This window comes from Mchenga conophoros, linkage group LG13, assembly GCF_057382185.1.
Source record: "Mchenga conophoros isolate Kocher_MC1m ecotype Shallow Benthic linkage group LG13, M_conophoros_male_GT1.1, whole genome shotgun sequence".
NCBI lineage: Eukaryota > Metazoa > Chordata > Actinopteri > Cichliformes > Cichlidae > Mchenga > Mchenga conophoros.
This window is the reverse complement of record NC_140538.1, coordinates 33,207,666-33,279,754: the sequence shown is the minus strand read 5'-3', so window position 1 is coordinate 33,279,754 and position 72,089 is coordinate 33,207,666. Positions and strand designations below refer to the sequence as shown.

The 72,089-nt window shown below is 41.2% G+C and overlaps 1 protein-coding gene and 1 long non-coding RNA gene across 3 annotated transcripts; one reads left to right on the top strand and one right to left on the bottom strand.

Moving 5' to 3' along the window:
• Positions 1-28,052: 28,052 nt before the first annotated feature.
• lbx1a (ladybird homeobox 1a) lies at positions 28,053-55,582 on the bottom strand. 2 transcript variants are annotated; one of them, XM_085295860.1, is made up of 3 exons: positions 55,526-55,582; positions 29,458-29,778; positions 28,053-29,029 (listed from the first exon to the last, which is right to left on the bottom strand). In XM_085295860.1, exons 2-3 carry the CDS (start codon positions 29,759-29,761, stop codon positions 28,509-28,511), a joined length of 825 nt encoding a protein of 274 aa, XP_085151986.1. In that variant the 5' UTR covers positions 29,762-29,778; positions 55,526-55,582; the 3' UTR covers positions 28,053-28,508. The 2 variants fall into 2 exon arrangements, with proteins under 2 accessions (XP_085151986.1, XP_085151987.1); XM_085295861.1 differs by lacking the exon at positions 55,526-55,582 and having other exon boundaries at positions 29,458-29,877.
• A 5,810-nt stretch (positions 55,583-61,392) lies between these two features.
• LOC146561769 (uncharacterized) lies at positions 61,393-64,390 on the top strand. The gene is made up of 3 exons (XR_014894757.1): positions 61,393-62,065; positions 63,237-63,331; positions 63,466-64,390. It is a non-coding gene; the product is annotated as an uncharacterized LOC146561769 (long non-coding RNA).
• The last annotated feature ends 7,699 nt before the right edge of the window (positions 64,391-72,089 follow it).

Below are 72,089 nucleotides of genomic sequence, written 5' to 3'. Positions count from 1 at the left end.
GGAGGTCCAAATTTAGCCATTTCTTCGTGTAACTCGGCGTGAAGTCCTCAATTCTGACACCATGTCATGTTCGGAGGCAATAAGACGCAGGGTTCTCAAGCACGAACCACTTTTTATTCAATTGTAGCAGCAGTGTACGTGGCTACATCAATTTCTGGAAAACACATATACACACCGGTCTCCTAGCGACCTCTAGTGGCTGCCCTCATGGTAGCCTTACTAGGACAACATAAACAGATTTCACAACATTCTCATTTCCTGTTTTTCCTGTGGCAGCTTGTTTCATGTGTCATTAGCCAGGTTATGTTCAGCTGTGTGTCTCTCATTCATCCAAGTCTTCAGTTTCGACTTGTTCACCATCATGTCATTGATGTTGTCTACGTCGTCTGTGTGTCCAGTCCAGCCATTTCAGTTCAGTCAGTCCTCCGTTTCATGTTCTGTTCATCCAGCCTTCACCCACCTGTGAGTCCAGCGTTTGGGTCCTCCTTTCCTCGCATCCACACACGACATCCCCTGACAGGTACAGTCCCTGCTTTTAGGATGTAACTCTCTCCAAACATCAGTTATCCCCAATTCCTCCATCAATAAATTCTTTTTTTTTGTAAGAGCATTTAGGCTGATAGATTCTCCAGACACATCTAGTTTAGGGTTCAATCTAATATTGAAGTCACCTCCACAAATTACGATACCTTGTGAATTCACCATAAGTCAAGTATTTGTTTATATACTGCCCAGTTGCTTCCTGGAGGAATATACACGTTTATATAAGTCATTTCCAGACCTTCAATTTTGCCCATAATTTTTTATAAACCTTCCCTCCTCATCTGGTAGTTCTCATATGTGTTCTTAATTAATTGTATTTGAAATAAGTATAGCAACTCCTCTCCTATTTCCTGCCTTGTATGAAGATGAAAATATGTCTTATCTTTTCAATTTAGAACTCCATTTACATTAAAAGATATTACTTCAGTTGGTTCTCCATGCTTTCATACATTGCAATTTCCCTCTTTCTCCCTCACTTCATACTGACCCGGTCCGAGGGAAAGCCTCCAACCCAAAACGAGTTGCAGTTCCCTCTGCTGTGACAACAGTCATGATGGTCCTCTTCCCCTCTTGTCCCTTTACTTCGATCGAGTTGCTCAACAAATTTATGTTAAGTCTGGCTCTTTATCTTGTCTTAAACTACTGTCACCACTACTTAAATTCATTTGTTGTTGATAGGATTAAGTTTAACTGGTATTATCCGGTGATGAACGTCTGAGCACTTGCAAGTTCTCTTTAAAGCTGCTTGACTTCGATGCCTCCGACGTCCGCCTTGTTTGCACAGGCTGCCATGCTCCTCGCTGAATCCTCTCTCAGAGTGATGCTGGTGGCTGGTTTAAATAAACAGCGCTCTGCCTGAAGGCAGCAGTTTGAACAGTTTATGTCTGGGATGTGAGGGGTCTGCAGAGATGTTTTCTGTCTGATTCCTAACCCTGGACCTGTAGAGGTCCAGGGAAGGTCAGGACTGATGATCTGCTCTGCAGACATGATTGTCCGTTGCACTCTGGCTCTGCCCTGCTTTGTGGCTTCTTCAAAAGTCCACTGTCATCTCCACAGTCTTGAACAGGTTCAGGTGGTTCTGACTGCACCAGTGGAACAGCTTGTCCACCTGTTATTTGTATGCAGACCAGTGATGGTGGTGTCATCTGCAAACTTTATTATTTTCAGAGAAGGTTCTTCTGAGGTGTGGTAATTTGTGTGAACGGAGAAGAGCAGAGGGGAGAGAACACACCCCTGGGGGATGCCGGTGCGTGCTGATGGTCTATGTGTGGGATGTGATCCTCACCTCCTGCTGCCTGTCCGTCAGGGAGCTGGTGATCCCCTGACAGGTGGAGGCGGGCACAATAAGCTGGCCGAGCTTCCAGTGTAGGATGTCTAGGTGTTGAAGGCTGTAATCATGCAAAAGTGACTGGCGGAGTGATGTTTGACTATCCTCTCCTTTACTTTCTAATCTCTCTCTCCTCATTCCAATCATTCAAGTCATGTACAGTTATTAAGACAGAAATAACTTCTCTCATGACTGGCAGATAGTTTACTGTGGTTTTCTTTTCAAAACTGCTGCCTTCTAAGGCAAAATATTACTAAAATATCTCAAGAAAATGCTACCTGAAAAATAAATAAATGAATAAATAAATAAATAAATATATATATATATATATACAGCCATATATATATATATATATATATATATGGCTGTATATGTGTGGCATGTCTTTATCCCGTCTTCCTTCTCTCTCCCCAACCAGTCGCAGCAGATGGCCCCGCCCCTCCCTGAGCCTGGTTCTGTCTGAGGTTTCTTCCTGTTAAAAGGGAGTTTTTCTTTCCCACTGTCGCCACGCACTTTGGCGACAGTGGGAAAGACAGTCATGTAAAAAGCCCGTGCTGATTTGAGACACATTAATCAAATGTCAGAAAGTTGTCTCAATAAACAGACACTATTAAAGCTTTCTGCTTTGCTGGGAGTTGTTCAGGGATACTTGGTGATGATAATCTGTGTCAGATGTGATGATGCTGGTTGGGAGAGGGATCTCCAAAGCTTACATCAAAAGTAAACAAGTCTTTCCCTGCACAGCAAAATCTCCAGTGTTAATTTAACACTGGAGATTTTGCTGTTTGGCATTTTCCTTCTTTGGTAATGGCAGTCAACTAAGAATATTAATCTTTCATTAGCTAATAAACAGTAATAGAGATGGTCCATTTAATGAGCTGTGAAGCTCGTCCTGTTCATCTTTTCATTCCCTTGACTAACATGGGTGTTATGGTTTATTTACTATGAATATTATGATCCAGTGTGTTGTCTTTGTGGCAAATAAAACTCAGACCACAGATGTATGCAGATGATGAAAATGTCTGTAACCAGAGGTAGATGAAAGCATACATTCCTATGCAAAAAGAACAATTACACAATTATTTAGGATTACTAATTACTATAATGACACCCCTACTTTGGGGTTAGTGTTAGGCAAGTACAATTCTTGGCTGGGTTTAGTAGCAGCTCCACAAAATTAGTGTATTGTCCTCTGCAGTAATGAATACACAACTGTGTGCATTGAATGGGTTGTAATCTTAACAACCTTTAATTGAGTAAACTTTTGTTCAGCATGCAAAAGAAACATGGCTACATCAATTCTGCACCAAATACAAGTGGCTTCACGCAGATTGGGGCCCCAGTTGCTGTGACAAGCTGGATGATTGATCACCAAGTGCAGTGATTCTCTAACCTGATCAGAGAAATTACTGTGGCGACTGCCGGGCCATCTGAGCCACCACAAAATTAAATCCACCCAGCTCATCATCTTAGTGACACTCTTGCAAAGACACACACACAACTCTTTCCACTCATGTCAACACATACTGGGAACTCATCTACACTCAGTCACTCTCTTCTTCCATCTCTGTGACACACACACACACACACACACACACACACACACACACACACACACACACACACACACACACACACACTCTCTCTCTCTCTCTCCTCCTGTCTTTTCCACACATGCACAGAAAGAGAAACTCTCTACCAGGGCCTCAGGGGGCTCCAAGCACCAGATGATAGGAACAATGGGGGGACATGGAGACATATTAATGTACTAAACACTTAATGAACCTCCATCTAAAGCAGAGAGCAGAGGCACAGGATGGTAAGGAGAGGGAATGAAGACGAGGGGAGGAGGGAATAGTGTTTATTAGTTTACAGCAGATTAATGGGGATAATCATTTAAGTGATGGAGATGGATTACCCTCTCAAAGCTGGCCTTAGCTAAACACACTTACCCACATACAGCCACAAAAACACTCCTTCGCACAGCTGATAAACCAGGTGTGTGGATGGTATAGATTCAGTGGTACATGCTATTTAGAAAAGATAATCTTCTTTTATTTTGGTCACATATAGACCAGTCGTATCATCCACACCTTACGTGATGCAGTTTGTGTTGACTGAATTGAATTGCATCACACTGGTAGACCATGAGAAGACATGTCGTTGCAGAGTGGTATTAACTTTCAATGTTAGATTTAACAGGAAAATTAACATAACAAAAATGCACAAGTAGGAGTAGAAACTGTGGGATGATTGATGAGCAGAGCCGTCATTTACAAACAAAGACACAGCAAGCTCATTTCAATAATGGCAAACATTTTACCAGGAGCTGTGCAAATTAATAGGTTAAAAAAGTTTTATGAAAACAGTGAGGAAATTTAGATGCATGAGATGCAGCCTAAAGAAAATATGTTTTTGAAATGTGAAATTCTATAAGGAACAACTGGGAACTGTGCAGGGTCTTGTAGGTTGAACCTGAATTAGTACAAACTATTCCACTGTATGAACCTGAAATCTGTGTGCTACAAGTGACCTGTTTGACTTTTAGAACTCAAAATACAATTAACTGTAAATGTAAATAAATAAAAATAAAAAATGTAAATAAAATTTAGACAAAAATGAATGCAGTCATATTAAAAGCTGCAATCTTCATTGATTTCCAATAGCAAGTAACAATGCAATTTCATTGTTCTCTGACAATGACAATAAATAAATAAATACTAAATACTAAACAAACAAACAAAAAAAAAAATGACTTGAAAGTTCCTCCGTGTCTCTGCACTGCTGAGAAAAATAATGTTTCTTTAATAAAAAGTTTCACTGTTGGCTGATCTGAGGGGATCCAGTCAAACTTTATTGCAGTGATTTAGGACAATTTAGGAGCATATTTTCTGAGAAAAATATTTGATGTAATGTGTTTATATTGATTGAAATTTCCTTAAGCTTTATCGTTATTAAGCCAAAGTGAGCTAGGCTTAGCTAATTGTACTTTCATCTACACATGAACCAAATTTACAGACTAGGTTTGGATACCTGCTGTCACTTCCGACACAAATGAAGACATAAAACTAAACAGCAGTGACGTTTGTAGGGTTACTGAAGTTGGGCTAGCTGGTATATAATGTTGTGCTACGTGACCGCTAGCGACACAGCTATGTTAGCATAACATAAACAGTGAAGCTGAAGGATGAAGGCTAACACTTGTCCACTCGATAAAAGTTAACGTGAAGGTTCCTGATGGTTAGAGACAAATGCAGTCGTATGGCAGGATGCTGTACACGGACCAAACTTCAGTCAGGAGAACAACTGAGATAATCCATCCACAATACGAGGTTAGTCATTAATGTACTGCTGCATGGGCTGTAGTTGCATGGGAAGGTTTTAAAAACTGAGCTTCAAAATGAACAGTGATAATAAAAACCGAGAGAGGACAACAGTGATCACTGACTGTTTTTAGGGGCTTGTTCAGATTAAATAGAACAAGATACAAAACATTAAAACATGTTAAAAACAAAACACCTTAATAAACAGAGAGTAGTTTGGACCCGGAAGCAGGATTCATCAGGTCATCACCTGATGGATATCTCACCTGCTGTGAATGTTTTAATGCAGTACAGATGTTATTATTATCACTTGTCACATCTTGTTTACAGATAGATCTTTATTGTCACTGTTACAAGAACAATGAAACTGTTTGGCATCTCTCCATAGGCAGCATGTAGATTTATGACTGACAGGGACTAGAAAGAGAGAGCAGATTTCTCCTGTATTGGCTTCCCTTCATTGGCTCCCTGTTAAACCCACAATTCAACATCCTGCTCCTGAATCTGAATGCTCCCTTATATATCATACCATAGGCCCAGGTTCTTGGGGCTTTCCACGATGCATGTGCTTCTTCTTCACTTACTTTTGTTACTATGTAGTTCCCTCTAAACACACTTTGCATTTAACCATATATTATTACTATTAATCTCTAATAGTCTTTCACAGTGTGCCCTTTGCACAGCCTTCATTCCCTCACATTCAACCATTCATGGAAGATGAGCATCCCTTCCTGACCCTGGTTCTGCCAGAAGTTTCGTGCAATTGAAAACAAGCTTTTCCTTCCTGCTGTTGCCAAATGTTTGCTTATTGTTGGATTTTTTCTTTTATTATTTTGGTGCCTAACCAAGCCCAACCCTGCTTAGCTTCCGAGATCAGACGAGATCGGGCGTGCTATAGATTTTTAACCCCCTTCTGTTTTTTCTTTAATGACACTACCGTTCGCTTGCTTTCATGTTTTGGTGTCTGGGCTGCACGGTGGTCAGCACTGTTGCTGCACAGCAAGAAGGTCCTGAGTTCAGTTCCACCATCAGGCCGGGGTCTTTCTGTGTAGAGTTTGCACGCCTCTCACCCTATGACAGCTGGGATAGGCTCCAGTGCCCCCCGTGACCCTGAGAAGCGGATGGATGGATTTTGGTGTCTTTACCTTACAACATAAAGCACTTTTAAGGAATTTTTGCTGTGATTTGGTGCTATAAAAATAAAGTTTCCCTAACTGAATTTACAAACTTTGTTACTACCTGTCACCTGGATTTTTTGTTTCTTCTAATTCTTTTTCAATTCAACTTCAATTCAATGTTTTCATATGGCACCAAATCACAACAACAGTCGCCTCAATGCGCTTTATATTGTAAGGAGACGACCCTAGAATAATTTCCCTTACTTGCTTTACAGATGGCTGTACATACTCACTGTTGTACATCTCTGCTGCCTACATCTACACATGTTGACATTGATTTTTGAATAAAAATATCTAATTTTGATCCATAAAAGACCTGTTGCCACCTATTTTAAGATCATTCTCCCTGTTCTCCTCTATCTTCCTTAATGATATGGACTCTTAAGGACTTACAGCCACTTCTTCTTTTGTCTGCTAGGAGAAGTGTTGTCATCAGTTGTTGTTTTAGGGTAGACTGTACACTTTACCAAAATATGCCAAGTTATTGGCTAATAGGTTTTAGGGTTCCATGATTTCAGCTTGTGAGATTAAGTTTAGTTCAACTAAATTTAATCTCACAATCCCAAATCTTGTGTGGAGCACGATTAACACGGAGTGATTTTTCCCCTCAGAATTCTTAGATGAACTGGGTAGACGCTGCCATCAACAGCTAGCAGAAACTACCCATTACTCCAACTTTAAGTGGTGTTTATATGGAACACTTGTGTGTGGATCCTTGCCGTAAACTAAACTCAGCATCAGTCTGATTTACTCTGCTCTAATCCAAACGATTCAGGAAGGCTATTTACTCACATTGTGTACCCCTGTAACCCTGGAAATATAGGAGACAGGGGAGATGGGGGTGGTGTGTATGTGTGGTGGAGAAAGTGGGGGATGCTGAAAACAGAAGAACAGATTTCTTTCTTCTGTGTGTGTGTGTACGCATGTGCGTGTGCATGTGTACATATGCAGTGGTACCTGTGCTCTGTCTCAATCTGTCAGCTGCTCTGACACTGAGATCTATCTTGCAACAGTGGGCAGGAGACAGGAAAACCAAAATAGAGGAGGGTAATTAAACCACTTGGTGGATGGCGTATGTGTGTTTATGTGTGTGTGTGTGTAGTGACTATTTTTTATGTATTTTTCTCTGTACTTCTGTTTCAACATTGTGTGTTTATATGTCTGAGTGTCAGACCGAATGTCTGTTTATGTGTGTGTGTGTGTGTGTGTGTGTGTGTGTGTGTGTGTGTGTGTGTGTGTGTGTGTGTGTGTGTGTGTGTGAGAGAGAGAGAGAGGGAGAGGGGACACTTTTATTGCCAGTGAATGGAAGCAATATTTTGTCTACCAGAGAATAGACATGGTTGACAAAATGTTGCCCTAATTTTCTTCAGGGAGCAGCGAGTCTTTCCATCAACTCCACATCAGTGCTAAACTCAATCACCTCGCAGGGTGAGTGACAGACTCTTACCATGGTTCATATTTGCATTAGCCTAATGTTTATTTAAAGCTCCAAAACAAAAGTAATTTTATATTATTGACCTGGCTATCAGGTTAGTTTGAGGAGTGGAGCAGTTTGCTATAAGCCATATCGAGAGGCTAAATGTTGGAATTTCTTTAGGTTTCATTGATACTTAAGCCATTCAATGCTCAACATGGAGGATCATTTGAGTCCTGATAAAACAGAGAAGACTGGCGGACTCCAGCTTTACCTCTAATTGCTGGTGAACTGCAGGGAACTGCAAAAGTTCTTGAGGTTAAGAGAAAGCCTGCTTATATTTAAAATATTGTGTGTTTGGTTCTGAGTGTAGCGTTTTGAGTGTGGAATTTCATAACAGCATAACAGCAAGTGCTATGACATCTCTTCGCATGTCTTGCATACTTGCTGATATGAGCTGGAGTTGACTCACTAAACTGTAAACAGTCAAGGGTGTTCCTGTTCAACTAGGGTATTTTACTCACAGGGCCTCCACCAGTCTCATTAGTCAATACCTTTGTGTACCCAATTTCTGATTTTGTCTGTTGCCTTAGATCAAGACACCTTTTTAAAATGTCCTCAGCAGAGTGCTTTTTCCACCCACTGCATTCATCCTTTCTAAACTAGACTCCACAACGGCTCTGAGGCCAGACTAAACGTTCGGATTTTGGAGTAGACGATTAACTGTAGCACCTCCAGTTTGTATGCAGAAAATGTTTCTTTGCACTGCATCTCTGTCATTAATGTGGTCCACACGAGACAGTGTGTGACCTATATTTGCATGCTTTTCTGACTGTAATTAGATAACTGTGCATGACTTGTTATCTTGTAATTAAATCACCTACAGCTGAACATCATATTTAAGTTTGCGAAGTTGTTCTAAATTGCACAGATCTGGGCATATTTGGCATATATATTGTAATTGCCTGTACCTGTGTCTTGAAAACAAAGCAGCTTTTATAAATCTCCCATAAAACTAAACTACACCTATCAGCATTATTTGGGGATTAAGTTCCCATCCTCTTTTGCCCTCTTAAGTAAATCTGGTAAATCTGACCCTTAGTGAGTGACAAATTAATGTTTTTAAGGGCAAACTGTATGTCTGGGTGCCTGAGTTTATCAGCATTGGGTGTGACCTGCTCCAAAAATAATGCATTACTGTAATCACATAATGCAACAAGTTACTATGCTTAATTCAGGAATGGTATTACAGTTACAAAAGTTCCTTGGTTATTTGGACACCAGGTGAATAAAAAGAAAAACAAACAAAACAAAACACAAACAAGCATAAATGTGTTTAATGATTCCTGCACACTTACACTACAGTCGGTTGATTTTGGTTCATGTGCAGAAGGAGGACAGTGGTGGAGCAGTCTACAATTTTTGGACAGTGGACATTACTTTTATTTTTACTGCACAAAATGACAAGAGTACAACAGTAAAGTGTACATTTTGTCTAGGACAGAAACCATTGAATTGTATCTTCACATACACCATGCTATTATACAAGGCTGTATAATAGATGAGAAAATAAAAATAAATGTTAGAGGGCTGAATGCCATAAACATAATAAACAGGTTGCACAAATTTTTGAGTTGAGCCTTTCTCCACATTATCACACCTTGACTAAGCAACTCATTGTAGTTGTTGGGCCAACTTACTGTTTCTCTTTGGGGTCTAGTTGGTACGACTATTATACTATTCAAAATGTATATGAAGTCACTTAATTTTGTTGGAGTTGTTGATCCTTCCCTGAGAGCAAGTTGGCCTAACATATATTAGCATGTAGCTGTCAAAAAAGATAAGATAAAACTTTATTAATCCCTCGGGTGGGTTCCTCTGGGAAATTCGGTTTCCAAAAGCACAGCACCGACAGAAGTTACAGTTTCTTTTATTATTATATTATAATATCTCACACACACACACACACACACACACACACACACACACACACACACACACACACACACACACACAAATAAAATATACGAAGGGGATAAATAGAATAAATAGGAATAAAAATAAAAATACAAGTGAATTGCACATTTCAAGTATTGAGGTCTATTGCACCATTGACTATTAACAAAAGTATGTTAAAAAATGTAATATGCAAGAATTTAAAAAAACTGACACTATACTATTTATAATGTTTTTATACTAGACAGTGTAAAGTTTGAACTCAGTGAATGAATCTAAACATCTTTAGCTTAAATGCAAATTTATCTCTGGTACACTTAGTGTAACCTAAATCTGACCATGACCACCACGGCCACACTGCACCAGTCCAACACAGAGCTTCACTGAATTCATGATATCAGTGCAAGCTAACCTGTTGATCAACTACCAAATATTTTAATGCACCACAAGTTCCTATATCTTAGTTTGTTTTGCAGGATGTTTTGATGCATGCTCAATCATCCAGGTAAGTAAATCTCCAAAAGTTGATTGTGTTCATCTGGACGTTTTCAGTGGGAGAAACGCTTCGTCGCTCATCCAAGTGACTTCTTCAGTCTCAGCTGACTGCAGGTTTCCCCAAATGTTATAAACAGTACATTTGCATAATGAATGAAACCAGCCCAGTGAAGAAACAATGGGCTGGAAGGTCAGTTCCTTAACCTTAATTATGCAAATTCTCAACAACCACTGACCAAAACCCACTGATCAACGGCCATGAGTACCATTCACAGAGATTTGGGGAATGGCTGCAATCACAGCATTGTAAGATAGCTTGTCTGCATGATCAACTCTGTCACCTATAATGTCTCCAAGTTTCTGGCTTTGATCTTCAACCTGCTGGTGGGCAGCTCTGAACACCACATCCAGAACACCCTGGATTTTGTTGAGAAGGTAAGAGATGTCATTATGGAGGCAGATGAAACCATGGTTTCGTACGACGTTACATCTCTCTTCACTTGCATCCCAGTCACGGAAGCGTTGGAGGTAGTCCGTAAGAGATTACAGGATGACACCAACTTCAGCGACAGGACCGCTCTCAGCATCGACCAAGTGTGTTTGAACTGTGTCTTCATTCCACCTACTTCACATACAAGGGTCAGTTCAACAGGCAGAAACATGGGTGTGCCATGGGCTCCCCAGTTTCACCCATCGTGGCCAATTTGTACATGGAAGAAGTGGAAAAGAGGGCTTTGCTATCCTACCCTGGAACACCACCAAGCCATTGGTTCAGGTATGTGGATGACACCTGGGTGAAAATCAAATCTCAGGACGTTCCACATTTCACGGGTCACATTAACTCGGTGGACCGACACATCAAATTCACCAGGGAGGATATGAAAAGTGGCAGGTTAGCCTTCTTAGACTGTGAGATTTCCATCAGTAATGGGGGACATCTAAAAGCTGACGTGTACCGTAAACCTGCACATATGGATCAGTATCTAAGGTTTGACTCTCATCATCCACTGGAGCACAAACTGGGCGTCATCAGGACGCTACAACACAGAGCGAACACCATCCCCACTGACACAGCAGCCAGGGAGGCAGAAGAACATCAAGAAGGCCCTGAAAATGTGGTTATCCCAGCTGGACATTTGTCAAAGCTGGGAAGGCGCCAAACAAAAGCTCCAGCCGATCCAGGAGAGGACAACCGCTGCCTAAGCAAAAACCTGTAGTGATCCCATATGTGTCAGGAGTATCAGAATAGTTGAGACGCATTTTTTCTAAACACAAAGTCTCTGTGGCTTTCAAACCCCAAAACACGCTGCGCCAAAAATGGGTCCACCCCAAGGATCGGGTCCCTCGACACAAACAGAGTAACATAGTGTACGCTGTTAAGTGCCAGGAGGATTGGCAGGATTTATACATCAGGTAAACCAAACAACCTCTGGCTAAGAGGACGGCACAACACAGAAGAGCCACCTCGTCAGGCCAGGACTCTGCAGCCTATTCACACCTACAGGCCAGTGGACACTCTTTCAATGATGAGGATGTAACATCCTGGGCAGGGAGGAACTGTCACGGCTGGGAAGGCGAGCCGTGTGGTGTGGAGGAAGGAGGACCCAAGATGCAAGCAGTGGATGAAAATGCTAGTGAAGTTTATTTACAAGGTGTAGTGGCAAACAAGCAGTGGGGGATGACAAATAACTGAAAACACCTCAACTGGGAGAACTAAAATAACAGACCTGGGAGCATACGACAAGAGGCTGAGAGGCTGAGAGGCTGAGAGGCTGAGAGGCTGAGAGGCTGAGAGGCTGAGAGGCTGAGAGGCTGAGAGGCTGAGAGGCTGAGAGGCTGAGAGGCTGAGAGGCTGAGAGGCTGACGACGAGCAGGACACCAAGTAACACAGAGGAACACAGATGAACCGGCAACAGGCAGGAGAACACACAGGGCTTAAATACACACACCAGTAATCAGGGGATGAGAGACAGGAGGGCAACACAGCTGGGAGGAATCAGAGCTGACGGGACAGGGGAAACGTAATCTGAACACACTCACATCAGACAGAGACCTTCACAATAAAACAGGAAACTCAGACACGGGGAACCAAACAAGACACAGAACTAAACAGACAGCTTCACAAACAGATGGGGTGACACCATAGACAGACAGAGACACAGACGCAGAGGCAGACCGAATATAACACATAGAACTCAAACAATAATAATCATCATCATAAACTAGAAAATGATAATAAACTAAAAGCGCTGGGTCACCGACCCAGGACCATGACAGGAACGCTGGTTTGAGGGCGGAGTCAAGGAGGCCATTTACGTGAAAAGGGAAAGAACATCTCTGAATCGAAGAGGGACCTAAGGGTACATCTGTCACCATCTTACAATGCTGTGATTGCAGCCATTCCCCAACTCTCTGTGAATGGGACTCATGGCCATTGATCAGTGGGCTTTGATCAGTGGGTTTTGGTCAGTGGTTGTTGATCAATGGTCATGACAATTTGCATAATTAAGATTAAGGAACTGACCTCCCAGCCCATTGTTCCTTCAGTGGGCTGGTTTCAGTCATTATGCAAATGTGCTGTTTATAAGGTTGGAAACCTGCAGTCAGCTGAGACTGAAGAAGTCACCTGGATGAGTGACGAAACGTTTCTCCCACAAAACGCTACGTCCAGATGAACAGAATCAACTTTTGGAGGTGTCTTGCAGGATGTTTCACAATATGAAAATACATAATTTATCAAAACACATCATCTGTGAAGGTCCTCAGTCATCCAGATGATGGTAATCTAAGGAGCTTGGACAGAAAAGTGACTGTACTTTTTAAAGTTTCTTGAATATGTCTTGTCTGAGAAGCTTTTTCAGTTCTAAGAGCAATTGGTGGACAGTCCCAGTTTTTTAAGCCCTTGGGAGTGTCCCTAAAAGGGATGTTGACCCACTATTGATCATCTGCCTAATCACACGAGCTAAGGTGTGAAAACTGGTGTGGGTCACTCTGTGGAACATAATTAACCAGAAAAAGAGGACTCTCCATTTGCACGATACACCACTGCAGCAGAGTACCTTACCTACTGCTCTAATGCATGCTCTAATCGCTGTGATAAAATATTATGATCAACAGTGAGAACACTCAATACTGCAAGAACTACAACAAACTAAGTCAAACAGCAAACATTAAACACAAATTGAAAGTCCAGAACTCCAATCCACTGTCTGTGAAAGGCAACATATGATGAGTGCCAATGCTTAACATATGATCAGGTAATAAATACATTTGAAGGTTATCTAGGCAACTGAAGCCTGGAATGTCCACAACTGACCAAGTTACAGCTTCAAATTGATGCATCACAATCAAAGTGCTTCTGGGATATACACAGCTGAAGTCAGAAGGACCAAAGAACTCAAGGCAATCAGAGCTTAATAGCTATTGCCCTGACATCATGATGAAGCGATGAAGGTTCTGGAGTGAATAGTTTTGACTGAACTAAGACCACAGATGAAAATGTTTCTTGATGCTCTGCAGTTTGGATACAAACCAAATCTACTTTAAGAGAAGCTACAGGAAATGTCAGTAAATATCATCTCATGGAATACAGACTACCTGAGAGATATGTAAGACTAGGTAGTGTTCTTTGATTTGGTAATGTGTATTACAGCACCATGTGGTATTCTGCTGTCTCCAGTCCAGTTCAACTTGTAGATTTCAGACTTTCATGACAGCTCTTGCTACAAAATTCACAGATGATTCTGCAATGTTTGGATGAATAAGTAATGAGCAGGAGGAAAAGTATAGTGGTCTTAGAGAAATCATCTAATCCTGTATGTGAATAAGACCAGAGAAATGGTGGGAAATGAGATGGCCATCTGTCTGACCTTGGGCAGAATGTTGATAAAGTTAAGAAGTAAAGGTACCTGGGTGTCCACATGGACAGCAGGCTGAAGTAAAAAAAACATCATAAAGGCTTTATACACAAAGGTGATGGACAGGCTCTTTCTCCTTGAATGTGTGCAGCAAAACACTGAAGATGGTTTGAGTTTTGTGGGATGTTTTGAGCTCATAATTATTTTTTTGGATTGTGGTTAATGTTCGAGTTCTCTGTCTAGTTCTTTCAAATGGCAATGGCTTTGTTTCTTTGTGCGTTTCCCTTTGTTTCCAGTCTGCGCTTCTCATTAGTTTATGTAATATTTAGTTATCATTTGTTTTAACACTTTTCATTTTTCCCAGTTGTGTCCATGTGTCTGTCTGGTCTCCATTTGTCCCATCTCCTTTATTGTCTGGTTTCCCTGTTTGTTCTGTTTGTATGTCTTAGTCTGTTTAACAGCCCCTTGTCTCTCGTTGTTGTGTCCTTCCTCACGCTGTGTGAGCCTCTGTCATTCTGTTTTGTCAGGCAGTTCCTACCCTTCTTAGTTAGTTCATGTCTCTGCTCTTCTTTCAGCTAAATAAGAGCTGAAGTTTAAAGTTTAATTCTGTCTGCCGAGTTTGCCCGCTGCTCGCCAAGCAATGTTCCATGAAATTTTGAGTGCAGTGTTATTTGCTGTGGCGTGCTGGTGGAGCAGCATTCGAACTGGTTACGCAAACAGGCTGGATGAACTGATCAGGACGGTTGAGTCTGTAACTGGCCGTAAATGGGACATTTGTGAAGGAGTGGTACACAGGAGGTCACTAAACAAACTGACCACCCTGTTACCGGACAGGCAGCACTTTCTTTGATTCAGCTGCACTGTCGCAGGGACAGATATAAGAAATATTTTTTAAAATCACACTCCATGATACAATAAATAGAATCAGAAAATAGAATAATCTGCCAGATAATAACGAATTATATTAGTAGTATTAAGAATACACTGTAGCATTTTAGTTAGTACTTTATAAAGGCTATAAAAAGTGTTTGCGTTGCAAGGGAGCTGTAGTGTAATTTTTCCAAATAACAAACCCGTCTCCTGAAACTCCTGAAAACTGCATTATCAGATATACAGAGAGACTTATTTTTTTCTGCAGCAAGATCCTTTATAATTTCATAGACCAATTAATTTCTCAACCGAAAAATTAACCAGCTAACTAATGATGGGCTTTTTTTGACAGTAAACAATGGCAAGTCATAGAGTTATAGAAATAAACTTTTTTCTGTCATCGTGAATAATTTGCCAAACTGAAGGAGAAGACGCATTAAATGCACACATTTTCAGGTTTGCTTGTCACTGAGGCGTTTTAATACTCCACCTGTATGTGACAAAACCACCTACTGTGCTGTGTTAGCACAGTTCATAATGTTGGTTGTTTATAAAGAACTACAGATTAACACAATGTCCTTTAACAGGATCAGCTTGGAAAAGAAATCAGATTATGGTTGTATTATTTAAATTAATTTTCTTTAGTTTTATATTGCAATCCCATTCACATTACCGTGCAATACCATAGAAGACATGTTGGTGCAGTGACTTTACAAAGAGTTTGAGTCAAAACCGTATCTTTACAAGCTTTCATTATTTCAAATGTGACTGAAAAATCTGAGTTTTCAATTTGACAACAAGAAGAAACAAATTCAGAGCTGACCTGTTAAGCTCCATCTCCATGCGTAAGACTTTACAATAAGGGACACTTTGAGTTGGATAAGAAATGGATGTTTTGTGTCATGTAAACACCTTGAGGTGATTACTGTTGGAATTTGGTTCTCATCAGATAAAACTGAATTAAACTGAATTTAGTGTTTGGATTAGAGTTAAAGAGGAATCACTGTATGTAAGAAGAACTATTGCTTTTTCTTACATACAGACAATTCTATCACAATTCACTAATATAGCATTTCATGTATTACATAATATTTAATATAGTATTTCTCTCTAACTAAATGATTACCTGGATCAGGAGTTATTAGGAATGTATTAATGAATGAATCAGTAACTATCAGGTGTTCTATATTGTTCACTTGGCTCATTCGTAATTAAGAAAGTTTTGAGCGCCTTGGGTTACATGAGGAACACACAGAGTTATTCTTCTGAAACAAACAGTGAGGATACACCCCCTTGTGGTTTACAGCAGTACAGCAGTGAAGTTAACAGTGAATGCTCAGTGACCTGTGTTAGTTTCAGGAGAGTGAAATGTCAAATGTAAGTATAGTAGCCCATAGTTTATGGGACTTTTACAAAAAAAGAGTCCCCATTGTTTAGTGTAGAATCAAGATTAAAAGAAGCAGTGAACTGATTGGGAAAAAAGAGGGAACTAACGGCAACCCAGGCACTGAGATGCTGAACCAATAATCAAAGTTATCCTGTACCCTGTCAGTGCCTTAATTAGAATTCTTTAAAAAAAACAACCACACTGTCCTCTTTGCTCAGAACCAGCTCCAGTTTTCCCTTAATGAAATAAAAAACAAACAAACAAAAAACTATCATGGAGTTTTTTTCATGGTGGTGGAGCAGGTCACCTGCTGATGGGAAGGTTAGTGGTTCAATCCATCTTTCGTGGACCTCTCCTGGTCCTGATATTTGGCATTAATTTTGGGATTCTTATGTTGTTCCAAGTTTTAGATTCTTCTAACAACATTTACTTTCTGGTTGGTTTCTTTATGTTTATAGTCTCAGCCTTTAGATAAGCAGTTTGTTTATGTTCAGGGTTATACTTTTGTTTATTCCTTGAGTTTCAGTTTGTCATGTCTAATCTGTGTTTCTTGTTATGTCTCCATCTCTGTCTCTCTCGTGTTACTTTTTTATTTTGTAGTCTTTTATTCCTTCTATATTGCATTTAGTTTTACTTCCTTTATGTCATTATCCCTTGACTGCTTGCACCTGTTTGTTTACCCACCTGCTCACCATTTGCCTAATTGGCCCTTTGCACAGTTATAGGCTGTATCCCAATTCAGGGTCTGCAGCCTTAAAGGCCACATTTCAAGACCGATTACATCACAGCGGCGCGCCAAAGGCTGTCCCAATTCAAAGGCTGCTCGAAATGCGGCCCTGAAATGCGTCCTTCATTTCCCTGAATTTTAAGGCTGTGGCAGTGTAGACTTCATGGCCCAACATATCCCAGAATGCATAGCGCAGTAGTGGGTGTGGATAATTTTGCCGAAAAAAAACAACGGATGAGGGGCGGCCGAAGAGTAAATTTTAAGTAAGTACTGAATATGATGTCACTTATTTATGTGCAAATGTTTAATAACGAAGAACATTAAACGTTCCTGTTGGCCACATGTCGGCAAAGTCATGTGACATTAGTGACGTTTGTACTAACTTGGTTTTAAAGCCTTTACTTTAAAATATACGCCGTTCAATAGCTGAGCTTAATCCTACAGAGAATGATCAAAGCTCATGTAGAAACAAACAAACAAATGAACAAAAGATTTTCTCCTTCATTTCTGTCAAACACAGCTGTATGACACGTTTCCAGCTGTTAGTATCATGGTTGCTAGGCAACCTGGGCAGCGTGACGGAGGCTAGACCGTCCCATTTCACAAGCCTCGCACTTCCGGCCTTAGCGGTCTTTGAGTACGCGGCCCTTGAGGATCTTTGAGGCTGCGTACTTTAAGGCTGCAGACCCTGAATTGGGATACAGCCCAGTTCTCCAGAGGCCTGGTAATGAACTAATCATGTGATTCAGGTGTGTTGACCCAGGGTGAGATCTAAAACCTGCAGGGACACTGGCCCTCGTGGACTGGGATTGGGGACCCCTGCCTAAAAGGATATATCTGTATTAAAATTGAGGCTTGGGTTTAACTGTTTAATTCTATTTATTCATAAATATTTGTCTTCTATAGGTTATAAAATTCAAAACTGGGTGTTGAGGACTATGAAATGCCTCCAAGGACATAGTTTCCTGAGGGATTAATAAAGTGTTCTGATTCCGATTAAGCAGACCTTCCAGGTTTTTGTCCCAAAGTTCAGTAAATAGGTTTCTTGTGTTTCACAGCCTAATACATCCTTACCTCCATACATGAGTAGCATTTGCCTGTGTCACAAATTCTTCTGATGCTAAGCATGACTTGAACTGCTTCATGTGGTTTCATTATGACCCTGAATTGCAGACTGACTGTACTATGAAAAAGTCACCACAAGGTGACAGTAGAGGAGCAATAACCAGGAAAGCTTGTTTTTGGAAAATTTGCTGTTTAACATCAGGAGGATGCAACTTTGTCTGAGCTCCTTCTCCTCACCAGTCGTGGCAGATGGCTGACCCAACCTGCACCTGCTTCTGCTGGACGTTTCTTCCTGGTAAAAGAGCATTTTTCTTCCCACTGTTTCCAGTGCGTGCTCATAGGGAATCATCTAATTTGGGGGGGTGGTTCCTGCATTTTGAAGGGTATTTAGCGTTAGAGTTCATGTTTGAAGCTATTGTGAGATTGTTAAGAATTTGAATGATCATTCTGAAGGCTCTGTATCCAATTCAAGAGGGTTGCACAGTTGTTGCAGCAGGAGTAAAGGAGGTGTGGGCGGCTGGGACATTTCTCGCAGGTGTTCTGTGTTGCCGGCCTACCAACACCTCTCCCCTCTGGAAAGGATGCGTGCAAACCTTGGTCCATCAAACCCTGATTTGACCCAGAGCATTGCTGGAGGCAGAATGGGTGGAGATTAGGTTTGAGCATGGGGATATTCAAAAGTTTCCTGTAGTGCACAAGGCTGCAGTTAGCTTCTGCTTTTGCCCTTTTCTGGATAGACTGTACCAGACGTTATTACCCTCAGACTGATGGACTGGTGCAGTGGCAGAACAAAACTTTAAAGTCCATGATTCATAAAGTTCACTCACGTTGATGAACATAATGAGGATCCTTGGCTAGACGATCTCTTGCTTGCAGTGCTGATGGTGACCCAGGCCTCCACAGTATTCCCACCCTTTGAGTTGATGTTCGGCATGATTCCGCGAGCAGTGTTGGACCTAGTTGAAGGAAATGGGAGGAACGTCAAAGCCTACGAAAAAGTTTAATTCAACACATTCTGGACCTGAGAGCAAAGCTACACATGTTAGGGAGGTTATTACAAGATACCTTTTTCCAAGCCCAGGAACTTCAGCAGCCCCTGTACAACAGACGGGCTAGGGTAAGACAAAGTTCTTGTATTGCTCCCTTCATCCAACTTAAAGTTACTCGCCAAGGAGCAAGAAGCCACACAAATATATCCTTTCAACCTTCTAAAAGCATCGATAGAGACACACACTAAGGCCGTTTCTTAGTATGCATCCTTGTGTGTGTGCGCTTGCGTTCTCGTGGAGTTGTGATACATCGTTAGTCATAGACCAAGTACTGTTCCAATTCGAAGTACACATCAACTCAAATACGCTGAGAATTGTGTTCCCAGATGTGTTCATGCTCCTCCCATTCTATCTAGCGCACATCTGTGGTGACTTGTGCAGCCAAATATCCCAGAATGCATTTCACCCAATACTCAAACGCAGCAATGGCGGAGAAGAGTGACTAAAAAGTTTGAAATATTACTGTTTCTGTGATACAAAATAAACTTTTAAGATAATTTCAGGCAAGAATGTAGATCTGTAAACTTAAAATAATTTCTTGGTTTATCAAGACATCACAAAAGTGCTCCTACGTTTTCTGAGACTTCTGTTACGCACCAGCTCGATAGCTGACTGGGAGGTCAAGGCTCACTGAAGCCGGTGAGAACGCCTGACTCCTGCCACGTCGTTTTCAAGCCCCTCCACTTAGATAATTTCTAAATGTTTGTTTTATTTCAGTGTTTTATTTGTTTCTGAGAAAATTGGTTTAGCTGAGATTAAAGATTAGCTTCATAATCACGGGGCGATCGTGGCTCAAGTGTTGGGTGTTCGTCTTGTAATCAGAAGGTTACCGGTTCGAGCCCCGGCTCGGACAGTCTCGGTCGTTGTGTCCTTGGGCGAGACACTTCACCTGCCGCCTACTGGTGATGGCCAGATGGTGTGTTATTGCAGCCTCGCCTCTGTCAGTGCGCCCCAGGGCAGCTGTGGCTACAACTGTAGCTGCCTCCACCAGTGTGTGAGAGTGAATGAATAGTGGTATTGTAAAGCGCTTTGAGGGTCTCGAAAAGCGCCATATAAATGCAATCCATTATTATTATTTCATAACTCTCTCATTTTATTTAATTTTAAAGTCTTTCAAGGGCACACACAAAAAGATGTTCACATGGCCCTGAACTCACAGAGAGGTCTGCACAAAGATATGGGTTATTTCATGCGAATAGGAAACAGAGAAATCAAAACTAGACAGAGGCCAAGTGTGTACCTACTGATGCAATGATCTTGGTTCCAACGATCTGTGCTCCAGTCATAAGTGGCCAGCCTGATATCCCATGAGTCACAAGTTCATTTGAAAGCTAATTACTAACAGGTAAGCAGTCGGCAGGGAGGTGGAGGGACAGGAAAAGCAAGACAGACTATGGAACCATGACAGATTCACTATTTGCTTTTGTACGGGCTTCTACACAAGTCTAATGATGGTAAGTTAATCTGATCCTAGGGGTAAAATCAGGTTTTAGCAACAGTAATGAAGATCTCAATCTAGCGAGCCTTCAAGATGGGTGAGTAAAGTTAATTAATTTAAAATATTGACAGATAAATTAGATATCTTTAAAAAGAACTAAAAATGCTTGGTTAAGATTATGACTTATGTTCTGATTTGAGCCTGTATTCAATTTTACACTGAACCTCAGTTGATTCCTTTTGATATTGTCAATCTGAGGAACCAGCACCCTGACACAGGAATTATGGATCAGCTCTCTGTTAGTGAGTCTTACCCAGTAGGCAATACAAAGCTTAGATGGAACTGGGGACTTGCCCAGTCCTGAGCGCCTCGAAATCCAGGTGTCCGACCAGCCACACTTGTTACTTCAACTTCCCTCTTGATTAGTGCACTTGGAATACGTGGGTTAATTTTAGGGGCCTGGAGAGTAAACCTCAAGGGTCTGGTACGTCTAAAGGGCTGGAGTAACCTATAAGGGCTATTTACACTAAAATGGGTTGAAACTCAGATTTTTACATTTACTGTTCCACAAAGTGTTAAAAAGGGAACGTCCACAATTTAGACTTTAATTGCAGATAATTTTCTTTTAAAAATTTAGCAGGAGCAAAGCAAAAGGAGAATTAAATAATATTAATAATTTAAGAATCACAAAATCAGAATGGGATTATTTAGTCCATTGCAACTTCTTTTCACTAATGACACATTTTACAAGTCAGACATTCAGAGAGGGGATAGGTTAATTGGATAATCCAAATTGCCACTAGGTGTGAATGTGAGTGTGAATGGTTGTCTGTCCCTGTGTGTTGGCCCTGCGACAGACTGGCGACCTGTCCAGGGTGTACCCCGCCTCTCGCCCTATGACAGCTGGGATAGGCTCCAGCGCCCCCCGTGACCCTGAAAAGGATAAGCAGAAGCGAATGGATGGATGGATGGATGGACATTCAGAGATCAGCGGCTCCTGTGGGCCACTCTCACTCCCTTCCCCCCCCCTCCCACACACACACACGGGGGGGGGGGGGCAGGCATTAACAGGGAGAGGGGGGCACGAAGAAATACTTTTCTTTCTTATTCTCATTTAAAATGTCTCGCTTTTAAAAAAATAATTATCTGACTCTTATGACGAACGATTGATTGATGCATATATACCATTTGGGCGACCGTGGCTCAGGGGGTTGGGAATTGCATCTGTAACCGGAAGGTCGCCAGTTCGATCCCCGGGCTCTCTGTTCTGGTCGTTGTGTCCCTGGGCAAGACACTTTACCCTACTTGCCTACTGGTGATGGCCAGAGGGGCCGATGGCGCGATATGGCAGCCTCGCTTCTGTCAGTCTGCCCCAGGGCAGCTGTGGCTACAACCGTAGCTGCCTCCACCAGTGTGTGGATGTGAGAGTGAATGAATAGTGGCATTGTAAAGCGCTTTGGGTGCCTTGAAAAGCGCTATATAAATCCACTCCATTATTATTATTATCAGAACAGTGTACATCACCGACACAACAGCGTTTGTTTTCATTTAAAGGCTTATAATGGCGGCCGGTCTCTAGTCAAAACCCCTGGACTGATAATTGTTTTTTGTTTTGTTTTTTTTGTTTTTTGTTTTTCTGTCCCAGTCCAGCCCTGTATGCAGCTCATCTGCAGTCTGCTGTTACCTACATCTTCCTATTCAGAAGGCAGAATTTCCGAGTTCTGAGTACAATCAAAGCACCACGACTGCAGTTTTTGTGTTGGATGTAAAAGGCGCACATGACTAGGCTAGAATCATGGCAGCAGTCAACGACGGTCCAGGCGTGGGATTTCTCTCGTGGAAATATGCACATTATCTTTTCCTTTCTATTGGTAGGTGGCACAGTGCACTGTGGCAGGATAGTGCTAACATGTAAGCAAGCTAGAAGACTTACAGTCTTGCTGGGTATCCAGTTACGGAAGCAACAGATTAACAAGAGAATTCTGAGTAAAACCAAAGTTACTTTCCCTAGTAACTAGTTACTTTGAAAGTAACGAGTAACTTGAAGTAACTGAGTTACTTTTGATAGAAGTAACTAGTAATGTAACTAAGTTACTAATTTAAAGTAACTTACCCAACACTGCATACTACGCATATGATGTAGTAACTGAAATAACAGTAATGGAAATGAATAAATAAACAGACTAAAGGAAAATGGAAAAACAGAAAGAGAAAAATAATTGGGTGGGGTTCAGTGAGAACATGGATCAAGACTTTTGGTCAGCCTTGACACAAGCTGGCAGGTAACTCAGGAACAGAAGGCGGTGCTCTACTCACATGTGTTATATTGCAGGTAGGGTACTGCTGATTTCAACTGAGGATAAAGATAGGGAAGGGATACTATAAGGATCTGAATCCCACTGACACGCCTTCCATAGTGCAATCTGGGAATGTGAGGGATGACTCATCCTTTGTGGGGGTGAGGTCACTGAGGCAGTTAAATAACTCCTTGATGGCTGACCCCCTAGGATGAAGGAGATTTAACCTGAGTTCCTACAGGCCCTCAGTCTTGTAGGGCTGTCTTGGTTGACAATCCTACACAACATCGCCTGAAGATTGGGGCAGGTTTTTAGAGTTTATTGAAAGGTAGTGGATTGTTTATCGGCACAGGAGCTCTGCCAGAGAGGAGGGAGAACACTGACTGCAGTCCAGGTGGGAGGAAATGTTTATTCTGGTGCTTGGGAATATTTTTAAGAGTCTTAATTGTTGAAAAGGTAAATTTAGGCTTAGAAGGAGTAATTGATTGGCATTTAGAAGGAAATCCAGGGGCATGAGAGAAATGCGGCTGGAGAGTGGGCAATCAGGTTGTGAACAGGTGAGCGTTTTCCTTTACCAATAACAGAAAAAATAAGGTGCGTTCACAGTCTGTAGATGAATTGTGTTTAAACAAACTAGGTTCTAGGAATGACTTTGGACTGACAATTAAAGCAGGAACAGAGAACCGGGGTTAACAGACAAAAAAGTTATATTTTTTACTGTAACAACCCTAAACAACCAAATGTCATGTTGCCATATCATTTTTTGATTGGTCGACATGGTGCATTTTTCCACCAACAGGAACGAGCTGTTTTTTGTTTGCTCATAAGCAGAGAGGTCTCGCTGCGCTGTCCTTTGACAGTAAACGTGACTATTGAGGGAAAAACACGCGTATATATTGTTTATCATGACTCTGGTTTTACGAGACCTATCAACACAATTTAAAACCTGGTATATGTCACCTTGTTACTTTGTCTTTAAGAGGTCATGTGATTGGCTTACCACCACTACTTTATTCTTCCTCAGTCAAACAGCAGCACTCATGCGATCGTTTTGCCCCCTGAGCTCCAGGTGTTGTGCCAAAAAGCTGATCGTCTGTAAGAAAGTGATTGCAGCCCGCGGGAGCGCGCACAGCTGCTTAAAGCTGTAGCGCCCAGATTACTTACAGCTACTTACGTGCAACTGATAGAAGCGGTAAGCTGAACACAGCTTCAGCTGTCTGTTGAAAAATAGTAACGCCACCGCATTTTCTTGTTAGTAACGGTAACGGCGTTGTAACAATAGAAATAGTAATTAGTTAGATTACTCGTTACTGAAAAAAGTAACGCCGTTACTTTTAACACTGTTACTTGTACTTGGTCTCCAGCCACGCCTGCAGCGTTACACATTCATATATCTTATTCAGTGATCTTTAAATACTTCATCTTAATCCAAAGTACTGTCAAGCAGAAAGAGAAAGCATATTTCTCCCATACTGGCCCCTCTTCATTGGTTCCCTGTTAAATCCAGAATAAACTTTAAAATCCTGCTCCTCACACACAAGGTCTTAATAATTAGGCCCCATCTTATCTTAATGCCCTTATAGTACCATATTACACCAATAGTGTGCGTCCTCTTAGATTGGCTATTTAAAAGTAGAAAGGGAGGCAGAGCCTTCAGCTTTGGGACCGCTCTTCTGTAGAACCAGTCTGGATTCATCCTCAACCAGTGGCAGCAGATGGCCACCCCTCCCTGAGCCTTTTTAGAATCACCAGTTAACCTGGTGGGAAGCTAGAATACCCAGAAAAAGGCTCCTCCTCCTCATAGAATTTCTACACCTTAGGTAAGCAGGATGTTTGAAGTCACACACAACACCCCTGTGCTGCTTCATCAGTAAGTTATCAACTAAAAGAAAACTTTTTTCCACCATTGTTTCCTTTAACAATGATCTATTTACTTACTTTTGAACGTGTAAATATAAGAGACTTAATAAAAGATCTGATTGTATAATCTGACAAATCTACAGAAGTTTGTGGGCAGTTTCTATGCTTGTGTCATCCTTTTTTCTTACTGAAATTGAAATGGTCAAGGTAGGAAGCCCTCTTGTAGTTTAATAGTTCTCCAGGTTTTCTGAAAGTCTTTCATTGTTTTTCTTTTCACACACTGTAAACAAATATGTGTGCTAACACCGTAAAGTGTGCGCCCTACCTGCCGGCTGTAAATCCCAGGTTGCAATGACAAGCCACATTAAGAAGAACCTGCTCAGCATGAACACATCACAAAAGTGGACAGGCAATTTCTTTTTTCCACCAGATAGCCAGCCAAGCTTGTTCTGCATCTCTGATTTTAATACACTCAACGAGCAGTTTAGCAACCAGGAAACTCAGCCCCAGGAGGGGGGTGAAAGGCAATGTGTGAAAAAAAGAGAGGTATCTTCTTGGACTGCTAAATTCATTTCTGCTTCTGAATGATCAACTAAGCTTGGAAACTTAAAAACAAAATGGGCATGTGTTGGAGGAGGGGGTGTTTTCTTTTTGGATAGTAATTAATTACAGGTTCAAGTAAATTATTACATATATCAATTCTGTCAGGAACCACTTCGTTCAATAGACCGTAAAATTGAAGTTTGAAGTGTTAAGGGGCTCTACAGGAACGTTATCACTAAAACTTTCAAATTTAGCCTATTTAGTGATCAATCAAGTTGTACCCTGGAGCAGAGGCAGTTCATTTCTTCAGCTCCATCCTGACTCACACAAACACAAAGCATGGACACCAGCTCATCACAAACTGCTCTTAAAACACACGCAGGCATTTGCAGGGCAGCTTTCACAGCATAGAACTTTACATTGCAGTACACAGTCCAGCTCTACAGTACAGTTCACCAACAAACACAAGAATTTGTGCTCGATGAGCAATGCTTTGAATTAGGAAATAATCGATAATATGTCACTGACTATTGCTTATAGATTGGACAGAACTGGTCTCAGCGTAATAATCGTAATCATCATCATTTTGATCTTGCTACAATGATTGTAGAGTATGTCTGAACATGTGTCTGTATGTGCCCTATCTTCTCCTTAGCAGGTGGGCTAACAGGAACAAACTATTATAGGAACATCACACATACAGCGATTATTAACATCTATATGTTTTCGACAGGCTGACGAGCTATCCTGCATCTGCCTCTCGCTGGCCTATCATCAACACTGTTGAAACAGTGTGAGATCATCTTGACAGAGAATGGAATAAAAAGCATCCAGCATCCAAAGGAGAGCTTTGGATTGTCCTTCGAGAAGCATGAAAAACGATTCCTGAAGACTTCCTAACATAAAGCAAGAAGACTTGACCGAGACAGTTCAAGCTTTGTTGAAAAACAAAGTTGTTCATGCTAATAACTGACTTTCAAGCTCATTAGAATTGTACATACTGTTTTTGTCTTGTATACTATATATCCAGTTGCACATGTTTCAATAAATGGCTTCATATGCATCTTATTTTCCAAGCAAAATTAGGGGTGGCTCGAGATTTTTGCACACTAGTAGTAAAAGTGGAAGTATGTCTAGGAGTTGGCAGTTTAAAGAGAAACAAAGATATACATCGCATTTTAATCGATCGATCAATTTATCGTTGCTTTTGGAGGATCCCGGCTGATAACAGCCTTTTTTGTTGAGGTCCCACAGAAAAAAATGGAGGGGGCACGAGGACATGCATCAAACTTCCATTTTACGGACGATTGAATAAAGGATCTCCCTCTCTCTCTATCACACACACACACAAACACACAAACCCCCATGGGGGGGGACTGACTAAGATCACATAGACTCATAGTCATTCTATATATTGTGCATCTACATACGCCTGCTGTGATATACACACAAATTAAATAAAACATTAAACAGAAAGAAAAGAAAAAGAAAATCGGACGCTTCGTGGCAAATAATAATTTCTTTTTTTCCTACTGAACAAATATATTTATTGACAAATCAAATTATAAATCTTCACAAATCTATATTCGAAATGACAAGCTGGATATTGATATGAAAACATATTTTTCATGTTTAGCTGTTTCTATAAGAAACTGTCAAGCGTTGGCTGTAAATGGCAATATTGGTCATATTTTTGATTTTAATAATCGCCTTTGAGAATTGTTTAATAAACAATCAATTTTTTATATTACATATTTTATATCTACTTTGGACATTTTGTTACAAAGTTGTTGCTTTTATAGTTTTTTTTTAAGAAAAATACCGTGGGAGGTTTTTCTTAAAATAGTAAATTTCATAAATTCAAATGCAAAAAAATGCAGCATACGGGTGATGAAATGTGTAACCAGGAGCTCATCAGCGTAACTTTGTGCTGAACATTGGGGGGGGGGGGGGAAGCTCTCTGTCTAAATAAATAAATAAATCTGGGTAAATTCCCGGATTATTAAACATGCAATCATTTTGCTGGTAATACCTGAAATGAGTAAAGAAAATCAACAGCCTATTTATGCAAGATAATTCATAATTTTAGGGGGGTATATTGGTTGGGTCTGATTATTGGGGGGTGGAGCTCTGCAGGCGCTCCTTTATAAGTCAATTATTTCACTGCTCCCTGACCGCCCCACTATGCCTCATTCACATTCATGGAAGTGTGTTTCAACACAGCAGCAACCAACGAAACTGTCTGAATTATGCGTGACAAAAGGGGTATAAACAGATGAAAAGACGGGTTAAGTCAATCCATCAAAGCGACTCGTAATTGAGAGGAGAGCCCTCCAACCATATGGCCTCTGCAACACTGCCCTTTGTGCGCACTGAGCCGCCGGACGGTGAGGCAGGCGGACACGCTTGTCTCCATATCGCGCGACGGTGTAGAGCCGCCCCCGGGGAAAACTACGGGTAGGCGTTCTTTTTCCCATATTATGTTCAAGCACAGCAGGTCAGAAGGTGAGTTGGTGTTTAGATGAGTTTGGCATTTTCTCCCCCACAGTCCTCCTCAACGAGAAGCCTTTATCTCGAGTAACTTCGTTTAAACAGAAATGTTACACTTCAATAACGCTTGGTTCACCCCGGAAATCATGTTGAGCAACGCGAGATAATCTGCATATTTAAAAAATGCATTTTTATTAACATTTGTACATTTGTACAATTTGTAGAGATGTCTGCTATTATGGTTCGTTTTGTATTTCTAAAGGCACGTGAAGTGTTACAAAACATCAAACCCTATTTAAGCCATGTTTAATACAAGCAACCGCACTTGTTCTGTGCAGTTATCGTTTGAGGGCTGATATATCAAAAGGTTAAAAACAGTCTTCTCAAGCTTACAAACTGATTCACAGAAGCATTTCAACCGCTTTATAGCACAAAGTAGGCTGCATTAAATGTGCAGTGAAATCTTTCTGATTGTAACCACAGCGGCCAATCGACAGCAGTGTTAGATTTAAGTATCAGTGTTTGAATCTGAAGAGTCCACGCGTTTTCAGAGCCTGGGCCTGTTCAGCAAGGCTTTTGGCAAATCACAGCGGAGGCGTCTATTTTTGAATCGCACCGCTATGTAAATCCTCTAAAGGCTGTCTGTTACTATCGCGTTATTGGGCAACACGCGACTGTCTCTGTGTTATTTAGTCACCAACGTCAATCTCATCTTCATCATCCAAGCAACACTTGGTGGTCAGTCGATAGTCACCGGTCGATGCAGGTGATGGAGGTAATAAATGCAGCGGGTCTAGGGTGTCGGTGGTGTGGAATCTGGAAGAGATCTGGTGTTGCTCGGTTTGGCCCGGCCCAGAAATCGTCCCCTCACCCATACCTCCTGCCGCCGCCGCGGACTTCTCCAGCTCAGCCAGCTTGGAGAGCTTTTCAAAGGCCACAGCGCCGGCGGCCTTGGCGGACTCCACGTCCGCTTTCATCTCCTCCAAGTCCCGCTTAAGCTTAGCCCGGCGGTTCTGGAACCATGTGATGACCTGTGCGTTGGTCAGACCAAGCTGCTGAGCCATCTGGTCCCGGTCCGCTGGGCTCAAGTACTTCTGGTACAGAAAACGTTTCTCCAGCTCATATATTTGGTGGTTGGTAAAGGCCGTGCGGGATTTCCGCCGCTTTTTAGGGGTGTTTCTCTGACCGAATAGGGTTAGCCCGTCTCTGCCTGTAGAAATAAGATCATACAGAATGTAAAACTGGAATAAAACACACGTTTATAAGTCACTAAAAACAGTGTTACACAAAAGAAACCAATTATAAGTCACCAAAAACTCCAGTACGACATCACTGAAATGATTCCGAAATTCATTCATTCAGATTCATTCATTTAGTTAGCGTGCTTTGTCAAATTTCAATGAGCACATTAAAAAACATACAGCGGTTTTCGAATAGGAAAAAATAGCACAGGATCATTCTTTGTTTAGAAAACAGTAGTACTTACAATTAGGTACAAGAAATAACGCTGAAAGCTTTTTCTCCAAACATCTACGGATATTTTTCATATTTCAGAAAAATAAGCTGCTGCTGTTGCGGTTGTAACAGTGAGGATGTTCTCCTTACCTACAATAAGAGAGGAAGAAAACAGCCTTTTACCTTCAGCAGCCTGCAGGACGCTGACCTCCAGGCCTTCAAAGGTTTTGCTGGCCAGCTCCTCCAGCGCGCAGAGCGGGGAGGTTTGACTGAGCAGCACCCGGCTGGACACGCCGTGACAAGCCGAGGGCAACTTCTCTCCGCTGAGAAAGTAGCTCCTTTTCACAGACGGTTTGTTGAGAATGTCATCTATGCTGAAAGGCGTCAGCGGTTTGTTGGTGTTGACCGGTGGTTGAAGCTGATCCAGCGGACTGCGACTACTGCCCTCAAGAACAGCTGGACGTTTAGAGTCTCCCTTAGAGGTCATGACGGCTCAGCAGCTGACTGAAAATGTCAAAGTTTGGACAAGAATGAAGGAAAACGAGCCACGGCAAGGATCACAGGTGTAACCTCATATCGCCCACTGCCTAAACACTTCTGACTCCCAGACTCCCACCGTCTCTCTGAAGCACTTTTTCGGAGTGACGTACAATATGAATATATATAAGACTGGCACTCACTCGGTGAACAGCGATGCACCAAGAGCTGGACCGACTAACTAACATGTTATTGCGGAAGGCCATCAATTACTCACTTCACCCCTCCCCTTATCTCTCTCTCTCTTTCTGCGTGCGTGAGCGCGCGTGCAAACAGCGAAGAACAGTCCAATTACAAATCAGAGTAGGCTCTGTTTACACTTTATCTGTAAAACGACATCATTTGTCACCAAACGAGCAAATGTGTTTATCAGCACGATATCATCGTCATTTGCGTACACGGTGTAAGTAGCACAGAATTACTCTTCAGGCCAGTTACAGTCAGAAACAGACAATAAGCAAATTAGAAAATGAGAATGCGTGCTGAACTGTACAGACAGAGCCATGCACGAGCGTGACAGCGCGTTACAAGGCTAGTGGCGGAGCAGAGCAGGCCCTACCACACCTCCAGCCTCGCCACCCCCGCGGTAAGACGAGCGCTCTGCCAAAATCAGCGTCAGGCTCCCCGGACCACAGCCCGAGACAGGAACACATGGACAAACTGACAGGGAGGACACCGAGCACATATTTTTTTATGCCAATTAATCCTAAATAAAATCCAATCAGGAAGATTATAAAATCATTTGTAGAGATGATTTCTTCTAAAACATTCTGCTATCAAGGCAGCAGTTTTCTGACGGTAAAGTTTTGGTTTTAGTTGTGTAGAAATACGCACGTTATCATGGGTTTTTATTTTTGTTTCCATATTTTCAAATATTTGTATTACATTATGCACAATATGAAACTTCCAAAAGAGAAATAATTCGAAGTTGAACAATTAGTTCATCGATTTACTCGAGCGTTTTTATTTAGTCATTTATTTTTATATTTTATAGAGTTGGTCACACAAAGTTAAAAGGTATGTGCCTTTTTCACATCATGCTGTGAGCACGTTATTTTTTTTACATGAGATGATTTGCAGAAAAGCAGATAGAGACAAAATACTGTTAATCTGACTATCGTCAGGTTTTACATACAGTTACTGTCCCTCTATTTAGAAAGGCAGAGGCATCATGGTGTGATTATTTTACATGTCGTTTTTTTGTTTTGTTTTTTCATGTGTAATAATGTTCAACATTGCTATCAATACATTTTTCAAAAAATGCCTCTCTGTGCAAAATGGGTTCAAAAACATAAACAGCTGTGGGATCCTGTTAGTCTGTGATTGAAACAGCCCAGCGCTGCTATCGATGCAGGGAAAACCAACCCTGCAGGGAGACCTACCTCAGCTCCTGTGCAGGTGAAGCCAAAGGGAAGATTTGCTTCACCATATTTTCTAGTCTTTAGCTTAGAATGAAGTTGGTTTGGAAACATATTCAGACACGCTTCATCTCCTGCTTTGCGTGTCTGTGGGCGCCTGTGCCAGCAGGGTCCAAGCGTTTTGTTTTTTCTTCCCCCCCTTTTCATACCGCGCCCCCCTGCAATGGCTCTGCGTTCCCCTTTGGGGGCGGGCCCCACACTTTGGGAAGGTCTGCATTAAGCTATCAGTTCCAACATTAACGATATACTTCACAGTTTTCAGTATTCCGCAATGTAAAACCTGGCGTGTTAGCTCAGATTGCCTTGAATTATTTGAGTTAATAAAATCAAACAGTTTAAGTGGATTTATTATTGTTAACTGAGTGACAGTGACTGAAGTACTCATAATTTAAAAACAAACAAACCAAAACCCCCCGAAGTAAAGAGTATTGAACTTGCGTACGTTATTTTATTAATATGAATTGAGCCAAATGAACTTGAATGCATCTTTACACAGTTTTTGTCATGATCCTGGGTCCTTTTGACCCAGCGTTTTGTGTTTTTCTCTTCACGATTTTGGTTCTGCTCTTCCTCTGATTAGTGTTTACCCTGTTCCCCCCGTGTGTTCCTGTATCTAGTCCGCGTTTCTTAGTTTGTGTCCTTTCATGTGTAAGTTCCTGTTTTATTGTGAAGGTCTGCGTCTTATGTGAGTGTTTTCAGTTTGCCTCCCTAGTCTCGTCATGTTAATCACTCCCAGCTGTGTTTCCCACCTGTGTGTGTAATCTCCCTGTGTTCTCTGAGTGTATTTAACCTGGCTGGCCCTTAAAAATGCATCCTTTTAAGGCCCTAGTGTACAAAAATGTACACGCCCCAAAAAGTGCTATAAAAACTTTATATATTCATATTTTTTTTCACTTTAAATTGGTCAGTCTTTTAAAACTACTTCTCCCTGAAATATTCATATGAAGTTTTAATTATATTTTCGTTGTTTTAACCCTTTAAATCCCAGTTTTATTACATGAGCGCCCTGTTTTTTTAGCCCCAAAAAACAAAAAAACTAAATATTTTCCAAAAAAAACATTTGAGGTAATATTTGTTTGTTATTATAATTAGGCCTTTAGATGGACCAAAGATTGGCACCAACAGTCATTTCGATCGCCTTTTATTTTTTTTGCAGGAGCGCATTTCATAAAATGCACACACTATCGGTCCTAATCGACCACGCCCAAAAAAGTGCTATAAAAAATTTATATATTAATATTTTATTCCACTTTAAATTAGCCAATCTTTTAGACCTACTTCTCCTTGAAATATTCATGTCAAGTTTTAATTACATTTCGCGGATTTTAACCCTTTATATCCCGGTTTCGTCACATGAGCGTACTGCTTTTTTTGCCCCAAAAAACATAAAACTTGAATATTTTCCAAAAAAAACATTTGAGGTAATATTCAATTGTTATTATAATTAGGCCTTTAGATGGACTAAAGATTGGCACCAACATTCATTTCGATCGCCTTTTTTTTTTTTTTTTCAGGACCAGAAAATGGTCTCCAGGCGGCAAATGCTCCTCCTCTAGGCCGAAATAAGTGCATCGTCCCGGGGTAAGTCGCGACGATCACCGGGGCACGATCACCGGGGACCCCTTTTTCCAGCACACACATCCGATACCACGTGACAACAAATACGTCATTTCCTGTTGACTAAAAAAAAAAATGCACCCTCTCACGGTCCTAGGGGCCGAAAATGGTCCCGCCCGATCAGCGGGCGAAGCCGCTGCTGCACGCCGGAAATGAGGCTTCATTTCCCGCAGGTCTGTTCAAGCAGCCCGCTGTTTTCCAGCCCGGGGTCAAATGTGGAGCAAGGGCGCCACCCGGTGGACAAATAAAAAAATTACAACTCTAAGGCCCGTCCTGCAAAACGAAACGGAAACATAAGTAATCACCAAGACATTAACGGTAATAATTCTGCAGTGAAAAATAGCGTTTATAATGGAAGTCAATGGGGCCGTAAACGGCCCCTAGGGCTCTAAGAGGATGTGTATTGTTAGCTTAGCCACTGAAGCTAATTTAAGGAAGTCAGACTTGAATTTTGAAATGAAATTATGCCAAACTTTTTTTTAGAGAATTTGGCTATATTCTATTCAACACAGTGCAAATGGCTTGTAACTGAAAAACTACAATGTACAAAAATGGTCCCAGGGCCAGCAGGGGGTTAAGTTGTATTTTCTGTCTTAGTAATTGCTGGTTCGTCTGTGTTGTTTTCCCTCGGTCTCCCTGCGTCTCTCCGTATGTATTTCCCCGGACCTCCCTGCATCTTTTCTGGTTTGTTTTGTTAGTTTTACCCAGTTTAGGTTTTCCTGTTTCACCTTCACCCACGCCATTGCTGTTTGTATTTTCTTTTGTTAAATAAATACTCATCTGCACCAGAGCTGCCGCATTTTGGGTCCTTTCTCCAATTCCACACGTCTGCCAGCGCGGTCGTGACAGTTTTATTCTCTTTATTTGCTTCCATTAAGATTCATCACAACATTTCAGTTGTGACAACCCTAAACTTAGTTGTGTCCTGCTTAATTAAGGAAACTGATTGTCTTAAATAGTTTAAGCTGCAGCAACACAACACAAGCAAACTTGTCTGAAACAACTTAAATTTCCTTATTCAGCTGAATCTCTAATATTGACGGACACTTGACTGCGTGGCCCTTTTTTTTTTTTTCAAAAGGTATTCAAAACTTTTCATCTTTGCTACACTAACCTGTATTTCATAGTTCACCTCAAAAAATACAAATAAAAACTCCCCATGTTCAATGAAAGACTCTGGAAAACCTTTGTTTTCAGGAAAATATCACTTTTTTTTTTAATCTGAGCTGGCATAAGTGAAAGCTCTTCACTCTGTGAAGTGAAGCCTCTGATCAAAACTAATCGGGGGGGGGGGGGGGGGGATCAATAATAACCCACATGGCTCTATAAAACACAAAAGTTCTGCTATCAAACCAGTCTGCTGAAACTGTATAAGCAACTTCTTTTGTAGTCCCCTCTCAGGGGCATCTTTAAGAGCACCAGAAGTACAAGTAATACGAGTTTTTATTCAACACACACACACACACACACACACACACGTGCACACACACACACACACACAAATATGATGGACACGACATGTGTTTCACAGGAAACTCCTGCAGGTACCTGAGCAACTGCTCCCTTCTGTGTTGCTTCTCATTTGTCCTGGAAAGTAAATAAATATTCAGCAAATGCATTATCACAAAAGAACACACTGTAAGCTAAGAATGAAGAGGTAAAGTTTCTGCTTTCTTAAAAAGTCATAATGAAGATAACAATTTTTTTTAAACCCCATTTGACAGCTGTAAGGCTGAAACTGCCTTCTGAACTGGTTCCAGTGCAAACAATAATCATCAAAATGGACCCCCCCCCCCCCCCAAAAAAAAAACAAACAAACAAACAATTAAATTAAAAACTAGTTCATGTCTTAAATAATCAGGCCCCATCTTATCTTAATGACCTTGTAGTACCATATCAGCCTATTAGAGCACTTCGCTCTCGCTCTGCAGGCCTACTTGTTGTTCCTAGAGTATTTAAAAGTAGAATGGGAGGGAGAGCCTTCAGTTTTCAGGCCCCTCTTCTGTGGAACCAGCTTCCAGTTTGGATTCAGGAGACAGACACTATCTCTACTTTCAAGATCAGTCTTCAAACTTTCCTTTTTGCTAAAGCATATAGTTAGGGCTGGACCAGGTCTGCTATAGGTTATGTGGCTATAGGTGTAGGGTGCTGGGGGATTCCCATGATGTACTGAGTATTTATTCTTCAGTCACCTTTTTCACTCACTATCTGTTAACAGACCTCTCTGCTGAATCACACTTATTAATCTCTGTCTCTCTTCCACAGCATGTCTTTATCCTGTCTTCCTTCTCTCTCTCCAACCAATCACAGCAGATGGCCCCGCCCCTCACTGAGCCTGGTTCTGCTGAGGTTTCTTCCTGTTAAAAGGGAGTTTTTCCTTCCCACTGTTGCTAAAGTGTTGAGGTCTGTTGAGGTCACTGTTGAGGTCTGGGAAGCGCTTCCGCTCCCTTAAGGCCAAAACAGAGAGAATGAGGAGGAGCTTCTTCCCCCAGGCTATTCGGGCCCTGAACCAGGTGTAGGACTGGACTCTCACACACGTCACCACACGCACCACCACACATTTCCTATAATCCTATAATTCCTATAATTTATAATCCTTGTCTTTATAATCTCTTCTGCTATTTGCACATTCTTTACTGTAAATTCCTAAGTTAATTTGTAAACTTTTGTAGTAAATTGTAAATATTGTAAAACTTTTCTTCTGTCATTTAATGGTCGGGCATTGTACAGCTACAAGCATTTCACCCCCATGTCATACTGTGTATGGTTGTGTGTGTGTGACAAATAAAATTTGAATTTGAATTTGAATTAAAGTGCTTGCTCATAGGGAGTCATATGATTGTTGGGTTTTTTTCTCTGTATGTACTATTGTAGGGTCTACCTTACAATATTAACCCTTGTGTGGTGTTCATATTTTTGTTACTCAGCCAGTGTTCATGGGTCTGGTGGACCCGCTAGAGTTTTGGCTTTCCAAATTAACACTATCAAACAATTTTATGTTAAATTACTCAACAGATGTTTACTTCATCCCAATTACAAACCATATGAACAGCAAACATGGTTAATTTTTTCCCTTTACCTTTGTTAGATCACATTTATGAATTAATGTGCTTCTCGTTTTTTTTTTTTTTTTTATAAAATGTTATAAAAAAATAAATCAGTTATAATTAAGTAGAGTGCGTGGAAAGACACAACACATTTACACGTGAAGCAATATGTTTCACAACTAAATGAGATCAGCTGCTCATCAATGGTGACATTAGGCCCAGGGATGTAAAACAGGGGAAGGTGGTGCACACACTTATCCCACACTGTCCTGATGGCAGCTACCTTGTCTCTCTGCCGTCGAGCTGGTCTGTCGTCTCGGCTATCAAAACGGATAATCCTGGAAATTTTGTGGAAGTTTTCCAGAGACACTGATGCACGGAAAGGTTCTTGCCGGTTTCTGCATCCCACAGGGATTCTGTGGATTCCCCTTTGGACCTGAAAACTCCTGCAAGGATAAGAACCCCAAAGTAGGCCTTTGGGGTTCTTAGATGAATTTGGTCCATCTCCTTCCACCTCTCTCCAAAAACACACCGTCCTTCTAGATTACTGCAATCCAGAATAATTTTCTGGATGGAATCTGGGATGAAAAGCTCAAATGAAGACTTGATGTCCTGCACATGAGTAACTGTCAGCCGTGTTGGCCCTGGCTTATCACAGTAACAGCTCTGCAGGGTGGCTCATTTCTTGGGCAAGAAGACCATTCAATTTCACCAGTTATTGACATCCATATTTCTTCACTTGCTGTCTGGTGGGCTTGTTCTGGTCCTGGAGCTGGCTGCAGATGGGGTACTCGTCTTCGTTTTGTTACTAAATGGTGCTCAACCTCATCCTCTTCTTCAAAGTCACTGTCAGACTCTGAATTTTCAGATATGTGAAATATTCTGAAACCTCTTTGTCAACATCATCATCCGAAGCCCCTCTCTCTTCCAAAATCAATTGGATGGCCCTCGCAGCAGATAATCTTTTGCCATCTTGATCAGTTGTGATAAAGAACCACACTGGCAAAGTCTTATTTATAGTATTATGCCCCTAATTTGCATGTGGAGCCAGCAGGTCTGTGGACGACGCCATCAACATGGCCCTACACTTCGTCCTGCAGCATCTGGACTCCCCAGGAACCTACGCCGGGATCCTGTTTGTGGACTTCAGCTCTGCCTTCGACACCATCCTTCCAGACCATCTCCGAGGCAAGCTTTCCCAGATGAATGTGCCTGATCCCATCTGCCGGTGGATCACTGACTTCCTGACGGACAGGAAGCAGCATGTGAGGCTGGGAAAGAATGTCTCGGACTCCCGGACCATCAGCACCGGCTCCCCTCAGGGCTGTGTTCTTTCTCCTCTGCTCTTCTCCCTGTATACTAACTGCTGCACCTCCACCCACCAGTCTGTCAAGCTAATCAAGTTTGCAGATGACACCACCGTTATTGGGCTCATCTCGGACGGGGATGAGTCTGCCTACAGGAGGGAGGTTGAACGTCTGGTGTCCTGGTGCAGCCACAACAACCTGGTGCTGAATGCCCAGAAGACAGTGGAGATTATTGTGGACTTCAGGAAGCACACAGCTCCACTCCCCCCCATCATCCTGACTGACACCCCCATCACCTCTGTGGACTCATTCCGCTTCCTGGGTACCACCATCACCCAGGACCTGAAGTGGGAGCCCACCATCACCTCCGTCATCAAGAAAGCCCAGCAGAGGATGTACTTCCTGAGGCAGCTGAAGAAATTCAACCTGCCAACACGGACGATGATGCAGTTCTACACCGCAATCATCGAGTCCATCCTCACCTCCTCCATCACCGTGTGGTACGCTGGAGCCACTATCAGGGACAAACAGAGACTGCAGCGTGTTGTGCGCTCTGCTGAGAAGGTGATTGGCTGCAGACTCCCATCTTTGCAGGACCTGTACACCTCCAGGACACTGCGGCGTGCAGCTCGGATCTCAGCTGACCCTTCTCACCCTGGACACAGTCTGTTTGACCTGCTCCCCTCAGGCAGGAGGCTCCGGTCCATTCGCACCAGAACGTCTCGCCATAAGAACAGTTTCTTCCCCTCTGCTGTTGGACACATGAACAATAACCATATGACTGTTCCCACCACTAACACATGACCCTACGCTGTGTCACTGCATCATTCCATGTTTGGCACTGATCACCACCTGCACTCATGTATATATCTTTCAACGTAGCACTTTTAATTCTTATTCTTTTATTTTTTCATGTCTATTTAAGTGCTATTTATGACACTATGTTTGCACTGAAGCACCGCAGCAATTTCCTAATGTTGTAAACCTGCTCAACATTTGGCAATAAACCCCTTTCTGATTCTGAATTCTGATTCTAATTTGCAGGAGGGACAGGGTATGAGAAAATAAAATTTGGATCCCTCAAGAAAGAGGGTAAAATGTGCGGGAATGTAAGAGCAGACGGTGTTGGTAGTTGAATTTTCAACAATGTGGCAACTTTGTGCGTGAGCAGGAGGGGAAGAAAACACCATCAGCAGCACCAGAAAGGAGGAGGACAGAGTGTGGGAACACAGGACCTGCACTTTCAACACTTTTATTAGACCTGGGTCCAGTGGACCCGAACACCTTGTATGTAATGTAAATGCGTGGGGGGAGGTACAGTATGAGGTCATTGAAAATTAGTTCGGATTTATGTTCTTCACAGAAAATAAGCCAAAGCCAATGAATTTCAGGTTGAAAAAATAATTAATTGTTAAATTTTTCTTTTGAGAAAAACTGAAAACGGGTCTCACAGACCCGAACACCATACAAGGGTTAAGGCACCTTGAGGCGACTGTTGTTGTGATTTGGTGCTGTACAAATAACATTTAATTGAATTAAAAACAATTTGTCTCGAAAATGAGCTACTACTCTGAGCTGAAGCTGATTTTGTTCTCATCTTTGAAGATTGAAGAGAACAAGCGTCAAATATGATCAATGAAAAAGTCAAAACCAATTTGTAAGTCCACAGTTTGGGCAGCAGTTAATCCCTCTGGTGTCTGCTGTGAACTCTTAGAAGCTTTCCTTACAACACACAGTGGTGTTTTTGCCCTTAATCCAATGCAACAAGTCAACAAGAAATAGTTTTATTATGGGAGTGTGATGTTCAGAGTTTGGCTGTAAGTTTAATAAACTGCTGTTAAAAACTCAAATGCAGGTTATGTATGAAATAGAAAATGCAGTTACAATGAACATTTACATGATGTGCTCCACCCTGTTCATTATTGCAGTTTTTTTTAATCACAATTTGTCAGATGTTCTTTTACAGTGACTGAGCTCTGTCTCCTCTCTTTTCATAAAGGACGCTCCAGTTTATCCTACGCTAAAGGAAACAACAAGGGAAGCACTGAAACGCCATTCCGTAGCATTTGGCGCATTGGAACAGCTCTCATTATGGCTGCCCGACAGATACTTCCGGGTCACGTGTCTCAGTTATAACCTTTTCTAAGCAAAATGCACTATTGGATACCCTATGGAATCAGAACGATGCCACCTTGAAACGAAACCGAAAAAAAATATTGTAACTGAAATAAATGTACTGAAAAATCTTGTATTGAAACCGAAAAAAAAAATTGATAGTGAAAAACAATTAATTGAAACTGTAATTTTTTTGTTTTCGCTTACAATTTTTTTTTTTTTTTTTGTTTCAATCCATTTTCCGGTTTCAACCATTTTTCAGTTTCAATCTGCTGGCACTGTTTTGGCGTCCGGGGGTGCGCTGGGTAGGGGCGGGGTTTCCGGCCCGCATGTATTTGCATACATTATAGAGGCCACTAGTGCTGACCAAGCGGAGACCCCCAAGATGGCGCTCTGAGCAGTCACGTATCGCTGAGCTCTGCGAACCTGGCCTTTTTTAAAATATATATTACACACAGTGAACAGAGATTTTATTTACGCCTACGCAATAGTCATCCTTTACTTCTCATTTTGGTATCTATTTGTGAACCAAAATGAGCAAACCCGAGAAGAGAAAGACCGATTCTAAGAAGTTGCATGCTAACAGCGGCTCCGTTAGCAAGCTTGCTAATGTTAGCCAAGCTGCTCAGTCTTCTCTCGCTACTGAGATGCCCGCCGACACTAAAAATACTCTCATCGACTCCATGCACGACTATTTGGAGGCAGTTTCCGAACCGCTTCAGTATTCACGGATGGAAGAAGAGTTTCCCCCTCTCCCTATCACTCCATGCGCCTCTCCCGCTGGTAAGCTAAGAAAAATTGCGGATACGGAGACATCTACGGTTCTCTCCCAGCTCTCATCACTTACCATGTTGATTAACTCGAGGTCGGACACTCTTGAAAAAATGGTGAGTGACAACTCCATAGCCATCTCCGAGATGAAAAAAGCTGTCCAAGAGAACACTGAACATATCACAGCTGTTAAGGAGTCATTTGATGCTGTCTGTGCTGAGTTAAATGATATGAAGAGCAGAGTTGTCAGTGTTGAGGCACAGCTCGAAAAATATAAAGCAATCGCTGAAGCACAGGAAAAGCGCATCTCTCACCTGGAGAGCTATTCACGCCGTTGGAATCTGAAGCTCTACGGTCTGACCGAGAGGGACAAGCAGGATGTGCGGCAGGAGGTACTCAAAGTCTGTAGATCAGTCCTACCGGAGATGCAAGATAAATTACCCGACGTCGTTGACACCGTCCACCGCATCGGTCCCAAGAAGTCCAACAACGACCAACCCAGGGGAATCATCATTCAGTTTACATCCAGGATCTACCGCGATGCTGTCTGGCGCGCTGCTAAGAAGTCCACCTACCTGAAAGGTAACAACCTAAAGCTGGCTGAGGATCTGTCTCCTGACGACCGTGCCCGAAGAAACAGACTCTGGCCGTCTGTGGAAGCTGCGCGCAAAGAAAACAAGCTGGCGTTCTTTGTAGGAGGTCGTGCATTCGTGGAGGGAAAAGGGATTTTTCCACCCCTATAACTTGATCCAAGGTATTTTGAGGTGAAAACTGAAGTATCTTAAGATTAACTTGGTTTCACTGCCGTTCTTTTTTTGTTTGTTTGTTTTTGTTGTTGGACTCATAAAACGATCAGAGTTAAACTGATGCAGTTTATTTGTTATAAGTTTATTGGTCTTCAGTTTGGCTGCAATATTTTTGCTGAAAATGTTATGAGCAAGCTGGATAAGCTTCTTTTTATTTTATTTTGTTTGTTTGTTTGTTTGTTTAATTCTTTTTTTGAATAATTAGTTATTTAAATGGAGCAAGAAAATTTATATTAAGCTCCCTTTCAATGCTCATATGTGAAGCATTTATTTATTTTATTTATTTATTTTTTACCACATTGGTTTTATTGTTTTAGGCTATTGTATTCCTATTATTATTCAAGTTCACAATTTCCTTACTCAGGGGTTGCAGTTCTCATCTTATATAGGACTCTCTTAAGTGACCAGGTTCCCAATTCAACTGTTCTTCATTTACTTGGTCTAAGCTTTTTCTTATTTGTCACTTTTAATTTTTGTTACTATCATTATGTCTTTGTCTGTTATTTCTTTAAATGCAAGAGGTTTAAGAAACAATGTTAAGCGTAAGGCTATTTTTTTGTTTTGCAAGCAGTTCAATTCAGATTTCTGTTTTATACAAGAGTCTCACTCAACAGAACAAGAAAAAACATTTTGGAGATCGCAATGGGGAGATGATCTGTGGATGTCCCATGGTACAGAGCATGCTGCTGGTGTCTGCATACTTAAAGGAAGATTTAATGGTAAAATCTTGAATTCTGACATAGATAAAGATGGGCATTACATGTTTCTAATAGTTGAGGCTGCACACTCTATGTTTTAGTCAATGTGTATGTATAGGGAGAATAAACTATATTTTGATAGGTTGGAGGAGCGCCTACTGCGCTGGTTATCTAAATATCCCAATTCTTTTATTATTTTTGGTGGAGACTTTAATACAGTGTTTAACAGCTATTTAGACAGATGGCCTTCTAGAAGTTCAGACTCTAACTCATTCATAAGACTGTTTGCACAAAGATTCAACTTAGTCGATTCTTGGAGGGATTCTCATTCGTCTCAGATAGCTTATACATGGTGCAATAAGACTCAAACCAGACACTCGCGTATCGATTTTTGGCTTATCTCAAAAGATTTAGAAAAAGTTAAAACGGATATTTATCCTACACCACTCTCAGACCACAAAATGGTTAGCTTATCAATCCCGTTGTCATCCTCCCTAATCACTAAAACCTCTTACTGGAAGTTAAATAGTACCATTCTTGAGCATAAAGAAGTGATTTGTGAAGTTCAGAGATTCATTAAACTTTATTGGAGTAAAGCTCTCACAGATAATACATTTTGTAGTAACTGGGAACTTTTGAAATATGAAATTGGAAAATTCTTTAGAAAATATAGCAGTGATTTAGCAGAAAAAAGAAGATCTGATGAGACGCAAGTGATACAAGAGATCACATGCCTTACTTCCAAACCAATAGACACCCTCAGTGAATCTGATAAGCTAGAACTGGTTGACCTGCAGCACAGGTTAGATGAGATTTACAAACGCAAAGCTGACGGAGCATTTATTCGGTCTCGCAGGAAATGGCTCGAAGAAGGAGAGCAGAATTCAGCCTATTTTTTCAGACTTGAAAAGCATCAATCTAACACCAACTCCATCCTACAACTAAATATTAATGGGACAATTTATAATGATAAGGATACCATAGCAAAATATTGTTCAAACTTTTATTGCAAACTTTATTCTTCTAGTTATTGCCCTGAAGCTTGTCTGACTTTTTTAAATTCTTTAGACAAAATCACTCAGCTCAATGAGGAGGATAGTCAGCTTTGCGACAGATCGATTTCTTTGATTGAGGTTGCAGATGCTATAAAACATCTGAAGATTAACAGATCCTCTGGACCTGACGGCCTAACTGCCGAGCTTTACAAACAGTTCGCTGACAGTTTAGCCCCGTTTCTTTTAGAAGTTTTTAAGGAAAGTATGGATAGAGGTGCACTCCCTCCCACTTTATGTCAAGGTTTGATCACCCTCATTCCAAAACCAGGAAAGGATCCTTTGCTCTTAGACAATTGGCGACCAATCTCTTTACTGAATAATGATTATAAGATATTGGCACAAATTCTGGCTAATAGAATGAAACCTGTATTAGATAAAGTTATTGATGAGAGTCAGTCTGGTTTCATGCGGAATCGTCATATCTCAAACAACATAAGATTAATTCTAGACATAATAGATTACCCAGAACTTGTACAGGGTGATAGTCTTGTTCTTTTTTTTAGATTTCTACAAGGCGTTCGACTCCTTAGAGCATGAGTTTATTTTTACTGCTTTAAATAAATTTGGGTTTGGTCAGTCCTTCTGTAATGCCGTTCGGACACTGTATTCCAATAGTAACAGCTCCATAAAGCTTGCCACTGGTATTTCCCCAAGATTTTCTCGAAAGCGTGGAGTGAGGCAGGGTTGCCCCCTATCCATATATTTATTCCTTCTTTCTGTGCAACTCCTTAATTCGCACATTAAACTCAGTTCTTTAAAAGGCCTGGTCATTGCTAACAGAGAAATACTCATAAGTCAGCTGGCAGACGATACAGCTCTCTTCCTCAGAGACGCCTCGCAAGTTTCAGTGGCCATTAACAATATACAGCCATTCTCTAAAGCCTCCGGACTTTCACTCAACCTGCATAAATGTGAACTTTTACCAGTTAAAAGTTGTTTAGCAACTTCAATTCATGGAATACCTGTAAGAAACTCTGTAAGATACCTTGGAATTCAAATAATAAAAAATGAGCAATCCAGATGCTCCACAAACTTCATTCCTATTATAGATAAATCCCAAAAAATCTTTAATCATTGGCTACAGCGAGACCTGTCATTGAAGGGTAGAGTTCTGCTATCGAAGGCTGAAGGTATCTCCCGTCTAACCTATGCTGCCCAGTCATTACATGTTGATAATACAACCTGTAGTCGATTAACAAATTATTATACAATTTTTTATGGAAAAATAAAACTCACTACTTACGTAAATCAGTAGCTTTAAATTCATATGATAAAGGAGGCATAAATTTTATTGATTTCGGTGCTCTTAACAACACCTTTAAAATAAACTGGATTAAAAAGTATTTAAGAAATCCCACTTCTATCTGGAACTTTATCTCACATCATGTGTTCTCTAATTTAGGCGGCCTTAACTTCCTACTGCTCTGCAATTACAGTATTCCAAAAATACCACTGAAACTTTCTCACTTTCATCAACAAATTCTTTTGGCATGGGCGCTGACTTACAAACACAATTTCTCTCCACAAAACTGTTTTATTTGGAATAACTGCAATATTATTTATAAAAATAAAACTCTTTTTTAAAATAACTGGTTTAATAATGGAATAATCTTGGTTAGTCAGTTATTTAGAGAAGATGGACTCTTTTATAATTACTCTGAGTTCCTCAGGAGATACAATGTACCGATAACGCCTAAAGAATTCTCAATAGTGCTCGATGCCATCCCATCTGGTCTGTCCATGTTACACAGATGCTCCCACAGTGCTCCACTACAGGTCACTCCCCCGGATGTGTTACATTCTTCTCCTGGCAATGTTTGCTTTTCCTCTCATAAGTCTATAAATACCAAAATAAGATCTCTCTTTCAGGATGCAATGGTCTCTGTTCCATCAGCCATATTTTATTGGGCCAATTTTGTAACAGATATTGAATGGAAAAAAGGTTGGACTTTACCACAAAGGTTTTTCTTAACCAAAAAAATTAAAGAGATTTCCTTTAAGTTGATTCATAAGTTTTACCCTACCAAACAATATTTGTCCAAATTTATGGCTGAAATAAATGTAAATTGTACCTTCTGTCAAGAGCAACCTGAAACAGTTTCTCATCTGTTTTGGTCGTGTAAATTTACGTGTAAATTCTGGAAGGATTTCCACAAGTTTATTACTGACTTTGTTCTTCCTAATCTCCAACTATACTATAAGGATGTTATCTTTGGCTATTATAATTTTAAAGACAAGGACAATGATGCTTTCTTTTTTATAAATTTGGTTTTATTTTTGGCAAAATTTCATATACACAAAAGCAAAGTCCTCGGCAGAAAGCCTGAACTTCTTGTATTAAAAATGGAACTTGCACAATATATAAGGACAATCTCCTCATCAAAAAACACTAAGGTTCTCAAGACTGTTAACATCTGTAACCGATTGAAACTGCTAACTTGATTTTGGCTCTTGCAAACTTTTGTTTATTTATGTTCCCCTTGATTTATTTTATTTTTTGTACTCACTTTTGTCTCACTGTCCTTGTCACTCTTTCTGTTCCTCATTGTACTACCACAATGTCATCTTTTATTTGATCCCTGTTTTACTTGACTGTATGTCTATAATGTGATAAAGTTTAAAAAAAAAAAAAAAAGAAAAAGAAAAAACTAGTGCTGACCAAGCTGCCATCTTTCTCTCTTCCCATTGTCACTACCCGATCCGAGGACCATCTATTCTTTTTGTGCAATTTTATACAAATATTTTGGTTGGATTTTCATACCTGGCTTTATTCCAGTGGGATTCAAATTACCCCATTTACCTTAAATATGATAATGTTTGGAGTGTTTTTGAAAGAAAAGAAAGCTAATTATGGTGTTAATGTGTTATTAATCTTGTGTAAGTATTTTATACATAAATGTCGCTTTTTTAAGATTAAACCAACACTGGCTCACTGGAAAAACGACCTAAACCTGTTGGTTAAATCTTTGACTTTAGTTAAAAAGAAAAAGGCTGCTTTTTTTGTTTCCTTTGTAGAAGATTTTGATTTAGTGAGTTAATAATCTGTTAATTTATGTGACCCCATTGTAACGCTAAGTTATTTAAGGACTAGTTTATGTCAATGGATGAATTTACTGACTGACGCGCAGAAGAAATAGTTCTTTATGGAGCCCAGATGGTCTTTTAGTGTTAAATTCATTAGTCTATTGAAGTGCTCTTGAACTTTTTTTATTATTTGTACAAGCAAAAACGTCAAACTTGAGCCTTGCGGTGTCTTTGTTTCCCACATACCAGTTCCCCCGAGAATGGCTTTGACTTCTGCAGTTTTAAATCATTTAAACATCATTTTACTAATATAAGACTTGGAAGCATGAAATTTCATTAGCTACTTAAGAGAAAATTGTTCACTAGTTATCTGGTTCATCATTTGGTTCTTAATCGTGTAGTGCAGTAGTTCCCAAACTACCGTACGCGTACCCTCGGGGGTACGCAAGTGGCTGTAGGGGGTACGCGTGGGTTGGGGTTGGAGTGGGGATCAAAAGTTTTAAAAGCCGAAATTTGCGCTAATGCAGTTTTTTTTGCCTGTCAAATACATGACTATATACCACCCTCTGGTGTTCAGCAAAAAAATAGCTCTGACAAAATACATGGGCGTGATTTGCCCAAATGACTGACACCTAACAGTTGAAGTTGCCTCCAAGCATTCAGTGCAGCGCGAAAATGGACAAGTGGTTAACAAGAAAAAAAGGCCCTACCACAGAGACACCGGCCACAACAACCAATAAGCTCATATCTGAAGATGCATTTTCCAGTGACCGCACAGGTGATTGTTCAACAACAATGTGTTAGTCAGATTTGGATGCTAGCAGTGCTAGCAGGGATGTATCTGTGGTTACTAGCCAAGTGGCTAGCATAGCTGGAGCCAGCCATGTGGAAAGTGATGAAGTGTCTGATGCGGAGCGTCAAAGTGGGAGAAAGCATGACAGCTCGGACTGTAACACAACCTCATCAAAGAAGCGCAAATATGATGACAATTATATTTCGCTGGGGTTTACGTGTATAAATATTGGTGGATTTCCCCGGCCACAGTGTGTTATTTGTGCAAAAGTATTGTCTCAGAACTCAATGAAACCTTCACTTTTGCGCAGACATTTAGAGACAAATCATCCCCATTTGAAAAATAAACCAAGGGAATATTTTGAGCGACAGCTAAAATCACTTTCAACAAGTAAAACCTGCATTCAGGTGCCAGATCTTATGAATAAAAACAGACTACAAGCATCTTACATGGTCAGTTACAGAGTGGCTAAAAACAACAAACCCCACACTATTGTGGAGGACCTCATTCTCCCTGCTGCTTTAGATATGGTAGGGACAATGTTGGGGGAAAAGGCAAAAAAGACGATACAGTCCATTCCATCATCAAACAATACTGTCTTACGGCGCATCAATGCAATGTCAGAAAATGTTTTACAGCAGCTACTTCTGCGCATACGCCACAGTGAATGTTATGCAATACAGCTAGATGAGTCCACGGATGTGGCTGGCCTGGCGCATCTTCTCGTATATGTGCGCTACATTCATGAAGGAACCATCAAGGAGGACATGCTGTTCTGTAAACCGCTGGAACAAAGGACAACTGCCGCAGATATTTTTCAAAAGCTGGACACATTCATGAACACACATGGACTCGTGTGGGACAGATGTGTTGGCATCTGTACTGATGGCGCACGGGCCATGACTGGGAGACACGGAGGTGTAGTTTCGCGTGTGCAAGCAGTCGTGCCAGATGCCTCTTGGGTACACTGCAGCATCCACCGAGAGGCTCTTGCTGCAAAGGGAATACCTGTCCGTTTGAAACATGCTTTGGACACGAGTGTAAAAATGGTTAACTTTGTGAAAGCCAGGCCGCTGAACTCCCGCTTATTTGCTGCGTTGTGCAATGAGATGGGCAGCGAGCATGAGACATTATTACTCCACACAGAGGTTCGCTGGCTATCTAGAGGGAAAGTGCTGACCCGTTTCTTTGAGTTGAGGGATGAACTTAAAGTTTTCTTCAGTAACCATCCCTTTGAGCTGTCTGAACATTTGCATGATGAAGAGTACCTTACCTGCCTGGCTTATCTGTGTGATATATTTTCTCGTCTGAACGAGCTCAATCTCGGATTACAAGGCGTTTCTGCAACTATATTCAATGTTCAAGATAAAGTTGAGGCCATGATAAAGAAGTTAAACCTTTGGAAGAACTGCTTGGATACAAACAACACTGAAGTCTTTCCTGTGCTGCATGATTTTCTGTGCTCTAATGATCTCACACTATCTAAAAGTGTAAAGCGCGAATGTAACGTGCACCTTGAGGAGCTGGCGGTGCAGTTACGCCGATACTTCCCAGAGACGGACGGCTCAAATGATTGGATACGTCACCCGTTCACCGCCGTGCCTACTTCGTTATCACCGTCTGACCAGGAGAGCCTAATTGAAATCGCCACAGATGGATCTCTAAAAGTTGAACACGCTCAAAAGAACCTGGCGGATTTCTGGATAGGGCTGCGCACTGAACAGCCCGCGCTGGCTAAGCGCGCTGTCAAGACTCTGATGCCTTTCGCCACCACATACTTATGCGAAAAGGGATTTTCTGCTTTAACAAACATGAAAACAAAATACAGAGCAAGACTTTGTGTGGAAAACGATTTAAGACTCAGCCTTTCCCAAATTGAGCCAAACATTGAAGAGCTGTGTGCCTCTGCTCAAGCACATCCATCACATTAAATAAAGTTCTGTTTAATGAAAGTTCATGGCCTTTATGCTCTCGACAAAAAAGTGAATTCTAATAAATCCTTTGATACACTGCTAGTATTAAGTAGTAAAGTTTGTTATTAAAACTCTGTCATTACTAAAAAATATTGATAAATTCATTTGGTGGTGAGAAATAATCGACTGTGCAGTATTTATCTTTATGCATGCGATATTGCAATGTATTTATAGACACTAATTAAGAGTCGTTCGTAGTAGGGGGTATGCGGCTGAGGGTGACATGTCTCAAGGGGTACGTGGCTGGAAAAAGTTTGGGAAGCACTGGTGTAGTGTATATAGCCTTTGTCTCAGATTCTATCATTGTATCCTGGTATGATTGTGATGATGCTACTTAATGTTGGTTATTGTGGAGATGGTTATTAAATAAACGAATCTTAAATCTCAAAAATAAAAAATAGATAGATAGATAGATAGATAGATAGATAGATAGATAGATAGCTAGCTAGCTAGCTAGCACGGAGGGAGGTTAGCCAACTAACGGAGTTGCAGAAAGGTGCGACAAATAAGGTGCCTAAGAAATACAGCAAGCTGTCCATACCTGAGGCCTTGGAAACTGCCAAGCAAAGACTCACAGCCTTGGCCAGCCGCTTGAGGAGGTACACCAGAGAGATAGAAGGCAGGAGAATAAACCAGCTGTTCTCCACAGAACCAGCAAAGGTGTACTCTCAGTGGCAAGGGAACAATAAGAGAACAGCACCACCAAGGCTGGAGACGGAGCAATACTGGAAGAGCATATGGGAGAAGGATGCAACCCATAACGGCAATGCTCAGTGGCTAGTGGATCTGAGGGCAGACCACAGCGACCTCCCTGAACAGGGTCCAGTAACCATCACAGTGGCAGATATCCAAGAAAGGGTCTCCAGTATGAAGAGTTGGACAGCACCAGGGCCCGACATGGTTCACGCCTACTGGCTGAAGAAGCTGACTGCACTCCACGAGCGTCTGGCAGCACAAATGAACCAGCTGCTAGTTAACGAGAGACACCCGGAATGGCTAACTGAAGGCCGGACGGTCCTGATCCCCAAGGACCCAAAGAAGGGACCGGTCCCCTCCAACTACCGACCAATAACCTGCCTCAGTACTACATGGAAGCTCCTGTCAGGCATCATATCGGCTAAGATGAACAGGCACATGGGTCAATACATGAGCGGGACACAGAAAGGAATTGGCAAGAATACCAGAGGCGCAAAACACCAGCTACTGGTAGACAGAACAATCAGCCGAGACTGCAAGACCAGACTGACCAACCTGTGCACTGCCTGGATTGATTACAAGAAGGCCTATGACTCAATGCCCCACAGCTGGATACTGGAATGCCTAGAATTGTACAAGATCAATGGGACCCTAAGAGCCTTCATCAGGAACTCAATGGGGATGTGGCGTACAACACTAGAGGCCAACTCCAAGCCCATAGCACAAGTCACCATCAAGTGCGGGATCTACCAAGGAGATGCTCTGTCCCCACTGCTGTTCTGCATAGGCCTGAACCCCCTCAGTGAGATCATTAACAAGACTGGCTACGGATACCGACTACGGAACGGAGCAGTTGTCAGCCACCTCCTGTACATGGATGACATCAAGCTGTATGCCAAGAGTGAACGAGACATCGATTCACTGATCCACACTACCAGGCTATACAGCAATGACATTGGAATGTCGTTCGGACTGGAGAAGTGTAGTCGGATGGTAACAAAGAGAGGGAAGGTAGTCAGAACTGAGGGGATTGAACTACCAGAAGGCAACATTGCAGACATAGAGGACAGTTACAAGTACTTGGGGATCCCGCAGGCGAATGGGAACCATGAAGAGGCCGCAAGAAAAGCTGCAACCACCAAGTACCTGCAGAGGGTCAGGCAAGTCCTGAGGAGTCAGCTGAATGGTAAGAACAAGATCCGGGCCATCAACACGTACGCCCTGCTGGGGTAATAGGCTGGCCAAAGGAGGAGATAGAAGCCACTGACATAAAGACAAGAAAGCTCCTTACCATGCATGGAGGGTTTCACCCCAAGTCCAGCACCCTGAGGCTGTACGCTAAGCGGAAGGAAGGGGGCCGGGGACTGGTGAGTGTCAGCACCACAGTCCAGGATGAGACAAGGAACATCCAAGAATACATTGGGAAGATGGCCCCAACTGACCGAGTGCTCAGTGAATACCTCAGGCAGCAGAAACCCAAGAAAGAGGAGGGAGACGAGGAACCATCATGGAAGGACAGGCCCCTGCACGGTATGTACCACCGGCAGATAGAGGAGGTGGCTGATATCCAGAAATCCTACCAGTGGCTGGACAAAGCTGGACTGAAAGACAGCACAGAGGCACTAATCATGGCAGCACAAGAACAAGCTCTGAGCACAAGATCCATAGAGGCTGGGGTCTATCACACCAGGCAAGACCCCAGGTGCAGGCTGTGTAAAGATGCCCCAGAGACAATCCAGCACATAACAGCAGGGTGCAAGATGCTAGCAGGCAAGGCATACATGGAACGCCATAACCAAGTGGCCGGCGTAGTATACAGGAACATCTGTGCCGAGTATAACCTAGAAGTCCCGAGGTCAAAATGGGAGATGCCCCCAAGGGTGGTGGAGAATGACCGAGCTAAGATCCTGTGGGACTTCCAGATACAGACGGACAAAATGGTGGTGGCTAACCAACCGGACATAGTGGTGGTAGACAAACAGAAGAAGACGGCCGTAGTGATCGATGTAGCGGTTCCGAATGACAGCAATATCAGGAAGAAGGAACACGAGAAGCTGGAGAAATACCAAGGGCTCAGAGAAGAGCTCGAGAGGATGTGGAGGGTGAAGGTAACGGTGGTCCCCGTGGTAATCGGAGCACTAGGTGCGGTGACTCCCAAGCTAGGCGAGTGGCTCCAGCAGATCCCGGGAACAACATCGGAGATCTCTGTCCAGAAGAGCGCAGTCCTGGGAACAGCTAAGATACTGCGCAGGACCCTCAAGCTCCCAGGCCTCTGGTAGAGGACCCGAGCTTGAAGGATAAACCGCCCGCAGGGGCGTGCTGGGTATATATATATATATATATATATATATATATATATATACACACATACAGCACACCCAGCACGCCCCTGCGGGCGGTTTATCCTTCAAGCTCGGGTCCTCTACCAGAGGCCTGGGAGCTTGAGGGTCCTGCGCAGTATCTTAGCTGTTCCCAGGACTGCGCTCTTCTGGACAGAGATCTCCGATGTTGTTCCCGGGATCTGCTGGAGCCACTCGCCTAGCTTGGGAGTCACCGCACCTAGTGCTCCGATTACCACGGGGACCACCGTTACCTTCACCCTCCACATCCTCTCGAGCTCTTCTCTGAGCCCTTGGTATTTCTCCAGCTTCTCGTGTTCCTTCTTCCTGATATTGCTGTCATTCGGAACCGCTACATCGATCACTACGGCCGTCTTCTTCTGTTTGTCTACCACCACTATGTCCGGTTGGTTAGCCACCACCATTTTGTCCGTCTGTATCTGGAAGTCCCACAGGATCTTAGCTCGGTCATTCTCCACCACCCTTGGGGGCATCTCCCATTTTGACCTCGGGACTTCTAGGTTATACTCGGCACAGATGTTCCTGTATACTACGCCGGCCACTTGGTTATGGCGTTCCATGTATGCCTTGCCTGCTAGCATCTTGCACCCTGCTGTTATGTGCTGGATTGTCTCTGGGGCATCTTTACACAGCCTGCACCTGGGGTCTTGCCTGGTGTGATAGACCCCAGCCTCTATGGATCTTGTGCTCAGAGCTTGTTCTTGTGCTGCCATGATTAGTGCCTCTGTGCTGTCTTTCAGTCCAGCTTTGTCCAGCCACTGGTAGGATTTCTGGATATCAGCCACCTCCTCTATCTGCCGGTGGTACATACCGTGCAGGGGCCTGTCCTTCCATGATGGTTCCTCGTCTCCCTCCTCTTTCTTGGGTTTCTGCTGCCTGAGGTATTCACTGAGCACTCGGTCAGTTGGGGCCATCTTCCCAATGTATTCTTGGATGTTCCTTGTCTCATCCTGGACTGTGGTGCTGACACTCACCAGTCCCCGGCCCCCTTCCTTCCGCTTAGCGTACAGCCTCAGGGTGCTGGACTTGGGGTGAAACCCTCCATGCATGGTCAGGAGCTTTCTTGTCTTTATGTCAGTGGCTTCTATCTCCTCCTTTGGCCAGCCTATTACCCCAGCAGGGTACCTGATCACGGGCAGGGCGTATGTGTTGATGGCCCGGATCTTGTTCTTACCATTCAGCTGACTCCTCAGGACTTGCCTGACCCTCTGCAGGTACTTGGTGGTTGCAGCCTTTCTAGCGGCCTCTTCATGGTTCCCATTTGCCTGCGGGATCCCCAGGTACTTGTAACTGTCCTCTATGTCTGCAATGTTGCCTTCTGGTAGTTCAATCCCCTCAGTTCTGACTACCTTCCCTCTCTTTGTTACCATCCGACTACACTTCTCCAGTCCGAACGACATTCCAATGTCATTGCTGTATAGCCTGGTAGTGTGGATCAGTGAATCGATGTCTCGTTCACTCTTGGCATACAGCTTGATGTCATCCATGTACAGGAGGTGGCTGACAACTGCTCCGTTCCGTAGTCGGTATCCGTAGCCAGTCTTGTTAATGATCTCACTGAGGGGGTTCAGGCCTATGCAGAACAGCAGTGGGGACAGAGCATCTCCTTGGTAGATCCCGCACTTGATGGTAACTTGTGCTATGGGCTTGGAGTTGGCCTCTAGTGTTGTACGCCACATCCCCATTGAGTTCCTGATGAAGGCTCTTAGGGTCCCATTGATCTTGTACAATTCTAGGCATTCCAGTATCCAGCTGTGGGGCATTGAGTCATAGGCCTTCTTGTAATCAATCCAGGCAGTGCACAGGTTGGTCAGTCTGGTCTTGCAGTCTCGGCTGATTGTTCTGTCTACCAGTAGCTGGTGTTTTGCACCTCTGGTATTCTTGCCAATTCCTTTCTGTGTCCCGCTCATGTATTGACCCATGTGCCTGTTCATCTTAGCCGATATGATGCCTGACAGGAGCTTCCATGTAGTACTGAGGCAGGTTATTGGTCGGTAGTTGGAGGGGACCGGTCCCTTCTTGGGGTCCTTGGGGATCAGGACCGTCCGGCCTTCAGTTAGCCATTCCGGGTGTCTCTCGTTAACTAGCAGCTGGTTCATTTGTGCTGCCAGACGCTCGTGGAGTGCAGTCAGCTCTTCAGCCAGTAGGCGTGAACCATGTCGGGCCCTGGTGCTGTCCAACTCTTCATACTGGAGACCCTTTCTTGGATATCTGCCACTGTGATGGTTACTGGACCCTGTTCAGGGAGGTCGCTGTGGTCTGCCCTCAGATCCACCAGCCACTGAGCATTGCCGTTATGGGTTGCATCCTTCTCCCATATGCTCTTCCAGTATTGCTCCGTCTCCAGCCTTGGTGGTGCTGTTCTCTTATTGTTCCCTTGCCACTGAGAGTACACCTTTGCTGGTTCTGTGGAGAACAGCTGGTTTATTCTCCTGCCTTCTATCTCTCTGGTGTACCTCCTCAAGCGGCTGGCCAAGGCTGTGAGTCTTTGCTTGGCAGTTTCCAAGGCCTCAGGTATGGACAGCTTGCTGTATTTCTTAGGCACCTTATTTGTCGCACCTTTCTGCAACTCCGTTAGTTGGCTAACCTCTCTCCGTGCTACTTTGATCTTGCCCTCTAGCCTCCTTCTCCATGGAGGGTACTGCCCCTTGTCGCTGTTCAACTTGTAGCCAAGCATCTCACTGATCACTGCTGCCGTATTGTAGATCAGCTTGTTAGTGTCGGTAATCGTGGTTGTAGGTATTGCCCGTAGTGCTGCATTAACATCATCTAGCAGACCTTCTGAAAGAAGGGACTGCTCTCACATACATATATATATATATACACACACACACACATATATACACACACACACACACACACACACACACACACACATATATACACACACACACACACATATATACACACATACATATATACACACACACACACACACACATATATACACACACACACACATATACACACACACACACATATATATATATATATATATATATATATATATATATATATATATATATATATATATATATATATATATATATATATATATATATACATACATATATACATACATATATATATATATATATATATATATATACATATATATATATGTACATATATATATATATATATATATATATACACATATATATATATGTACATATATATATATATATATATATATATATATATATATGTATATATATATACATATATACATACATATATATATATATATATATATATATATTAAATAGGGGAAAGGGGAAATGGAACAAAATAATTAACACAACACACAACGTAAATGTCCACAATTAAATAATAAATCAGTGCTGTGATTTTTCTGTGCAAGAGTCCTTTTGCTAAGAGTCCTTTTTTTTTGGTCCTTTTCTTTTTAAAGTTCACTTTTAAGGTATTCCTCCTTAGGGTCCAGCTTCATACAAGGGGGAAATATGTCCGTAATCCAAAGACGGCTAAGTGGGGGAAAAGAAAGAATGGTCCTACCGGCTCGCCACTTCAATATGAAGAAGATCAATTCAAAGAGGGAAAAAAAAAACCTGACCTGTAGGTCAGAAAAATGTCCATTAGCACATCAAGTTCGATTCAGTTTACCGGTAAACAAGTATATTCTTCTGCATGTCTAGGTAACAATGCAAACCATAAATCATCATCAATCCATGTACAACAGTTAAATCATTAATCATCTTAGCTACGTAGCTTAATCTATACAGTCCAGTAGCGTTCGCTACAAACAATACAAAAACAACAATAAAGGAAAACAACTGTCTAACAGACAGCATAGCCGAATTCAAGGCAACACATAACAATAATCATTCAATCGCACTTTGTTTCAAAGTAAGCCCATAAAAATGCTTAAGTAAAGAAAGTGTTCAAAAACAGCGGTTTTTGAACCGGAGTTCTGCTTGCGGTGGGAGCGCTGCAGCACAAAGTCATTTTTTAATCGCGAAAACGATCGGCTGGTTACTGACAACCAAAGGTTGAAAGATATTAAGGACACTTACAGCTGAGTTTAAAGTTTAAAGATGAATTGATCCCTCCACAGCCGGTTTTCAGAGTTGCCGCGACATGGAAGGAGCCAATCAGAAGAGGGACCTCAAATCAGCTGACGTGGGTCATGTGACAGGGAGTAGTTGATATGGGTTACACCATCTTTATATTTTATTTTCACTATATATGAAAGTTGCTAATATGTAAGAAATGTTTATTCTCTGAATCTGTAATATATGGTGCATTTTGTTTGTATGTTTATATATATATATATATATATATTTATTTATTTTTTTTTTTTTAATACTTTAATTAAATTTATGCATATATTACAATCTCTCGTTGGGAGACAACATTTGTGCAACAACATCTTGAAAAGGTTGAATAAGAAATCAAACGAAAAAAAAAACCCACATATATACATATACATAAATATATGAAGGCCATTTTTATGACATAACAGTTTCCTTTCTGCGAACACTTTAACATACATGTGGCTTACTTAGTACACCAAAAACACAATCATTAAAAGGATAGAGATTGAGTCCCATTGTCGCATATCAAAGCAGCCTCTTTACATGAATCCCTCAGTAATTCTAAAGATGACAAAAAAGATTTTAATTCAATTTTCAATACAGTTAGGGAAGGTCTTTTACTTTGCCATTTGCATTTGTGTATGTGGTATTTGCCCATAATTATCACCACCTTGTGTAGCATGGACAGTTCCTTAGATGGATCACCATTATTATATAAAACTTGTGTTCGAGTCAGTGGGGTCATCCCATCTATTCTTATACTCAACCAGTCTACTAGATCTTGCCAAAAGTCAGTTGTTACTGAGCAGGAAAAAAACAAATGATCAATACTTTCCGCATTTTGTGAACAAAATCCACATGGCTCTACCTCAAACCCAAACCTTTTTTTTAAGCATTTCGGCTGCTGGGTAATATCCATTAATTATTTTAAATTGCATTTCTTTGACTTTGGGGGGGATAGGCCATTTTAAAAAGTGCGTATATTTGTTCGTTATTTTAACATTACTCCCTTTTAGTTTTGTGTTACTGTTAAAGTCGTGAAATAATTTGTTTTTAAATATCTTGTTCATGGTTTTATTATTACAGTTTTTATCCGTCAAAAGAATCTGGTTTAGATGTAAAGAAGGTAGACTAATTTGTGCCTTAGAGTAATACAAATAACCTTGAATCAAACTCAACAGAGGTAAGGGGATTGCCTTACAAACCTTGTCATATTCTCTAAGGGAACACTGAATGTTAAACTTAGCATTAAAAACACCCACTGAGAGAAACTGACCCCTTTCATCAAGTAAGTCCGTTATAAAGATTATGTTTTTTTCAAACCACTCTTTAATAAACAATGACTTCTTATTAATTGTAATTGTTCTGTTATTCCACAAGGTGGAGCAATGTGGTGAAAAGTTATGGGCAAACACCATCTTCCAATAAGACAAGACCTGCTTATGATATTCTGACAGTTTCACAGGCAACTTCAATATATCAAAATCACATTTCAGGAGAAAATCCAACCCTCCCACCTTTTTGAAAATATTTTTTGGGATATGGAACCATATGGAGTCAGGTTTCAAGAGGAAGGCTTTTATCCAGTTTATTTTAAATACTCCAACCATTGATTGAAAATCAATTGACTTTATACCACCTTTAGCGTAATCTTTGACAAGTTGTGATTTTTTAATGTAATGTGTTTTATTGCGCCAAATGAATTGATAGATTATAGAGTTAATCTTTTTAATGCTTTTCGGGGTAATGTATAGTGAGTATGCTGGATAAACCATCTTTGAGACGCCCTCTGATTTGGATAATAGATTGCGTCCAAAAATTGTAATATCTCTCGTCAACCAATGATTTAGTGTTTTGGACATGCCATCAATTTTGTCTTTTAGGTTTTTTGATTCTCTAGTGTTGATGTCTTTGTCTAAATAGATGCCTAGATACTTAACTTCATTTTTCACTGGAATCGTCCCCATGCTATTTTCCAAACAATCATAAAGTGGCAAAAGTTCACACTTCTTTAGGTTCAGACACAAGCCTGAAGCTTTAGAAAAAATTGAAATGACATTCAATGCTTTCTCGAGTATTGATTTATCCTTTAAAAATATTACTGTGTCATCTGCAAACTGACTTATTTCCAGTTCAATATCAAAAATGTTTATTCCTTCGATGTCTGAATGGTTCACAATGAGGTAAGCCATTAATTGAGTGCAAAGAATAAATAATTTTGGAGAAATTGGGCAACCCTGTCGAATTCCACAGAATATGTCTATCCTAGATGTTATGCCTGGATTGAGCGAAACATAACTATAAATTTGCTTGTAGAACAGTTTGATCACTTTGCAAAATTTGTTTCCAAATCCAAAAAGTTCTAAAGATCTAAATAAAAAATTATGGTCTATTGAATCAAATGCTTTAAAAAAGTCAATAAATAGTATTAAACTTTCTGAATTAATAAAGGATCGATAGTCAATCATATCTAATATTAATCTTATGTTATTATGAATCTGCCTTCCTTTAATAAACGCTGATTGGCACTCATCAATCAATTTGGTTAAGACGCTTTTAAGCCTATTTGCATATACTAAGGCTAATAATTTGTAGTCGTTACATAAAAGTGTTATGGGTCTCCAATTGTCTAGCATTTGTAAATCTTTGTTTGGTTTGGGTAATAAGGTTATTAATCCTGTTTTCATTGTTGGGGATAGTTCTTCATTTTTTAAACAATCCAAAAAGCCATTAAATAACAAATCTTTAATGTCTTGCCAAAAGGTTTTATAAAATTCAATCGTTAAACCATCAATTCCAGGCGATTTTCCATTTTTCATTTGTTTTAGAGCTGTATCTAATTCGGATATTTTCAAATCTTCTTCTAACCATGTTTTATCATCCTCTTCCAATTTTTTAACCTGATCTTTAATCATACCAAAAAAGATATCTGCATTTTCTTTTTCAGTTCTTGATTTATACAGATTACTATAGAACATGTTAATTTCCTCACTTATTTTGTTTGGTTCCTCAATTATAGTACCATCCTTACTCAATTTAGTTATTTTTTTCTTTGTTTGTCTACGCTTCTCTAGACTATAGAAATAAGATGAATTTTTTTCTCCATGTTCAATCCACTTGGCTCTAGACCTTACATATGCTCCTTTAGCTTTAATCAAGTACACCTCATCTAGCTTATTTTGTAAAGATTGTAAGCGTTCTGACTCTTCCGCAGTCATACAGGGTTTACCACATAATAAATGAATTTGTTCAATTAGATTTTTCTGTTCACATACGCGTAGGGCAGACACTTTCTTTCCCGTTTCTATAGCTAATTGTTTCACATTATATTTAAACCATTCCCATTTACTGACATTAGTCATGCTCATATTGTTAATTTCTGATTTAAGTTCTTTAACTTGTTTACAGAAGTCTTCGTTTTGTAATAAACTATTGTTAAATTTCCATATGTTGTCAGATCTTTGTTGTTTACGTAGAGATAATAAGAGACTTATCAGACAATGATCAGTAAGTGGGGTTGACTGGGTCTCACATTTCGTAACATATGATGATACTGTTTGGGAGACAAGCCAATAATCTAATCTTGAACATACGTTTTTATTTGATGGACTAAACCAAGTATATTTCTTCGTATTTGGGTTTGTCATCCTCCAATAATCGATCATATTGGTTGTCGTACAAAAGTCACAAGTAATGCTATCGTGTTCTGGTTGATTTCCTCTTTGTGGTTGTCTGTCAAGCCATGAGTTAGGAGCCAGGTTAAAATCGCCTCCAGTTATCACCTGGGTAGAACCATATGTAGTACTCCACTTTGCAATTAATTTACTTAAGTTAGACATCATATTTCTATTTAGCGACCTGTTATTGTATCCATACACGTTAATAAGAATAATTTTCTGTTCACAGACTTCTACCAACACCATGATCCAATGCCCCATTCCGTCGCTTTTATGATCAATAACTCTCCCTGCAAATTTGTTGAATAAGATCATAACTCCTGCTGAGTGAGTAGTACCATGTGAATAAAGAATACTATCTCCCCATTGATGTTTCCAAAATGTTTCCTCTTCCTTACCAGAATGTGTTTCTTGTAAAAACAAAATGTTTGCCTTAATTTCCTTGCAGAATAAGAACATGGCCTTACGTTTGACATTGTTTTTTAAGCCTCGAACATTTAAGGAACTTAATAGAACAGTCATCTATAAGATAAAGAAAAAACAAAAACAAAAAACGCAGGAACAAAATACAAAACAAGAACAGTAACGGCTTCCTTGGCACTTACTAGAAGAAAAAAAAGTGCTTGAAGCAGGAATAAGCCTAATGTCCTACCTATGTAATCATAACAGTACTCCGACCCTATCACAGTACTACCCCTTTATATATGCGGCAATTTTAGCTCTGTATAGCTCACATTTAACTACGACTTTGCTTTTTGACCCTCTCCTATTTTTTATTTGTGTATTTTTAACAGATATGTATATATAAACATATATATACACATACATACCCACATTTTATGGTTAACTTGTAGTGACTTCTTCAAGTGCATCTCACAGATCGATCCTTTTACCGTCTATTATTGCATAACCCTCCTTTAGGAATGCTCTTTTGCCGTTGTTTCGAGCTTCCTGCACCTTGGGCCACAGCTTGATCCGAGCTTCACGGTCTTCTTTGGAGAAGTCTTCTTTAAATTTTATGTTCAGTTCTTTGCAGACCCTGGCCTCTTTGGATTTCCTCCATACTTCATCCCTTGCCGTCCTCATGCTGAACTGTATGATGATTGGTCTTGGCACCTTGTTGCTCACTGCATTGTCTTTCTTCCCCAGTCGGTGTACTGTATCAACCATGAGCTGCAGTTTTTCCACTGATACAGGAACCACTCTTGTTAGAATGCCGATCACTGTTTCACGTGTATTCTCGTTGTCCTTCTCTGTCAGACCCAAAATTCTGAGGTCCCATCTTCTGCGGTAACGTGCACTCTCCCGACAGCTCTCCTTTAATTCTTTGTTTTCCTTCATCAGCGACTCCACCTTCGTCGTCAGCTTGTCAATTTCCTCTCTGTTTTTTTGGGTCGCCTGTGTATTTACTTCAATGCGTTGTTCGAAGGCTTCCAACTTCTTTTCAAGCGAATCAAACCTTTCCTCGCATCTCTTTGTGAAGCCAAGTAAAACTTCATATACATTCTCGATGCTCACCTGCTTCTCAGTTATTTTGCTTTTCATTTTTTTGGGATTGGGACTTGGTAACGGAGTGTGGTCACCTATGGGTCTTCCGATCTCTTTCTGAAGTTCCATCTCTTCTATATCTTCATCCTCACATGCTTCCCGCATAGCAGCAAGGTTGTAATCATGGTCGGAGAGGCTACCTGTTAGCTTGGGGTTAGCCATTTTTATCGCTCTAAGTTTATCTTTGTGTCTGCCTGAAGGTCTGTCAAAGTAACTTCCAGGGGGTTTCGCTTGCGTTCTACTTCCTTTGGAGTAACAGTTTGTCAGTAAAGTATTTTACAGGACATCAAAATCACGTTTCTTAATCAGACCCGCAGATTGTACAACCGCTTATTCCGCCATCTTTCTCTCCCCCTTGTATGTTTATATTACTAATAAAAAAAAAAAAAAAAAAAAAAAACTACCCGATCCGTACCGGAAACCCGATCGGTACCCCGCATGCGCAAATCTTACGTCACTTCCTCTCTTTGCGACATTCAATATATTTGAATGATGCGGTTAGCGCCCAGTTAGCTCTTAGCATTTCTCAACAGCTCTGCCTTCTTTTCGACTGCCCGGGACATTTAAACAATGGATAATCCGTATACAAAGAAATTCATGCTTTTCTCGAGCGTTCCCCGATTGAGCAACAGCGCCGTAAAATAAGAAGAATGGCGCCTAATTACAGAGTTAATAATGCAGACTTTGTAATATCTCACGTGTAGATTCATCAGCCAGATGAAGTGTTTACTGACAATTGACAGTGATAGCGCACATCATCATCACTATTCCAACAATCCTCTCCTCACAGACAAGCATAAACACACTCGACTATCGCTAAATCAGATTTAACACACGTTTGTAATGACGATAAATCAGTTTATAATAGGGTTTATTCGCTCGGTCAGCAGGTGGCGGTATCCTCGTACACTGGGGAGTAAACTGCCATTAAACGAACAGAAGAAGAAGAAAACATCTGCACATGCGCGGTACGGATCGGGTAGACCCGATTTGTACGGTCAGACTTTACACATGCGCAGTAAAGATCGGAGAGTCCTGATCCGTAACTTTTTTTATTTTTCGTTTTTGTCTACATTGTACTGAAATGCTTCATTATTGCAAACATTTTAAGATATACTTGTTATTCTTAACATCTTAACAGATACTCTGACCCATAACTATCGTAAAACGCTACGACCGGAAGTAGAAACCTTTCGCGCATGCGGGGTACCGATCGGGTTTCCGGTACGGATCGGGTAGTGACACCCGTCTTTCAATGGCTGCTTCAATTTCAGCTTGAACCTCCAAACCGCAAGTAAGTAATCATTTTTTGTCATCTTTCCTTGCTGTCCCACTGGGCTGGACATTAGTTTAGTTTTTTTAGCTACATCTGGTGAAGTTGTGGTAAAATGCTGGTATTAGCCTATTCGTCGTAGCAAGCTAGCCTGAAGCTAATATTTGCTAAATTTAGGGACACCCGTGTCTCTTCAGGAGTTGGAGGCCGGTGTTCTAGGAGCGGATCTCAGGATCTCAACAGGCAGTGTTGGGCAGTAACATAATACATGCACCGGCGTTACGTATTTAAAATACAAAATATGAGTAAATGTATCCGTTACAGTTACCGTTCAATAGGTGATATTGAGAATACAGTTACTTTGTTGAAATAAATGGATTACATGGCGGTATTTTCCTGTTTCATATGTTAGGCTATGGTCTCTCTATTTTTGGTAATTCCACGCTGGTGGAAACCAAACAAAACACGCAATAAGAGCCTCTAAAAATTATTATACAAAAATTATTTAATATGAAGGCAATAGCAGAGTGTTACAGGCATCGCCCTAAAGAATGTAGCCTCATGGGCAGTGTAGTCCGTGCTGCAGGGAGAATGGACTGCCATACCCGTTATGTGTCTGTGAGCGAGGGAGGGAGAGAAAGGAAAAGTGCGAGCTGTCACGGAGCAGAAACGGGAGCTGGAAGCATGTAAATATAATAATAACCACTAAAGCCAAAAAGAGAGCCTGACGAGCCCAGCTGTAAGTAAGCTGTTAAGACTCGACTGTACACCGTGTTCGTGTTTTCCTCCAAAACAATAAGCAGCCTTTCAACGCCTCTCTCTGTCTCTCGCTAGCAAACTTGACCCAGACAACAAAGTAAAGCTAGTTTTCAGCTACGAGCCCGACACGAACCGGACGTATTAGCCAGAGGTCCCTTTAATACGGTTCGGAGCCGCTGACCTGTTTTATATACGCGCTGAATAGTTTTCTACACGAGATCGCTGCAGCCTTACCTAATGTCCACCTACAGTTACTCATTTATATTAAGATTTTAACATCTAGTTGGTGTTGGTGTGGCGAGTAGCCTTCAGTAATAGTAATAAATCACACAGCAATAGCACATTCATGTAGTTGTAAAGTATTCAGAATACATTAATCTATAATCTTTGGTAGAATACATTTTAAAATTAACCTTCCCAACACTGTCAACAGGTTAGCACCTCATACCACAGTGCATCAAAGCAGTCTCATGAGTGCTGGGAAGGACGAGCCCAGAGCCCAAAACAGACAGTGCAGGAGATGACAAGGTTAGTAATTGTATGGTGAAAATTATACTTTGTTATCTTGATTGGCAAAAGAAAAGTAAATACACAATCTGCTTCTCACATTTAGGGCATTTCCAAGATTTTTTTCAAAACTTCTTCCCTTTCTTTCATCACAGCTGTCCTGTGCCAGATGTTCTGTTGACCCACAGTGAGAGGCATCATTTCAGAAACACCAGGAAGACTGAAACTCGTCGCCAGGATCAAGCAGGGCTCGTGATCTTCACCAGCAGCTCCCTCACAAGAAGGATAAACCCAGCATTTCATGAACACTGATGGAGACCTTTGCTTTGTGTAATGTTAGAAGTACTCAGATAATCCTCAGAGGGTCTGGACTTTTACATAATAGAATAGAATTCAACTTTGTTGTCATTGCACAGGTACAGGGCAACGAAATGCAGTTTGCATCCATCCAGAAGTGCTTTAGCCATGATATAGATATATTACAATATATATTAGCAATAGTATAGATATGTAAGTATATTACAGAAATGGGTCTATTATGGTATGTTACAATGTACACGGTATGAAGTATGTTAAGAATATTCTATAACTATAAGTATGTACAGGCTGTAGTGAGTACAAACTGTACAGGCTATGAACAGGATATAAATATGAGAAACTACAGAAATCTGAGATATACAGTTATACAGAAATGTGAACTATGCAAATTATAAACAGTTGTAGGATTAAAAATCATCATATGTACAGAATGATTATTTACACAGAACTATACAGTAGTGCAGGTAAGTAATAGCTATAAGCTATAGTAATATCTTTAAGTCCTGTAGAAAGTTAAATATATGTTGTGCTCTCTGGTTACTCTGGTATGAATGACTCTGAATTACTTTATGATAAATAACACACTATTGTCAAAAACAGTGAAAGAATTCCAGATCACAAGTTTTTAGTTCAAATACAAGTAACAACCTTTGAGTTTTAATCAGGTTTTATTTAATTGTGTCAGAGAAAACATCACATGCTCTTCATGTAGCTGAGTACATTCAGTGTTTAAAATAGTGATGGTGAGATGAAGCCTCATGATGAACTGAAGCTTTCCATCCAATTGGTCGACTCATGGTTCGAAGCATTGTGATGATTCATTTGCTCTACTGCGCCATCAAGTGGACAATTCAAGTGAAGCGGGCTCTTTGATTATAATGATGTGTAAACCTTATGTACATCTGGATAATGACACAATAGTGTTTGGTGCTTCACTTTTTAATAAACTAAAAGACAGAAATCAGATTATAGGATGTGTAGTGTTGTTTATTTATATTTTGGTGTTTATCATTTGTGATATTTATTACTGTGTGCATACTTTATTAGGAGAGACAAAATTAAAAAAAAAAAAAAACATCTCTTCCTTGCTGGTTCCATCGAAGAAGAAATGCACAAGTAACTATGTAGCACGTACGTAATCCAATTCCACAACACGGTGTGATGGGGAATCAGCTGTTTTCCTGCCCATGTTATTTCGAATCTGGCGCGAACCGGTGAACCAGTCCCTGAATCAGTCACGTGGTACGGACTGCCCGCGAGGCCTCGAACGTCACTGCCTACGTAATCAAAGCAAGCCTCGATACGCGCTTCAGAAAAACGCCCCCGCGATTACCCGACGCACGATTCGAAGCTTCGACACACAGGACACATCACTAGTTTAAAACAGAAGCTGTGCAGGTCTGAGATCAGCAGTTTTCTGAAACACCAAACTGAGGTCCTGTTAATGCTGATGTATAGTGACACAGTTACAGGGGTGATTAATCCTTTTGACTTTTTGTCTTTAAATTTATCAATAAAAACAGCTGCAGCTTTCAGTGACAGCACATGTGGTACTTTAACCTTTGTACTGTTTTCTTCAGTTAATTTTGGAGTTACTACAAAGACTGAAGATATAGGATGATCTGTGTGCTGTCACTGGGTGGTGCTGAGGTCTGAATCTGAGGACGGCTCCTGTAATCACAAACAGAACAGAATCATCACAAACTGAAATATAAAGTTTATCTCAAATCTGAAATAGAGCTGATCCTTCTCCGTCCTCACACACTCGGGATCTGAAGTTGTTCAGTCCTACAGTTCTGCCGACAGCTGTTTATTTTTTTATTTGTTTTAAAGGCCTTATATACTAACACATTTTCTAATATCATGTTTACCTTTGAGTTGTTGATGCTTTATAAATGGACATCTGCAAAGATGAGATGATGGAGCAGGTTTCAGTCGAGGTTCAGTCTGCTGCTGCATCCTGGTCACAACATACAGAGGTGTTATCAGCTCAGTATTGAACAAGAAATATTAATGTTTCAAATTATTTGTCCTAAAGGATGCAAGCTGTACAGAGTACTGCACATGTGACTTTGTGAACATAACTCATTAAAAATAATTTGGACAGTTTTTTAACCTGAATATTTGTAACAAACTCAGTAAAAAAAAAAAAAAGCTAAAAAAAATAATCGGGGGAAAAATGTAACATTTTAAGTTAAGCTGACAAGCGGAAGTAGTTGGTTTCAGTACATAAGTATCGGGCTTTGCTATTTAATCCGTAGCTATTGACTAATGAGGGGAATTTAAAAGTTGGCTTTAATGTCCTTCCACATGTGGAAAGCGACAGAAAACATGCTGCTGTTTGCACATATTTAATAATCAGCTCTGCACAGGAGCAGAAGCAGAGTCCAGCCTGTTGCTCTTACAGTATAATACTCATAATAAGAGTACAGTAAGCGTGGTTAGTCACTGAGCAGCCCGGTGCGTTTCTCTTGATTTCTTTAGTCAGGGTAAATTCATTCACCTGCACGGGTTAGCTAAACGAACTTTACAAAACTAGTTTCCCCGACAGCCGAGTGCTCATCTTAGCTAGCTAGATTGCGGATTAGCTTACAAACACATTTAATTTAGCAAAAATAATGCGGTGGGGCCTCAGGTCCTCCTGTCCGGTAGTCCAATTTACCGAAGAACACCTCAGGCTGTCACTTTGAAATAGTCGGTAATGTAAACGCTGGACCTCTCAGCATCTGCCATTCCCGAACAGACACGTGCGAGTTTGTCCGTGACCGCAGCCGCGTCGTCAGTGTTTTCTCCAGAGCAGAGTGAAGCTGACCCCCCACCCACTAGAAACGTAAAGGCAAATAGGCGGAGCGGTTAGTGCTACGTTTGTGCTGATTTGTGCAGGTAAAATTAGCGTTTGTGCTGCTACGGTTTTTGAGATATTAAACTTTATTTTAAAGGTCATTCAAAGGTCACCATCCCCCCAGACTGCTCCAAAACAAACCAAAATGGTCTACTGTTTAGTGCTACGTTTGTGCAGATTTGTGCAGGTAAAATTAGCGTTTCTGCTGCTACAGTATCTGAGATATAATGATTTTAATTATTACGGCCTACGCTGTATAACACCAGTGTCTGTGGCAGTGAGTTTCAGCAGCTGTGGAGTTTTGCACTTTTTCTAGGCTTGCTGCATAATAACTTTTATTAGTTTACACTTTAGTAACACAATTTATTCAGCGGAAAGGTCGATATTTCTTTTGTTACTAGTGCAGAAACGTACACAAGGTAGGCTAAAGTTTTTATTTTTTCTGTGGCAAAACTGAGTTTCATGTGAAGTGATTCACGTATCCCTAAATTATTATTATTTTTTACATACCCAGTTGGCCTCTGTGATTTTGTTTTGAATTATATATGTTCATTATTATTAATGTAGCTGTCTCAGAAAAAATGAAGTGTTTGTTTTGATAGGTTGTTACCTACGTGTAGAAAACTGAATATTCCACAGCACCCAGGTGAGGGATCTTCAACCTGCGGCTCTAAAGCAACATGTGGCTCTCCGGCCCCTCCACTGTGGCTCTTATAAGACCAAGTAAGTCATTTTTTTATTATAAAGACAACAAGAAAGGGTTCTGTTAACAGTTTGTTTTTTAAATGAAATATCTGCATTGACTATTCACTGAATGTACAAGGCTTTTAAAAGTGATTTAATGTTTCTTAGCTTCAAATCTGTTTACTGTAATTTTCAAGTTGGTTGCCCATCTTTCCTAATTTTCAATTATTATGGAAAGGACTCACATAGCTGGCTTCATTTTAACAAATACTTTTTTCCGTTATAAAGCTTTGATGATTCATTGTCTTATCAAATCTAAAAATAAACATTTTTATTTACATTTCCATAGCTTACCAGATACAACAACTCATTTTCTAGATATTTATAGGCTCTTCCTTTTTTTAGGCTCTAGACAGGTTTTGTAGCAGCAGGGGGAAAAGGGGCCCTTTGAAATGAAAAGGATGCTGACCCCTGACTTAAGCCACCAGGTAAACACAAAACAAATACAGAAAAATTATTGACAGAAAAATGGAACGGGTACTTTCAAGGCTACGGGTGAAGGTGACTGGGTGTGTAAACGCAAATATACATCAGACTGACAAAGAAAAGAGTGTTAAAAGATTTTTAATTTAGAACTTTAACTTTATGTGCAAAACTGAACTTACTGATAACACACACTAGCCATTTGAACACATGTAACTGTAATGAACCAAATAAAACAGAAAAATGCAGGCAGCACTCATTATACTGTGTATAACACGGCATGGGGTTGTATTTTTTTCTTTTCAGATGCTCCTGTCACTCCATTTCCCAGGTCATCATAGCACTCCCACACACATGGAGCTCTCCTGCAGTATGCAGTGTAATGCCCCAAACCATCAGTGGTCATCTTTCCATGGAAAGCAATTAATGCCCTCAAAGTGAACGACTTTCCTTGGAGAACCAGGTTGGAGGGAAATTCATTCAGTGGAAATTCTGTTTGGTTTGCAAGGTCAGTATCAATCCACACGATATCTCCAATGTTGTAGCTGTGAGTAACTGTCCCTGCACAGAGCTCATTTCCTGTGGTGCTGTCTTCTGTTTTGAATTCTGATGGACACAGAGATGGATTGGAGAGTGGCCTGAGGCAGGTAGACTCAGGTAGGCCAAGTCCTGCTTCCACAGCCGTGCCAAGATGAGCCATACCAGACTCTTTGAGGACAGAGATAGCAGGAGAAACAAATGGCACTTCCCTTGTCATCCCTTTGCTGAGGTAGCAGTGCTGTGAAGAGCAGTGTTTGGTAAAATAAACACTTGAGATGTTCCTCATTGTCTTAGCAATTACAGCAGAGATATTGCACTGAGCATCGATTTGGATCGCAGCAGACCTCAACGAGACAGCTTCAAACATTACACTAGCAGCTCTGCTCTCCTTCTGGGGCGATCGTGGCTCAAGAGTTGGGAGTTTGTCTTGTAACCGGAAGGTTGCTGGTTCGAGCCCCGGCTTGGACAGTCTCGGTCGTTGTGTCCTTGGGCAAGACACTTCACCCGTTGCCTACTGGTGGTGGTCAGAGGGCCCGGTGGCGCCAGTGTCCGGCAGCCTCGCCTCTGTCAGTGCGCCCCAGGGTGGCTGTGGCTACAATGTAGCTGCCATCACCAGTGTGTGAATGGGTGGATGACAGGTTGTGTAAAGCGCTTTGGGGTCCTTAGGGACTAGAAAAGCGCTATACAAATACAGGCCATTTACCATTTTACCATTTAGGTTTGTTGGGTCACACCATCTGTGGCAATGGCTTTCACCAGCTGCAGGACTGGGTTTTCACTGTCTTTCAGAACAGCATTTTGAAATGTGGAGCTGTCACAGAAGGCACAACATAAGCACTGAAAAAATGCATCAAATGCACAGGTATTGAGCACAGAGATTGTCGATTCCCCTAATCTAATAGGCTGATGGAGGTTTCCATTTTTTAATAATCCCACTTTCACTCTTTTGGCCCCAAAAGTTTCATCTGCATGGAGCCATTCGGTACATGAAGAGAGGTAGGAAGTCATCTTTCTTTTTTTGGGTGGAACAGCTAGGCCCCTCCAGTTCTCAACTGCATCCCCATCAGCCGGAAGAATGTTTGTGGCAGCATCAGATCCCACAAACGGGTGAGCATCCATTTTTATTTTGTCTTCTGCATTGTGAGTCGTCATGGATCCAGAATTGGCATCTGTGACTTTCAGTGATCCCACTGTTGGCTCATCTTTGACCTTTTCTTTTGCAGAACAAATCCGCATATTTCCCTCGATGAAGGAAAGATGACGAGCAATGAAGCAATTGACTCGAAGAGGCAAGTTGTCATGTTTGAAAAGGCCATGTTTTATGTTTTTGAACTCAGCTTCAACAGTGGCTGAACTTGCTGTGATGCTGGTGCTTTGGAAGAGAGGGACCATTATTCCTGTCCAGAGTGGCAAGTAACTTGCCAGTCTTATTATATGAGGAATAATCTCAGGGAGAAAGTGAATATTATCTCTATCCCCGTTTGCTGCAGCAGGTGACCTGCTCTCCTCACATATTTCTGTTACCCACTGTCGTAGGTCAGTCTGGATCTCATCCACTGAATCCACTCTCTCACTTTCCTCCGTCTGTTCATCTGGAATGATGATGGAGTCTTGAGCAATTTGGGCTTTCAAGTATTTCTTACACCTTTCTGAAGGAAGAGGGGCTCCAGAACTGTCATCACCTTCTGCCTCACTGAGGGCCACAACAGTGATAGCATGTAGGAGCTGTTTTGCATGGTCCAAACATTGAGACTGAAGAAGTTTTGCTAATGACCTGACAAAGAAATCTTTAACGCGATGTGTTTTCTTCTTCAGGCAGTCCCACTGGCATATCATCTTGATGCAGTGCGCAACATCAACCCTGATATAACAAGGGGGAGTTTGGCAGACTGGGTTCCAAGAAGGGCATGAAAGCATTCATTAAGGTAGGACTTCAGATCAGGATGAGGAGTGAAAGCCTTGACCAGAGCTCCCAGAATTGCCAGAGAAAAGTCACTCACAGCTTCCTTTGGCACAGGTGCACCTGCACGAATCCATTCTGTCAACCAGTTTGCGATGGCATTAACATCATGTTTCTCTGACAGCATTTGCACCACTGGGACACTGGGGCAATTGTTTTCTTTCAGAATACCTTGATAAAGGAAGATATGGCCAGATTTGACATTTGGTCTCAGCAGTTTTTTCACAACTGAACCAGTTGCATCAAAACACACAGTTGGGGGAGATTTTTTTGACAATGTCTTATAAACATGCATCTGTGTTTGACTCCAGTAGTGACAGAAAAACCTGTCCAGTCCAATATCTCGGATGCTACCACTGTGAGGAACACTATATTTTAACAATTGCAGAGATGCAATGGGGTCCTTATCTCCTAATTACAAGTCTTTTCTCTCTTGTTTGGCTTTTCGCAGAGTGGCCAAATTTGGAAGGTGGCTTGGCTCAGGATCTCCAACATCCATCAGATCTGCTGCCCTCGCTGACCTCCATACAGCCGGTTCCATTCTGCCCTCACACAGCTCTTTAGCGATCTGTTCACGCAGGTTTCCAGACATGAACCGCTTGGAGTGGCCAGTGTGCAGGGAGAAATCTGTATTTCTCATGAAACACTGGAGCACCATTGGACTATTAATTGCTGGCTGTCTGTCACATGACATTTCTAACTGGCCATGACACTCCTTACAGTCGCCTCTGATGTCCAGATATTTATTGGTGACAGTTGGATGGACCTTTGCTCTACGGAACACAAGTGTACATGTATTTTTGATCTTCTTCCATATAAGATCGTTGATGATATGAGTCCAAGTGCCAGGTTTCAAAATTGTGTATTCCCTTTTTTGGGTAGGAGAAAACTTGTCATTGTATTCAACCTTTTCAGGAATAAATTTAACCCAGTCCTCAAAAGGGACTTCTAGTTCAAAAGCTTGACAGTTTTCTTGTCCAGGAGAAATGCAATGTGAATCTAACTCTCCTTCACTATTACTTTCCTGATCACTGATTTCCAAAGCTGACCAGATGTTGTGTCTATTTAGCTTCACAAAAGTGTACAGGGCCTTTGCTGACATCTTGTCTTCTAGCTGCTGACTCAGCTCTTTCCAGACTGATGTAGCTGGAGTGGCTATTTTGCCATTTTGGACTATGGCCTCTTTTGAATTGCAAAGAACTGCAAAAATGGAAACCTTGTCTACAGATGGCTTTCGAGACATCTAAAAAAAAAAACACACTGATTATGATGGAGCAAAATGTGATTTCTGAACTATATATACAGCCAGGAGCAACCCCTCCCCCAAGTTCTCCACCAATCTACACTTTCATATTTTGTGGAATTATTGTTTTTAAGATGGAGCTATTGAATTTGTGAGTTTATTAAATTGAGTCTGAGTATTTAACCCATGTACTGTACAGCACTTTAGTCCAGTGTACTACATGTTTTAAAGTGCTTTAGAAACTTTTTTCTTGGACATTTTTGAAAATGTTTAACATTGAAAAAAAATCCTTTTGATCCAGACAGTTAGCTATATCATGTATTAACTCAGTAACTAAAACCTCAGTATTTTAAATGTAAGCTTACCTTGTTCAGAAATCAGATGAACGCTGTTCTAAGAATCCTTCAGACACAGTAATGCCAAATAATAGTTTTTTCTGCCAGAAAATGTGTATTTGATGCAAAAGACTGCTAGCTTGTTCGTTTCTCAAAAAGTGTTCATGGGAGTGTAAAATGTTCAAATGTAGTTTTCAATAAAGTTTTTTTAATCCACTCTAAAAAAAAAAAAATACTCAAGCATTTGCATCGTGGTTTCATGAACAAAAAGTGATTGAAGTAAAGAAATTGAAGTAAAAAAAAATACACTCATTACAAATTTAGCTAATTAAATACAACAAGAGGGTTTTTTTAACAGAACTTTATTGAACAAG

Coding starts and splice junctions, on each gene's coding strand:
- lbx1a (XM_085295860.1), bottom strand. CDS start 29,761: ATGACCTCTAAGGGAGACTCTAAACGTCCAGCTGTTCTTGAGGGCAGT. Junction 29,030..29,457: donor CGTCCTGCAGGCTGCTGAAG/GTAAAAGGCTGT, acceptor TTATTTCTACAG/GCAGAGACGGGCTAACCCTA.